Source organism: Silurus aristotelis (assembly GCF_946808225.1).
Source record: "Silurus aristotelis genome assembly, chromosome: 2".
NCBI lineage: Eukaryota > Metazoa > Chordata > Actinopteri > Siluriformes > Siluridae > Silurus > Silurus aristotelis.
The window spans coordinates 21,102,479-21,174,567 of NC_139575.1; the positions used below are offsets into that span (position 1 = coordinate 21,102,479).

At 38.3% G+C, this 72,089-nt stretch overlaps 2 protein-coding genes across 7 annotated transcripts in view; both read left to right on the forward strand.

Moving 5' to 3' along the window:
• Positions 1–19,470: 19,470 nt before the first annotated feature.
• slc2a1b (solute carrier family 2 member 1b) lies at positions 19,471–33,918 on the forward strand. The gene is made up of 10 exons (XM_083530341.1): positions 19,471–19,830; positions 27,297–27,395; positions 29,734–29,894; positions 30,009–30,249; positions 30,497–30,659; positions 31,111–31,298; positions 31,632–31,736; positions 31,871–31,972; positions 32,421–32,624; positions 32,841–33,918. The coding sequence occupies exons 1-10, from the start codon at positions 19,816–19,818 to the stop codon at positions 33,036–33,038; spliced, it is 1,476 nt and encodes a 491-aa protein (XP_083386467.1). The 5' UTR covers positions 19,471–19,815; the 3' UTR covers positions 33,039–33,918.
• Positions 33,919–60,567: 26,649 nt separating this feature from the next.
• Positions 60,568–72,089, forward strand: part of rap1gapb (RAP1 GTPase activating protein b) — a 63,732-nt gene continuing 52,210 nt past the window's right edge. For 2 of the 6 annotated variants that reach the window (XM_083529840.1, XM_083529841.1), the window contains exon 1: positions 60,679–60,925. The gene's annotated coding sequence lies outside the window, so the exon portion shown is untranslated. Of the gene's footprint in view, positions 60,926–72,089 lie in introns of all 6 variants that reach the window. The other 4 variants (XM_083529843.1, XM_083529844.1, XM_083529835.1 and 1 more) reach the window with 4 other exon arrangements.

The following is a 72,089-nucleotide window of genomic DNA, read 5'->3' on the forward strand; positions in this document are numbered from 1 at the left end:
ACATTTTCTTTTGCCAAAGAAAATACATTTTCCTTCGTCTAGGCAGCTAGTCATTTCAGATGTTCCTACATTATCATATCTCCACTGTGTCATGAGTTTTGTCTATAGAAAATATTTGAATCCACTAAGTAAAAATGTGCAGTTAATGAAGCGATAATTACCAAGGACATTACAAGGCTCAATTTGATCAAATAATTTTAGCAACCAATGTTAAAATATATCTCCCAAAATACTCTTTATGGACAAAAGTAGATGTTATTGTAACAGCAAATTGGACTAAATGTAGAATGGGATGTTCAAAAATCAGTGTTTATAAACTAGTGCCCATATAGTGTATGTACAAGTCTAACACATATTTCTATTTTGTTTTTGCATTAGTGCCCTTCACTATCTTCACAACAGTCTTCAGAGGTCTTTCAATATGTCATGTGTTTTTAAGGTTGAAAGTTCAAACTTCGTGGGTCTCCTTTCCTGTTTTCAATATTTGTCTCTTTCATCTCAAAGATTTCTTTTGTTTTTGTTTTTCTTTGTTTTTTAAAATCTTTAATGTTTTTATTTAAATATTTTTTGCTACTTCTTCTTTTTTTCATTCCTCATTTTGTTTCCTGTTCCTTTTTCTGTAATTCCTGTCTGCTGCTGCATGTTTGACATACTTTAGGATATGCAAATCAACATTTAACCAGTTCTGGTTATTGATGCAGTTTATGCACAGATTTACTTAACCTACTGAAACTTTCCTTTCTCTAGGGAGTTAGCAACTATCAAACACAGGTCTTATGAATCCACCATGGCAAAATGATAGTTATACAGTATGACATACAATATGTCTGTTTGAAGCCAGGCACTGTCCCTGATCTTTCTAGTCTGGATTTCGTGTGGCACTGTCTGCCTGGAGCAGGTCTAATCTTGCTCTGCCATGCCACTGAGGCCTGGCAGAGATCTATGTGTCAAATACTATTCCTAGGACACAGAAAGGTGTGAGGTTAATGCAGGATAAACTGAAATGACTTATGACATAATATGAGGGTGTGTATGGTGTCTATTTAAGTTTGTTTTAATAGTTTGCCAAAAACTAACTTCAAATACTATTTTGGAAATAATTATAATTAAATCTAAGAGGGTAATTGAAAAAGAAATGAATCTTTCTCACACAAGAATGCTTGCATATCATATCATATTATTTTATAATTATTTAAAAATTATTATTAAAAAAAAACATACTTCTCTTACTGCTTTATTAAGATCTTCAAATGTCACTCATATGCATGACAGGAAGTGTCTTTATCTCTTAGTATGTGCAATTCTTGAGTAGGAAACAAGAAAGGTTATAACCATATGATGTTTCCAAAGATCTCCAATCTACAAAGTTTTTTTGATGTGAAAGAATAACACAGCTGGACAAACAAACCAAAATCATTATGAGCAACTCAACTCAAGACTCAAGACTCAAGTGCCAAGTGCTAGTGTTAGATCTCAGGGGTAAAAGGAAAAGCGTGTGGCAGAACTCCAGGGAACTGGAGTCTAAAGTCTAGTTTAAACACTACAATGCTTTCTTATTTGAAACAAGACTGACAGCATTCACACAGTGTTTGGGAGTATTTTAACAAGGAATGCTCTTTGAATGCTTAATAAAGTTATATCATATCTAGCACACATTGCACATGTATTACCAATGTTTTTTACATCAAGTATGACTATAATTTTTAGGTACCTCATGAATATGTTTGGCATGAGACATCAGATTAAATAATACTCACCAAGAAGTCATATTAACTTCTCATATATTTTAAATGCAACCTCATGATTTTTGTGGTAGTTTAGATCCTTCCTCTGTTTGTTCAAACATGCAAAATGTTAATCAATAAAACTTTTATTTTGCCAACATAAAGAATTTTAAACTTTATTTTCCTTATTTTAATGAAACACACCTAATTGCAGATTTTATACAAAAAAAAAAAAAAAAACAACAAGCTTTTGTTTGCTTTCAGTTCTAATAATGTGCATGAGTCAGTCCTGTTCCTGAGAAATGTTTTTTTCTGAATTGTGAATGCACAGCAAAGTTTATTTTCTAAAATACACAATATTTTAATTTCAGGTGCCTGCCTGATGACCTTGTGATAAATCCTATATTTTAAAAACTTATAAAAATAATTAAATCAAACAAACAAAACAAAAAGCTTATGCCATAACTAGCTGTTATAATATAATAATGAGCAATAGTGAATTTTACTTTTGCACGTGATGTTAACTGATATAGGTAATAGCAGCTATATGCCTGGTCATATTTGCCTGGTCATTTCTCATTGAGCAGTGCTAACTATTTGAGGACATTGGTAAAATCTGTGCTGTGTATTTTTATACAGTAAAGAAGTCAAATAAATGAGCGTTTCTGAAATCAAATGAGATGGCTAACGTATCCTCTAAATATACAGAATAGCCCAAATACTTTGTTGCCTTTGCACATTGAATGAATGAATGTGGGATGCTCTGTGACTGGATTGAGATTGTTTATTTGAGTAGGAATGCCCAGGACCCTTTTCATTGTTTCAGGTTTATTTAGTTAGATGCATGAATGATGTTGTATTTGCTCAGTCAGGATATTTGGTCTAACATGGCTGGACCGTTTTCTTGATGTATGAATAGGCATGGCAAGCATCAAACAAACCTTTGTCTTTGGACGTAAGCTGTGTACTGGGCTTTCCTGTGTCTGAGCCATTCTCATGGGTGTGGAGCTAGACAGACTGGACAGTACTATGGGATGTAGTGTGGACCACTGGGAATTCTTTGAAAGCTTTATAAAGTTTGTAAAGTTTTTTAACCAAATGGCACGTATACACTGCTTGCACTGTCTTTCTCATAATATAACTTTCTCTTTTGTCAAAGCATTACAACAAACAACAGGAAATAGGGCTGCCCCTGTTATGACATTGACTAACCCAAGTTTAGACTTAATGGGGTCAAGGACAAATCAGGTTTCAGTCCAAGAAATAGAATAATATGACTAAATCCATAAAAAATTATTTAAAGCCTTTACTTCAACTAATTGTGATCATTCATCTATTGCACCCATGATCAAGCTGTGCTTTTTTTTTACAATGGTTGTGTATTTGGTTTTGTTTTTTTTATAAGTGTGTTCATTGCCCAAAATTTAGACAAGTACCAGTCTGAAACAGTACAGAAATGTCTGGGGACTGGACTTGAGTTCAAGACCTTTCAACCAGTTTTAACAGCTTTACATTTTGGCAATGTTCTCTGTATAATCCATTCACTCATGTTTGGAAGGTTATGAGTACAAATCCCAACACCTCCAAGCTGAGCTCCCAAACAAGGCCCTCAGCACTCAACTGCTCAGCTGTATAACTGAGATATTTGTGATATGTTCCACATCTACCATGTAAATGTAAAATTCATTAAATAAAAAAACAGTATGATTTAAGAAAGTGGAAGAGTGCTCTTTTTCTTGGCCATCAATGGGTACTAATAGCAAATAAACATGTTTCTATGTGCCTAAGCCTGGCTTTACACTCGTGTAGAAAAAATTTAAAAGCATGACGTGCAAACCCACATTTTTTACACACCTTAAACACAACTATTTAAATTTCTGTAAAACAAATACTGTCACATGTGACGCCTCTCATGTGCCTAAAAACAAAAACAATAAACCTCCAAAAACAAATAGTTTCTGATTTATTCTTGAGGTGATACAAGCTAAAATAAAATTGTCTAATTGTTTTTAAAATATGTTTATTATGATATTGTAATAAATATTTTTTTTTTTTTTTTCCAAAGAGAGGCTCTTGATATCCTTCAGGTTCCAATATTAAAAAGTGGAAGAATGGATGGATCTTTGGACCAGTGCCTTTAGTTCTTCAGGGTGTTTTTTGTTGTTGTTTATTTTTGTAATTTCTAGGTTCTTGAGCATCATTCTGCACGAAGAAAGTAATTTACTTATATTAAAAGTTGCCTGGGTGTTTTTGGTTATTTCATGTTCCAGCTGTGATGTTACAGCTCTACCCTTTGTGGTTGGTTTGGTTGATTATCTTACATTTCACATCTTTTTATCAGTTGAACGGGATGACCTGTTGATTTCTTTTCTTTCATATTCAATTGCTTATAGAATCTTCACCAGAAACGTTGGCACTATCACAACTTGGAGAACATCTGGAGGGCCCAATGACAAACTCCTCAACAGATCAGGCCTTTACTTGTTTTAACATTATCTTCTATTGACCTAGTACAAAGAAAACTTTGTCTTGTGTCTTTTACTCTCATACCAGACATATCATACCACCCACCTGCTGGATTAGTCCTATCCTTAGAGACCTTGACTGAGAGACTCAGGAAGCTGCTGTCAGTGCCCTGGAATTACAAGGACTATAAGTTACAAGTTCACCACCTTGGCCATGGGACACCCAGGGATGGCCCATCAATTCAAAGCTATTAAAAGCTACTGTTGAAAATCTCATCATGCTTAAGTGCATCTCTCATATTATTAAATGTCTCATATGGTTACACAAATCTTTTTTTATTGTGGGCTGATACAGAAAAGTATGTGTGTGAACGATGACCACCGTTTTATCTTGCTTGTATAGTAGGCATCCATGGAGTGAATAAATAATAACATCAGAATGAGCACTATCATCATCATAACTTAGAGTCAAATAGACAGGCTGAAGCAAGAACCATTTTTTAAATATATTCTCTCTGGTGACAGGCAAGGGGACAGGCAGGGGTTTCTTCCCTGGGACAAATATGCACAGAACTAACCTTTCCACAGTCTGAGATTTCAAATTGTCCTTATTTACCAGCCTTCTTTTGTCCACTGGAATCTTACTAGTGAAAGAGCTCCTAGCAGTTGATGGGTGATTTTGAAGTAGTAAAAAGAACCTGAACACCATGTTTTTTGTTGTTGTATTGTGTGTTCTTGATGGTTTTACACTAGCAGCATTCGTTGTTCTGATGCCATTCTTTGTTGGATTGCCTGTCTCTCTTTTTTTTCTTTCTTTTTTTTTTTTTTTTTTTTTTTTTTTACAAGAACTGATTGCTGTAAACAGAATGTGTTTGCATGTGTGTGAGAATAAAATGTCTAGAGAATTCACTCTATTCAAAATGTACCAAGCAACAAACTATTCAGTCCTCCATTAGGTTTTACAGGCACAAAGGCTGTTTGTGCTCAGGTTCACTTGCAGTCAAGTCTCACAGAATCAAAAGAGCCTGAAAGCAGAACTCTGCCAAGGTCCTCTGTGCAAAACCAGCTTTTACACACTGAACAAAGATGACCTGCATATCATTTCAATCATCTGTTCTAAATGTTTTCTGAAACCTTGAAGCGTTCTTCTGTAATTCTTTTATCAAGAACTGTTCCTCTTAAGTCTCTCTTATGCCTGATGACATTGCAGCAGAATTAGGGTAATGTAGCACACTTTTATCGCTAATCCACAGACTGCATGATAGGATAAAAAACATTACTGTGTTAGTAGATGCTGAAAAGAAAGAGAGCTAGTCTGCACGTATTTAATGGAGACACAAAGGCAGGGTTTGTGAAAAAGGGCATACAATTAGAGAGATTAGAGGACAGAGCTAAAATTGAGATTTCTGGATATTAAGCAACTTTTATTATCTGTTTTTATTTTTGGTGTTTTTCTTTAAATTTTCCTTCAAATTTAGTCATTGCTAAATTACACAGATACCAACAAAGGAGGGTAAAACAGGCTTTTTCAGTCATATACTGTCACTGTCCACATGCCTGGAGTACATCACATGTTTGTCCATGTATACATTCCTAATTAATATTTTTTAATTTGTGTGCTTCTGGTGTAAAATGTGCTTTTAAACTTCTGATATGGTGTATCTGCATACTAATCTGTTTGAAATATAGGTATTCAAAAAAATAAAAAGGTTGGATTGTAGGATGCTTGCAAATGCTCAGAGTTCTTCTGAGGTGAACATTTGGGCAGATGCATTCTCCTGTGGGATAGTGCTCATAGTATGTGGCCAGTAGTCACACTACCTTTTTAATATCTGGGCTTAAGTAGACAGCTCTTTTTTTCTCAATATTTGTACTTTCTTCTCCACTATACTTTTATATCTAACTATAGTTACTTTATTTTTATTTTTGTACATTTAATGGTAAATTGAAGAGACCTGTTTAAAAGAAAGTAAGTTCAATTTTGTATTTCTCTTTTGGAAATCTAATAGTTTGTCTACTCTGTGATATCTATTTGTTAATGAAAGCGACCTGTTTTAAAAATTGCTTTATTTCTATGTCTTTATGACTTCTTTGGCCTACGTTGAATGAGATACATGGTGTTGAAGTATGGAAAAGAAGCCATGTTGGTTCATTAGGCCTATTGACTGCTTTTACAAGTGAGAAGGGGTAGCTCAATGGTTAAGTTGTTGGTTTACTGCTCCGCAGGTCCAGACAAGTTTGGGAGTTCAATCCCCGGCATCACCAAGGTTAAGTTTTTATTTCTCTTTTGCAATCTAATTGTCTACTTTGTGATATTAAACTGTACATCTATTTGTTAATTAAAGAGAACTGTTTAAAATATTGATTTATTTCTTTGTCTTTTTTGAAAAACTTGTTTGGCCTACTTTTAATATGAGTTACATGGTGTTGAAGTACAGGTAGTCATCGACTTACAACCTATGCAACGTACGACCACAATCACTAGCCGCGGCTTCCGTTATTTTTTTACCAGCTTTCGGCATAATTTCACAGTACTGTACATATAGCCTACTCTACTTATGACCAAATCGTGTTACGAGTGTCGTACGCCGCAGCTACCAGCTTCTGGCATCATTTCACAGTACTGTACATATAGCAGACTTACGACCAAATCGTGTTACGACCGATATGTCGGTCCCAATTGTAGTCGTAAGTCGATGACTACCTGTATGGAAATGAAGCCATGTTGGTTCATTAGGCTTATTGACTGCATGTGCTTGTAGAAAGAAATAGCTCAAACCTTGACATCACCAAGGAAAACTTTTTATTTCTCTTTTGAAATCTAATATGTTGTCTACTTTGTGAAATTAAACTGTACATCTATTTGTTGATTAAAGAGACCTGTTTAAAAGATTGCTTTATTTCTTTGTCTTTTTTGAAAGACTTGTTTGGCCTACTTTTAATATGTTACATGGTGTTGAAGTATGGAAAAGAAGTCATGTTGGTTCATTAGGTCCATTGACTGTTTGCCTAATTTGGCAGTGGTAGCTCAGTGGTTAAGGCATTGGTTTACTCATCAGTAGGTCCCCACAAGGTCAGGGGTTGAAGCCCCATCAACTCCAATGTAAAATTCTTATTTCTCTTTTAAAATTTAATGGTTTGTCTACTCTGTGACATTAATCTGTACATCTGTTTGTTCATTAAAGAGACCTGTTTAAAAGATTGCTTTTTTCTTTGTCTTTTTTCAAAGACTTGCTTGGCTTACATTTAATATTAGTTAAATACTCAAGTACTGTTCAAATCACATACTCTACATTTTACTCAAGTCATACTGGAATTGGTAGTCTAATAGTTTGACTGCTTGCAAAGGGGGATTGGTAGCTCAGTGGTTACGCTGCTGGTTTAACGATCAGTAGGTCGGGGGATCAATTCCTGGCGTCGCCAAGGTGCCGGCCCTGAGCCTTTTGCTGGCATCCTTAATCATCTCTGCTGAATTGGCACTGTACTCTACATTGAACTACAAGTGTGATTCAATGTATGTACTTTTTACTCCACTATATACTTTTGTATCTAGTATTAGTTACTTTATTTTTATTTGTCTATTAAATACTAATTGTTTGTTTATTTTGTGACATTAAACTGTACATTTATTTGTTAATTAAAGAGACCTGTTTAAGAGATCGCTTCATTACTTTGTCTTTTTTTGAAAGACTTGTTTTGCCTACATTCACAGAGATTAAATAATGAATGAGGACAGACAGAAGGAGAAAGAGAGAGAGAGAGAGAGAGAGAGAGAGAGAGAGAGAGAGAGAGAGAGAGAGAGAGAGAGAGAGAGAGAGAGAGAGAGAGAGATGTGAGCATCGGCACGCACGCCCTGTCCTCAGAAACTCAGCCGTGGGTAAAGAGAAACCACAAAATGCCGAATTTTTTTCCTCTTTTTCTCTTTTTATATTTGTTACACAGACCATCAAGAGACCTTAATATTTCAGACTGGTGATGCTGTTACTGAATTTGTTTTAATATTTCCTCAAGCTACAAAGATATTGTGTGTGCGTGTGTGTGCGTATGTTTTTGTGTGGGTGGGGGAAGGAAGAAGGCCTTTCATATTCAGAATAAAATCTCTTTTTTTTCACATCTAAAAAAGTCTCTTAGACAAGCCACACCTTCTAAAGCAACGCACTTACATCACACAGAAGGTGTCACTTCCCCCGAACTAACAGTTTCCCGGTAATTCATGTGATGACTCAGTCTCTACGTGACGGAGTGCACATTCACAGAGGCGAATGCCGGCTTTAGTAGTGTCAAAGCAAAGAATACACCAGATCTGCAAACCACAGCAAAGCAAACTTTCATACTCTCTCTACTTTGGAGTGTCTTATAAATTATCCTAAGTTACTTAGCAGAATTATGTGCAATCTAAACTATCCTTGTAAAGAAATGGAGTGCCTGCAGATTTTATTTTTCAGCTTTTATTAGCTAGATAGAAGCAGATATGTACAACTAGACAAAGAGTGGAGTTTGAATATCAGTTCTCAAGCTGCAGTCATCAATTCTATTTTCCTCAACTTTGAACTGTCACTTCATATCAATTCTTACAGTATTTCTGCTCTTTAGTTGCACCAGTCGTTATGTTTATACGTTATATCATACATCTCATAATGTGGATAATTTCTATTATTTGGTCCTGTCCATGGATTCCGTTAGAAAGAAAAAAACTAGGAAAACTGCTAACTAAAGTATAAATGTTTCTTTAAAAAGTGCATGCGAGGTGTGTTCAGATGAGCTGTGATGTATGTGACTAGGCACTCACTGCTGTTGCCCTCACTGGCCTAAAATCCTACTAAACGTCTATTGCTTTGAAAACACACCAGCCATTCTTAATGCTAGCTGACAGGCGGAATTTATGCTTTTGCATAAGCTGACTAATTGCATATAATAGCTGCTGAGGAGTAAGGGTGATGGAGGACACTAAAAAGTGGTGCCAGTATGAATAGCTGTTTTTGCTAGAAAGTGTTTTAAGGTTTCTGTTTTGAGATTTGGACTCTCTTATGTCATTGCATAATTGTACATATGTATTACAAAAATAGCCCTATATGGATCAAAAGATTATACTCAATGCAGTTTACCAGTTAGCGGTTCCTTCAATCTTTGTAATTGTAGGAGATTTCTCAGTGTGAGCAGACTAAGATGTATACCATGTAGGCTTGGGATAATTGATATTAGTAGCTGGAAAAATGCCAAAGCACAGTATTTGCATTCTAGTGTCCTATACTGTAGATCCACATGCTTTAGCCTTAGCTACAGTTGTAACAGGGAGGCCATTTTGTATGTCACAGCACAATATATATAATTGCTTACACTTACACAATAGGTGCATTCAAATGTTTTTTTTTTTTTATACTCCAGGAGGCTATGGTAACCCTCAAGATTGTGTCCTCCATGAAGTTGGCACTAAAGCTTAACATAGGTCAGCAACAAATGTTTTATAAAGGCATTTATATCAGACAATTTAAGTTCTGAGAAGGGAAGAAAAATAGCTTGTGATGTTTCCCAATAAAACAAAAAACAAAACACACTGGCATTAACGCAGGGCCAAGGAGCATGGGAAAGTACAGTGGAACATTAACCAGATAGAATAAAACTTGTCCATTCTCTCAGACTCCCAATTTCCCTTTTAATAAAAAAGAAGATTAAACTGGAGAGCCATCTGAGACAGTCGCTGGAATTACTGGTTTTCCTGAAAAGGCTATCTAATTGAAAGAAATATGAATTTCACCTTGAGGCACTGTGGGTATGAAATTATAGTGTGGAAGATACATTTATTATTAGCCTTCTTTAGATTAGATCTTTAATAATTCAGAAATCCACAGCAGAGTGGAACTAGTGGCAGATGGGAAAATGGGAGGCATGAAGGATTTCTTCTTTGGAAAAGCAACAAAAATAAATCCGCATGTGACTTTATTACATATTTCTTTGTCTGTAGGGTTTAGGAAGTGAACTCATAGTAATTCATTACTCACCATGTAAATTCTTTCCAGAAGTCATGTACGTGCTCACCAGACAGCACGTACTCTCAGAGAGGGGAAAAAACCAATAACATCAAATAGATTTCTGTGAATTAAAAATGGGGGCGTTAAGGGGTGGGGATACCACCACTTTAATAACATTATTTCCGTATGACAGAACAGTCTGGAGTGTGTTACTCTGCTTATACCAACACTTACAATGTTGTATTTATTAATGAACAACACAGTTTTGATTTTAACAGTGTATAGTTAGATGTAATTTTGTGAACCATCTTGTTTTCTCTCTCTCTCTCTCTCTCTCTCTCTCTCTCTCTTTTTTTTTTTTATAAGATTCTCTCTCCTAAAGACTTTTCTTTGCTTAGAAACTTTCCAAAACACTATGACCATGGCAAAACCTTTCCAACCTGAGACTCCAAAATAAATGTTTTCTAAAAGATATACCAGTAAACATGTTAATTGAAGAAGACATTTTGTTAGTTTTTGAAAAAAAAAATCTGTTTATTGTTTGTCTTGACATTCTATGGTGTGTACATGTCCCTGTCAATGTGTTGTTACTGTAGAAACGGTAAGAAGCACGTTAATATTAATCTGCCGCTCATGTTACAGCCTGATCCACTGTCTAAGCCGTTCTTTCATACAAAATTAATGTGCACCACCTAACCAATTATTATCAAGCTTTCAACCACACTGTGTTGTAAATATTTATAACTAATTTGTGTTGCTGTGTTATATATGCTCTTTGTACATATGCTTCTGCATTTAATTGTTTGATGGTCATAATGTACATAATATAAACTTTCTCAGTGTGCATTAACACCTCAGAAACACTGTGCTGTTTCTATACTTCTTATATATATATATATATATATATATATATATATATATATATATATATATATATATATATATATATATATATATATATATATATATATACAGGTAGTCGTCGACTTACGACCACGATTGGGACCGACAGACCAGTTGTAACACGGGTCATAAGTAGAGTAGGCTATATGTACAGTACTGTGAAATTATGCCGGAACTGGTACGCCGCGGCTAGCGATTGTGGTCGTAAGTTGCATAGGTCGTAATATATATATATATATATATATATATATATATATATATATATATATATATATATATATATATATATATATATATATGTATATATAGATACAAATCATGCAAACCATATCTCCATGAAGCTTGCTTTGTGCATGAAGCTGTTTTTGCTGTCATGCTGGAACATGTTTGGGTTTTTTTTAGTTAAAATGGAGGGTAAATTTACTGCTAATGTTTTCAGGAACATCCTACACAACAGTGTGTCTCCAATTTTGTAGCAGCTTTCCACAAGTGGCTGGCAATGTCAGGTGTCCTAAAAACTTTTTGCCACCGTGTGTGTGTGTGTGTGTGTGTGTGTGTGTGTGTGTGTGTGTGTGTGTGTGTAGATTGGCATAAACAGAATGGCTGCCAACCTCTGAATAGTGAACCATTGCTTAGTAAGGCTGGATAATCGTATCTTGCTAAATGAATTGCTTATCTATGAATGCTGAGTTGTGAAAGGTAATTGAGTTATAGACAAAAGGCACGTGTTTGTTGTGTAAATCTTGTGTCATTGTCTGATTACAACACCGTCTGGTAAAGAACAGTGATGTATAATAATGTTGCCTCCAGCTACCTGATGTAATATCTGTGATTGGTTGTTTATATATTGTGTCACACAAAATAGGTGTTTCCATGTGTGTGGTAAATATTCAGGGACAAAGTTCAGCACATGCAGGTGTGGTATTTAAAATGTGTAATATCATAAACCCTTCAGGTGTGTCTGATTCACAATCCCGAGTGTCACACTTCCTGTGTCTGACTGTCCTAAAATTATTCCAGCACAGGGCATTGATAGTGCAAATATTAAGAACGGGGTAGAATTAGTGCCCTTTAATTTTAATACAGGTTATAATAAAATATACTTTATAATAATAGCAATATTAATAATCACCACGATCACATAACAAAAAGCTATGATCTAATGCAGACTATACGTTATACTTTGTATGAACAATAAAAGTGCTATGTTGCAAGCATCCTTGTGTATATTCAGCCATTTATGGAAATGTTGTGACTTGAAATGAAACCATATTTTGCTTCTATTTGCAATGGTATTAAAATAGTGGGATTCCAGTAATCAGTGTTTCCTTTAAGGGAGGTCATGCATCATGAGCAGAGCGGTTTTATCAGATGTGTGAACTTCCCCCTCAGCGGTTTAAGTCAGTGTAACTTTCCTTTTAACTGGTACTAGTCTGGCCATTGTGCTCTTTTCTCTTTCATTAACTTGGTATTTCCTCATCAACTGCCACTCAATAGATTTTGTGAGTGAAAATCACAGTAAATTTAAAAAATATTAAGAGCCACATCCATGCCAGGGTCAACATTGCTGCAATCATATTTTCCCTTTTTCATGTTGGCTCATGAACAATAACAATAACTGCACTTGACTAGTACCTGCACATTTTTGTGCACTGCACTGCACTGCTATGACCTGATTGGGTGAGTTGATATATTCATATTGAATTGTGTTTCTGGTGTTCCTAATAAAGTGAACAGTCAGTTTTTAATAGGTTCTAAACAGTGATTATTAAACAAGCTTTATCTCAGTGGGTATCTGGGTAAATAAGAACACTGAGTAGTCATTAAGCCACTGTAGCCCGCATGCACTCTAATGACTGTTCTTGTGTACATGGAATAGTATTATGCCATTATTATTAAGTTTCTTTCAGTTTTATTTTTTCTTTCAGGGAAGTGCCAAAATCCTCATAGCAAAGCTTTGTGACGTTTGGTACATATACACGAAAGTAAGCTGGGAGTAGAATAACTAAACCAATTACTTCAAACAAGTATTTTAAACATTAATTAATGCATCTAATTGAATTTTATTTCATGCCTATTTCTCTGGATAGCCAAAAAGCTTAACTCCTATGTCTGTCCTGCTTGTAATGTCATATGTATATCTTTTATAAGAATTATTTCAAATTTTTCTCAGCCCTGCCAGTGAGACAAAAAAAAAAAAAAAAATCAATCTTACCAGCAGTAGATATAACAAACCTTTGTTTTATTTCGGCAAACCCCTGAATATCTTTTTAAACTCCCTTTAATTTTTTCCATTCACGGTCAAGTGTTTCTGATCCTTGTAAATATCTTATGTGCACCTGCAACACTTAATCATTAAAACTGTCAAACAGCTACACAATTACTGCTCTGTTAATAAGCTGTGTAGGGGCTTTGAATTCAATCTGGTTAATCTTTTTATATAACACATCATTGCCACATTCCTATTAGCAGCTCGACTCTAAATCACTCATTCAACCAGAAACAATAAGCGTAAATAAACGCAGCAGAATTATACGTTTAGTCTTGCCCCACAGTGACCCCAGCAATAAGAAAAGTAGATTCTGGGGCTTATCTGTGGCACCATAAAGTTTATTTTAAGCCAAATCATATTTTCTAATAAAAATCTGTTGTAATCTTGTTTGTTTCTCGAACAAATCATAAAATCTAAATTAATTCAATTCGATTTAATTCAATTCAGTTCAATTTAGCTTTATTTGTAGCGTTTTTAACAATGGAAATTATCTCAAAGGAGCTTTACAGAAATAAAGAAGTTATGAAGTTAGATTTAGTTTAGATTTAATTTAGTGCCTATAAGATTTTTTTTGAAAACAAGCCCAGTGGCAACTATGGCAACCGAATGTCCATTACTTCTTTTAAATAATTATAATTGTTAATTTACACGAACTAACTGTGTGTCAATCTTATTTAGATTGATTTAAAAAAATTCAATGTCAGACTGATGAGAGAGAATAGCAACAAAGAGAGCTGTGATTGCAAAATCATAAAATAATTGTTCTTATATGGTGAAGAAGTAAAGAATGGATCAGATCATTCTAGCTAATATCACAGTTCATTCATAGTCAAAGGCCTCCATATTCTGCCATATAATCCTTTAGAAAAAACTGTGGCATAGATTCTGCCTTAAGGCATTCCCCTTTCACTCTCTTCTAATAGCTTTGTCCAGCATGACACTCATGCTAACATGCTTTCCAAATAGCTGTATTTTTGGTTTGGTTGGATCCCATGTACTATCAAGATGCCAAAACACCCTTGAAAGACCTGCACAACTGTTCAGTTCTGAATGCAGTAAATGTTGTACTTTAACATTGCAACACTGCTGATGTAAGTGTACAAACAATTTTGCTGGATGACTTCTAAATATCATATACAATAGAATCCAGTCAAGGGCAAGTACATAGTTGTACTGTGGTTGTGTCAGTGTAGAAATGAGAGACATAATAGTGAGTGTGCAGTACTGTGCTGGCACGGCTAAAGTAGGTGTGTTACTTTTCTTGCTTTTCATTGGTTAGAAACAGATGCCGATGATTCATCAGTTGCCACTGCAGGGTTGGGTTGAGCTGGCACATAGGACATTGGGTGGCATTACAAAGCTGGCATGTGGGCTAAAATGTTTTTTTAAATGTCGTACCATTCCTGCAGTGAGGCCTTGGCCTATTTTGTCGTGGTAGTAACATGTCATTTTGATGACTAAGCATTATTTGGCCAAATATCACAGTAGTATTGCGGGATTGAAAAGGGCAGCGTGGTCTTGGGAGCCAATTATTTTAGGATGCTTTCAAGTCTGGACTCACAGCTCTAGGGACAGCTACAATGGATGGATCAGAATGTATGTCCTTGACCACATAGAATTAAGGTGCTTGAAACAATGACCAATGCCGTGTCAGGTATAGTGTGGATTGTCCTCATTTATTATTGTCTTATCTAACCTATCTCTATCTCTAATGTATAGGGGAGCATGTTTAATGTATGTTATTGATATAGCTCAAATTCCTGAATGCATGCTATTTAGGAAATTAACACCACACTAACTGCCTGAGCTGAATGAGATAGCTCATAATGTATTTACTATAGTGTGCTGAGTTTGCAATGACCGCCAAACCTCAAACTGTAATTAATGCAGGAAGATCAGGACTCACCTTTAAAGCATATAAGTACAACTGTGTCATTACTTCAGTCCCAGAAGAAATGAAGAGAAGCTTCTTACTATTAGGAAAGATGTCTGATTCAAATTAACTAAATTTGAGGGATTGCAATAGTTGTGTAAATACTTCTTTTTTACTCTATCACAAGGAATTCTCAATACAACAAATGGCTGCAGACAATTAAGTAAACACATCATTGCCTTGATTTGGAATATGCTTTAATAATATGAATTAAAAAAAACAAGGAAACAAAGAAACAAAAGAAAGAAAGAAAGAAAGAAAGAAAGAAAGAAAGAAAGAAAGAAAGAAAGAAAGAAAGAAAGGAAGAAAGAAAGAAAGTATTTGAAGAAGAATTTGAGACAGATGGTATAGCAAGAAATTAATCAAGCAAATGAGAAAGTTACAGTCAAATAAATCAGGAAAATATACTAAAGGCTAAAGTTCAAGGCTAAAGTTGATCCTAAGTCAGGAGCATACAGAGTTTTACGACTCATTACGACTATTTGTAATTGGGACAACCTGTCTGCATCTTGACCTTTATCACATTTTTAGACAATGGTGTTAATCACATTTTGCCATATGTGCCACATAGTTTACACACAAATTATTATTCTATTATTCTTTATAAATATTTTTCTGTAATCTAAGGATGTATACAGTACAGGTACACCATATGGAAATAAGCCTGTGAACACCTGACCATAAGATTTGTATGTGCTTTTTGAACAGCCACATTCCACATTTAGTCCTATTTGCTGTTGTAATAACCTTCACGGTGGATTTTTTGCACCAATCTTTTACTAAAGTGCAAGATTGGTGCATTTCATCCACCACTGAAATTGACACATAACCCAATACACTTGCAAAATACAACTGAGCTAAAGGGTCATGCCCAACCACAATGTCTTGGCATTGCGATTTGAACACACAACTGTCTGACCTGTGACTCAATATCTTATCCAATAAGTTACGACAACTACACGACAACACTGCAACTTCTAAACTTCAACCACTAAATAAACTTCACTAAAAGATTGCGTTAATTCACACAGGCTTTGGTGGCTTTGTGATTAAGGCATTAAGTCACAGATATCTCAATCATTTGCTCAAAACCCTGCACCACAATATTACCTTTAATTGGATCATGAGCAAGCACCTTCTGTCATATCCCACATGAACTAAAAGAGCAAATGTAATACTTTATGTATAATCGATTTATTCGATAAGATATTACATTATATGTCTTTTGTAAAAAAAAAAAATGTTTTGCAGGATTTACATGTTGCTTAAAACTGACTGTAAAATCTGCATGCTAAATTTTGGTTTATACCTCCGGAAAATCTGAAGGTGCAATAAACACTGCAACCTGCATAAGGACAAAGTATTTGCATTTTCTACCTTCATTTCAATTTAGCTCCTTTGAAGACCAATATTTCACAGTGGTAGGCTCCTGGGTGTGATGCTTAACTCTAAACATTCTTGCAATATGCTGTTGTTCGCTGTTATTTTATAATTGTATCACTGTGAGCACAAAGTTATATGATTAGTCGGGACAGTGTTATTTTTCTTTGAAAACAGAAAACAGTTTACACCTTTCGACACAGTAACATCGGTACAAAAATAAAACGGATAGCACAGCTAAAGCTTTTTGATAGATAAACTGTCTAAGACTGCAACAATACAATTATAAATATGCAATTATCAACTACCATTAACAACTACCATAGAATGTGAAGAAAATACGACCAACCACAATATTATCTTAATAATATTATACCACAATGCTATATAAAAGCTGATTTGTTACAAGATTATTTCATTTTCTGTAACTAACAACTAGATGTGACAGCATGGTTTGTATCAAAGTGTCTGCTCTTATAAGGTAATGTTTAAACAAACTTGCAATTGTCGTCATGGTGAATTGTCTGTGTGCAGATGTTTATTCAGCATGTTCAGAAGGAGTCATCAGTTACAATATTTTTTTACTGTCAGCGGTAAAACGATGACTTAAACTTTTTCAACACAGAAAACCTTTAGATACGATTTTTTTATTCCTCAGTAAACAGCAATTTTTCAGTTCAGAACAAAGAGAAAACAGCAGCTGGTGAAATAATGACTGTTTACAGCTGCGATAAAGTACCTGATACCCACTTGTTGACATAATTTTTTTCTATATAACGAATACCCTACTGTGTTTTATTCATTAATTAACAAGCTCCTTCACAAACTGGATACATTTATTATAATTTTCCTTAGAAATTTGAATAAATTGTATTTCTTGGTCAATTTATGAATGTGGGGGACTGAAAGGTAAAGATAGTGGTCATTTTAATTAGTGTGAATAAAAATCTAAGAGAGTGATTTGTAAATAATAATAATAAATAAGAAGAAGAAAAGAGAAAAAAAACAAAAGAAAAGTAATACAGTTTATAGTCTTATTAGCACGAGGTAGGAAAAAAGAGATTTGCTTGACTTGTGGTGCATGAGGGACAGTAATGGCCGCTAAGCTCAGCATTTATGCAACAAAAGAAGAGTAAATGGGTTAAAGGGACTAACTACATGCAGGAATATAGTCCAGTGAAACCTAAAACCTATATATATTATTAATGTTGTGTAATTTCATATCCAGAGTAAAAGAAATGTAATGAAACTAACATATTCTTTTCAACATGATGCTTGTTATATTTTAGGCATACTGTTCACACAGTCTTATTACAATTAGAATATATACTCATTTACATTGTCTCAACTGCTTTGAGCTCTAATCTTTAATCAGAATAATATGCAGTTTTTTTACTATTTTATAAACAAGGACATTTGGGCAGATCCTAAATTAGCACGCAAGGTTTGATCAAATTCAATTGAAAAATCATTATGTTGTTTTCCATTCAGACCTTCCTCTAGGGCAAAAGTCAACATTTTGGCAATGGCAAGCAGTTTTTGGTTTGATACAAAGCAACCCACCTTTAGAACACCCATCATGTATTGTTTCAGAAAATGTCTTTGTTTATTTTGAAGGCTTTCAAAGAGATTGAATAATAGGAAAATAAATGCAGTTTTACGTATCTTGCAGGCTTTTCCCAGTCTTGTCATCTTTTTGATCACTGTAATAATGCACTGCCTTTTCCTTTGTTTCTTTTTGCCTGTGCAGAAATTGGCTGATTTTCTGATCTTTCTATTCTTTTCTCTTCTGTATCTTCTAATACAAACGGGAGATTTGTGTGTGTTTTAGAAAAACAGCAAGAAACAGGTGCTTCTTGAGAATTTCTGGGCTTCCTTTCAATGTAGTAACAAAATCCACTTTAAAACGTGCAGTGTTGGGAAATTATTACGTTTGTATATTGTCTACAGAGAAATCAGTCTATATGATAGTCAAACTCTCCCTCTGAATCTCAATGGATGATGCAACAGGAGGTAAGTCTACTTGCACTTTTACCAGATGTGGTGTATACTATATGTGTCACTTCCTGAGGGTACAAACTCTAAAACTCAAAAAAGAAGAAGAAGTTTTGTGCAATTACACACTGCTGATAGTGTTCAATTGTCATGTCTTGGCATTGTCATGTCCTGGAATAATTTCCCTGAACTGAATATATGAATCACTTTCAATAATGCTTTATCCTTGTCAGGGGATCAGTGGAAGTCAAAGGAAATGTAAGTAAGGTAAGAATACTCCCTAGATCACAAGCAGCATGCACACATTCATACTCTCATTTAGGGTTAATTTACCTTTTTTAAGGACTTCTAGAAGCTCTACAGCAACTATATACTATATACCAATATACCAATACCATTATTATATACCAATGTAAGCATTATAACTTTTATTATGTCATAGCCTTCGTAGTACATCATTTTCCGTCACAAATTGAAACAATACTCTCCTCAGAGATAAAAGAAAAAGGGTGAAATCATCACTTCCAGTCCATCACACACTGCTTGGGAGCCTTTTGTGCTTCCTATCTGGAAATTAGGATCAAAATACAACCTGTCCTGAAACCTCTGAATGTGGCAAAAGTAAGGAGTTTCCTAGATTTCCTAGATGCGGTATCTATAGCGCCCTCTTTCGAACCTTGAAATAACATCAGGGTTTATTAAACGCTTGCAAGATTTTACTCCGTCTCACTATATCCGCGTGGTTGTCTACGTCATTCTATATGAACCAATAGGATGATCAAACTCCCCCTTCGCCCGCGTCACACATGAAAGGGGCGTGGCCTGGGATTGCGTCAGTAAAGCATAGCTACATGTAGCTGAAGAGCAGCGCGACTCGAGCAGAGACATTTTTCAGCGGAGACTCGAGCAAAACAGGAAAAAAGCAGGAAAAACAGGAAAAAAGCGTATTAGAATTATTACAGGATACATTTTGAGGATTTTCCTATACATCGGGAATCCAGCTAGCGCGCAAAAAATAGGTATTTGATTTATAGTCAGAATATTGACAGCAGGCACTTTTTTTTTTTTTAGCTTCATTTATATTTAGTTTCAATTATTTATTTTAATAAACAATAAAGGACCAAGGAGGAAAAGTCCCGCCTTTAGAAGACTGAACAAGTTTTGACAAGCAACAATGGAAGAGGAAAAGGTAAGGAAGGCTAACTGAGAAGCTACACAGCTAACCTACTTTATTAACTGTTAATTATATAGGTATTACCCGGAGAGTTGTGACATGTGTATTTAAAGTAATATATTTCTTTAATGAAGCGAATAAAAAACATGGCACAAAACCCCAGAAAATAAATGAAGCCTAATAGACGGGGTAGGTTTTTTTTACTATCATGGTATGTCCCGTGCCGGTGATGGGAGTCTGCTGTAAGGATATATGTAGGCTAAATGTAGGCTGTAATGTGTCAAATGGAGTGTTAACAAACTTTTTATGGCTTACACGTTATAAAAACATTCATACCAGAAGCGCCATTAAAAGTAGTGTCGCTGATCTGTTCTACCCTCTGTGGTAGACACGCCGGTCTCGAACCTGGTGTAGCGCGTGCGCTTGCCGCAGCGCGTTGTCACGGTAACCAGTGGCGACGTTTGCTGTGGTTTGGAGGTGTGTGCGCTTCAGCACGTACTCACACAGTCTCCTCGATTCATCACACACTCTCTACTCACGTATTATAGGTTCGCCCGTCAGTGACGTCACCGCTCTGACATCCCCACGCCGTCTTTTTATAGCTTGTCATTAAAATTAGTTTTACGAATTAAACTTTTGTCTCCGCAACAGATCAAATTTAAGACTTTGTTACACTTAGGGTTGTATTCTTGGAGCGACACGCCGGCACAAGATCACATCAACCAGACCACAGGATCTGTCGATCAGTGTTGATTTGATTTCCATACATTTCTAGAACCATACAAAGAAAACCCCTAGAAATCGATACGCAGTATAAAGTCTTTTGACATGAGAGGCTCTTCTTGTGTGATTTAAATTAAAATGTATTGAGAAATACTCAATACATACCATATTGTCTCCATTAGAAAACCACTTAATTGTGCTGTTGAATGATGTGTTATAACTAACCACAGATCCATACTCGGAACAGACGATGTTGTAACGTCACAGTCTAAGTAATCTGAAATTCTAGGAAACTCGATCTTCACGTTTCTTTTCCCTCGACTCAGCTGCTTAAACCTTTTGTATTTCCAAATAATAACCAGGCTGAATAAACAGGACTGCCCTGACCTCCCAAAGAGTGAATAGTGAAGAGCGAGCCTTGATTACCATATATTGTGAAGCTCGTACGTGACTAGCTGATGGTTTGATGTGGCGCTGCTCAGCTGAAAGCTCTAGCCACCAAGCTCTTGCTCACTTCCTTTCCAGTAATCACGTTTGCTACTTCCTTACAATTATTGTTTATTGCTCAGATATAATATTCAAAGAAATGCTTTTAGTAAAATAATAAAAAATTTTAAAAAGTCAATTTTTGAATTTATGTAAAGCCAGGTCATTGATGCTTAGTCAAGGACATTTGGACAATGAGGCTGTCCTTTCCCTCAGTTGTCGTTGAAGATATATTGAATTTAGATTTTGACAAAAGGCCTTGTTTGTGGACGTGCTGGGAAACGGCTGAGGTCTCCCTTAGGGAGAAGAGAAACACAGCTGTCCAGTTTCAGACTGGAGAGTAAACCTCGACCACAAAGCTAGGTTCACAGAGCCGGTCTCTTATCATAAGTGTTTGGCTGAGATCCTCTTGAGATCCCCCATTTCCACACATACTAGTAAGATCCTCGTGTTTTGGCTGTTTATATTGAGCTGCGCTCTGATCCCATAGGAGCTCATGTGAAGAAGGGGGAAGGGGCCTGTGTGTAGAGACTAATAATGTTGCGCAATATTACATGAGTGCACATGATTTACTGTTGACTGCAGAGAACACATACACTGCTTCTGTCTACTTTCTGATCCTAAATCTCTTTATGAACCTGAATAGAACACATTGTTGCCTCTTATCAAGCTTTTAATCCTCACCGCAAGTGTGTCAAAGGTGACATTTGTGGAACCCCTTTGTTTCTGTCAAACCAACATTTACATATGCTCTTTGACAAGCAACAAAAATTATTTCTAAATGCATAAAACTTAAATAGGTGCTTTTCTGTCTTATGTAATTTCATGCAAGGATGTCATTACTTATGCACTTTCAGTCGCCCAAATCTCGGTTGATTTTCTTTTTCACATCATCATTCCTATCATTCAGATATGCTTTTTTACAGAAAGCTTATGATATAATCAAAATAGTTTGGCATCGTATCAATACATTTCAGTGGAAACACTGAAAGTATGTTTGTGTAGTCATGATGTAGGTATTGTGAACCAGAAAGAACTGGTGATTGTTTGCGAAGTTATTTAGTTCTCTCAGTCTGGAGAAAGACTTCTTTAACTAGCACTGGCACTGTGTTGGTGGAAAATGGATGCCAGTGTTTCCTATGTTGGTAGGGAGGTGTGGTGAGATGGCGGACGTGCCGACTGTGGTGTCACTCTGACACAGAGCCACAGAGTAAGAAAAGGGCAAACATGATACTCAGTACCAGGCCATTTTACCATCCGCATGGCTCACACAGCAGTGTCCTGTATGCATATCCATTTATTTATTCATTAATGTTTGGATTGTGATGCAAACAGTCACAATGTTTTAGATTATTATCATTTGTAATGAAAAGCGTAAATCACTAAGAGTCTATTTTTATTAACAGAATCTGCTTTTTAGCGCCTAAACTTAAGCACTATCACAGACTGTAGCTTGCTCAGACTGTAGGTTGAGAATGATGTAGGTGTCCACTTTCTATATGACTTACAATCCAACTGAGTCATAGTTGTAAAAGGGTGCTTTTTTTTTTTTACACACAATCATTCAAACAGCACTTTCTTTATTATGTTTGTATTACTGTTTTTACTCATTATTATGAATATAAGTGAGCATACATACATCTTAATAACTACCTTTAGTCATTGTATGTATGCACAATGCAATCTTAAATAGCACTAATAATTACACACTTTGACGTGTTTCTTTTGTATGCTTTTTTTAGAATTCTTTTGAATTCCAACCCACCTTGTAAAAACCTGCTTTACACTCCACCATCACTAATCTTTTTAATACTACATACTTCTGTGAGCTCACGTCAAAGCTTTTCGGGCCACCTACATCACATGACACGCTGGAAGTAAACATAACAAATAGAGCAAAAGTGTATTAAGAATGATAGACAGGCTTATGATAATGCAACCCATGTTTATTCACCAATGTGCACGGCCTGTTAAACCTGAAGACCTTTATTACTGCTGATGTGGCAGAGCGGCTGACATGTCGAGTCGGGTTGTTATGAGAGAAGAAAGGTTAAGTGTTTGAACGGTGGCTTGTTTTCAGGATAGGAAGCTTGAGTGCCAGACGCAACTTCACACACACACTTCACTCCGATTAAAAAGACAGGATTATATGAACGGTCAGAGATCATTTCACATTAAAAACTACATATTCGTTTTTGAAAACAAAGCGTGACATCACTTAGACTTTTAGACGTAGGCAAAGCACACATGGCCATAACCAAGGCAGTGAATGTATTTGCATGCTGGTTTTAATTTACTGCCTCAACAAACCTCTTTCAGTAAAACAACAACAAGGATATCGTGTAGTTATTCCTTATATGTGTATATCTGTCATTCTCTCTGTGACAACTTTTCACAAGACAGCTGTGTTCCTGTGGAAAACGCTTGATCACCTGATGATTTTACATCAGAAATGTAGGCTTCCTGGTAATTTTTCAGGAATGTAAACAGTCCACTTTGAAACATCATTCCAGTTCACAAAATATAATTAGTGGTTCAGCTGCTGGCTGTGGTATGAGGAACAACACTTCACTGGAAAGGACAAGGAACAATCCTTACATAGTCTGATTCACCATCGGGCGTGTTTACGTTCTCAATGATAATCGGATTACTTTGTCCGAAACAAATATTGTACCATTGGATTTACGGATCGTCAGGGTTTAACATATCGGACAAAACACCTGTACTTTAACGCGATTATCAGATTAATCATTGCATGTATACTGTTAATCGGATAAACTAAAAAACATTTAGGACATTTTGGGAGAGGTGAAGATTTGAGAACTGATGAAAGCATGAACATGCACAATTCAAAATGAAGATTCGTGCTTCTGTCTCTCTCAGCAGGCATTTGTTACGTTGGCGAACCGCTGCTGCCTGTCCACTATTTACTTCCCGTGTTTACTTTGCTGCGTGCTCAATTTGCCTCGGTTGTTGACAGGAACCATTTAGGTCTGAGACGATGCACATGCTAGCAGATTACATCCAGAGATTATATCAGGAGAAAGGAAATTAGATTCCTTTCACACACTTGGTTTTATTTGCGAGTTGTTGACTTGCCCTCGTATTTCCAGGTGGTTGTTGGTCTATTAAAAAAAAGACAAACTAATATAGTTTATGGCAACTTATTTACTCATCTAGGTACATTATATACAAAGAAACTGCAAACCAAACAAGCCTTAAATGACTTCTCAATGAACCAAGCCCTCATGCGTACATGTCTTTCCTGATTGCGTCCTTGTACGTCTGTGTGTTTTTTGGGGTTTTTCATTTCCTAGTAGTTGTTCCAAGTTCCTCCTCTAGTAGCATAGAATTAACAATCCAGAGTGACCTGAACAAATTTATACATAAACACTCATGTCTTTCGCAACCCAGGCGCTAAACTCCATATTTAGAATTCTCCAAAGCCCAATCTCTCTTAAAGAGACACACCCAGTGAATTGTTTTCTGCTAGTAGCATTGTTGTAAGAACAGGAAGGATACAGTTGAAGTATGAAAGTTGGCACAGCTACCACGTTTATGAATTTTATGCTTTGAACACCACACACTACAGCCAGCCTTTGGTTATGAACAGTGAAATGAAAATGAATGTATTATAACCAGAGCTGTGGACGAGCGTGTCACCGAATCACATGCTCGTGATAACTCGCAGTGGCAGATTCGTTCTAACACTCACTAGGCATCTGTTAGCACTCATGTATCGGCACTCATAAATAAGGACGAGAGGCTTTCACTTAGAAGATTTACATTCGTCTGAACAAATGCAGCTTAATTCATCCATTTAATTTAGATGCTTCAATATTCAATTACCTTCATACACTTCCTGTTCAACCAGTAACAGCTACTTCAATAGTTAACTACATTAACTTGATTTACTTTTACTCAAGTAGATATTATACAATTATTATTATTATATGAACATTATAAGATTTAAACATAAAAAGTTGGGGATGTAATCATAAGTATGATGACAGGAAAGAAACAAAAAAAATTAAAAGAAACAATGTTCCTTTAAGACTTCTTCCACACAACAGTATATGGACTGTGAGAGTGTGTGTGTGTGTGTGTGTGTGTGTGTGTGTGTGTGTGTGTGTGTGTGTTTGCAAAGTAACATCCTGTGCTTGAGATGGTTAAACAGCATTAATATGGCCTCCCTGACCTCCTACAGCTTTTCCATGTTTTTGGGAGCAAGCCAGCAGAGAGGTTTTCTGCGTCATTTTCTGTTCAGTGTTCTGGAGTTTGTTTTAGTGGGTGGGTGCAAAGTGTGTAAAGTGAGATGCATGACTACTTTAAACCAATGCTTACCTTTTTCCCCTAAAACTTAAATAGTGAGGAATATGTCCTGAGCAGTGTACATTATCCCTGATAACACCCACAGCACACAACATTTGCCATGCCGAAGGCAAATACCATTCGAAGCACCTCCTCCAATACTTTTCCTCCTGACTAACTTTTTTCCTAAGTGAGTGTGGGTGAAGTTGCTACTTTAAGAGAGCACATTGCGTCTAAGACCCATTTAAGGATTTAACAGCTGTTTATTACTAGCTGTCATGGATGTATTGCCGAATGTAAAACTTTTTCACACAGTGACAGCACAGTCATAGGCCCAGGCTGCTGGGTGCATGTATTTCACAATGTAGTACAATATCTTACAGTAGATTTTAAAGTCAGTATCAGATTTCAGGAACTCTGGAAAATTTAACTGACCAATCTCAGCCCAGTATTTGGAATACGTTTAATCTGTGACTTTTGGTTGGAAGAAAATGTCTTCTGTGTCTCAGACTAGCTGGAAAAAAAAAAGCTTGTCATACTGTTTGGGTTCAAACCAAAATAGCTCAATGAAGGACAATATTATGTTCATTGTTATTGGTCACCAATGTCATGTCCTTCTTGTTTGGCTGGTTTACTAGCAAGTTGCAAATCAGCTGTAAAGGTGTCTACTGTATGTACCGTGTTTACGAAGATATCTCATTCTTGATTGACCCACATAGACCCAGAATTGTTCCACTATCAGATTACTTGAGCGTATGTAAATGCATTGTTTAAATGTTGCCAAGATCCTATTGTAATTCTTGACTTATTTCTTCTGTTTTAGTTCAGTTTGGAAAATCTTCCAGTTCCCTTAAATGCTGTCATTATTACTTTCCTTTTTATTTGGTTGACTCAACATTTCCAGTAAACTGACCTCTTCATGTCTATCACATAATAACTTTTTGTTTATAGATCATCTAGTGAATGAATGTCTGCCTCGCCACCCTAACAAGGTTACATTGTAGTATTACTCACGTGGAACAGAGCATTGTTCAGGTTATCGAGACATACATTCATTTAGTTCAGACAAAGATATAAAATCAACAGCACTTAAGTTAATGACAACTCTACAAGCACCTGCACTGATTGGTATATATATACACACACACACACACACACACACACACACACACACACACACACACACACACACACACACACACACACACACACACACACAAGTGCCTAACAAATAGATTCAAGAACAACCACTGCCACCTGGCATACACCGAGAGAGAGAGAGAGAGAGAGAGAGAGAGAGAGAGAGAGAGAGAGAGAGAGAGAGAGAGAGAGAGAGAGAGAGAGAAAGACTTTTGAAATAAGATGTTGAACAGTATTTCCATCACAGACCTTTTATTCAAGCACTGGCTGTTCCAGACAAGAGCATACTGGCCCGATATGGTATTTGTTATAGCTGCAGAATGAGGAAAGGCAGCTGAGCATATTTTTAGTATTAGTAGAGTTAGATAATGATCAAAGTACACCAGTATTTTCCAGTATTTTCATTATAAAAGCTTAACATGGTATTTTTGAGAAAAGAGTTAAAATCTTTTTAAGGGCTTTATTATTTTAGGGATTTAATGGAGGGATTTATTATTAGGTGGAATCATTTGTTTCTTATTAAGTATACAAGTGTAAATGTTGTGCATTGGCACTTTAAATTGTCCTTGTTACAGAAGACATTCCTTCTAGACAGGTGTAAGTTTACCTCTTACATAAGGATTATAGAGGCCCTTTTGTGAGAGAGAGCAATAGAGAGAGAGAGAGATATTAGAGATAAGGCCGGTGTCAGATTCCAAATATTCTACTGCATGCCCGAAAAGGTCTGTTTTTGCAACAAATGATTTAAGGTGTTATCTGTAAGTCATTTTGTTTGTTTGCTTTTGCCACTGATTAATTTGTCTTTTTTTTTTCTCCTGCAGACAAAAATGACCTTCCAGCTATTGCTGTCTGTTTTAACAGCTGTGATTGGCTCTCTTCAGTTTGGTTATAACACAGGAGTCATCAACGCACCTCAGAAGGTGAGTTTTGCACACACACACACACACACACACACACACACACACACACACACGCAGATTTGATTTTACACAAAACTCTGAATCATCACCTTAAATACTTAAAAAAAAAACAAAAGTCATGACTCCCATTATCTACGCAGCCCCCCGACAGAGCCAGCTAATTTTAGCATTTAGCTTTACACTCTCTACTAGGACATTTATGTAGGGTAGCTAGATTCTCGTAGCTAATATGTGTGTTGGCTCCAGGCTGTCAGGACTGTATGTTCAAGATGTCACAGAAGGTTTATTATGTGCCTGACAACCTTCTACAAATCCAGCAAACACACATAGTTTTATTGATTCTGCAAATCAATACGATTAAGGTAATGTTTGAGTCACTAGGGCGTGTCTTTATGAGCAAATATGGTTCAGTATGGAAACCCTAGTCTATGTATTTACAAGCACTTTTTACCTTTTTAATGACAGTGGTCTTACCAATGAAAATGTTCTGTATTTTGCCACTGTTAAAGCTATCGCTTTGTTCCTTTATTTTATAATAAAGAATAAATTTTTTAAGAAGATATAAAATTGTATATCTATAAATATAATGGCAGTAAATGTTTAGTTTGAAGAGAGGATAATAGAATTTCTGTTTGCTTTGGTTCCTCGTTGATTTTACTTTAGATTTGTATTAATACAACAATCCGGAGTGCTGTGGGGAGAACATGGACCATGGACTAAAAGGTTGACAATATAGCTAGGGGCCCAGAGTAGTTCCTTATAACAGTATGAGCCATTTTTTTTTTCCTGGGACATGATTGATGAATTCCAGATGTGTGTGAGTCCAGATCTTACATTTACTGAAAGATTTTGCCATTTACCAAAAAAAAGTAATGTTTGATCACAGTTTGTGTGGAATGAACGTCCATTACACTGTTACCTATTTTGAGGTCTACAACACAGTGTAACTCCAGCTGCTAACTGTGGTATTATTGTAGCCTATGAAGGGTGTTAGGCATTTTGGGAAAAGCAGAGAGAGACGTGGGCAGTCTAACCAAGGATACAAGAAGTTTGTTAAAGTGTGTATGAGGCCATGCTGGTAGTAATATACTGGAACTAGTGTAAAGCACCAAACACACAAACTCTCACACACACACACACAACACACACACACACACACACACACACACACACACACACACACACACACACACACACACACACACACACACAAGGATTTAGACTTAAAGCATCTGAAAGGGAAGCACTGATTCGTGTTAAATAGTTTAGAGAAAATGGACAGAGATATTTAGCACACAGGAAGACGTTTTTCAGGGGTTCTCATTTTTTAAACAATACTCGTACTACATTCAGGTATGCTTGTGGCTTCTCCTTCACCAGGTATGAGAACAGCAGTAAGTGTAAGCTAGTCATAAAAAGCCTGTACAGCTCCTGAGTACACACTGATTCCGATAAGACTGATACAATTTTAAAGGTTCTTTGTCTAAAGGGCTCCTATTTCAACAGACACAAAATATTTTTATTGTGTTTTAGTTTCAGTAAATATTTAATAGTAATTACAAGTATCTGAGGAAAATTACAAAAATGATTACTTTACTGTAGATACCTGTACAAACTATTAACTGCCTCATGGTACACTGCACACTCAAACCCTTCACTCATATTGTATAATCATACTGTAATATGTTACTGTTTACATGGGGGGGTGTTCATAGCACATGTTGTTAGATATACAGTATATTTTGCCGATGACATAAACAGGAGAGAGTGAGATCTTGAAATACAATGCCGAAACCTGATCTCCTTAAATAGTTGCCCTGCCAAGCCTCTCAACACCACGGCATAGAAGAGTTTCTGTAACACCTCCTTTTGGTTTCCTATACAAGGCATGCAAATACACAGTGCTCCACTCCCCTCCCCTCCCCTTTCGGTAAATTCTTTACCCTTTCAAAGGAAAGCAAAACTAGCTAAATAAAGAGAGAAAGCACTGGAATAAGCATGCATTTTTTAATGTAACTCTTCTTGTCCTCTGTATTGGCCTTGTTGTCTGCCAGCACAATTGTTCCATTGAAAAGACAGAAACCTGGGTTCTCGTCTGACAGTTTTCCGAACCAGTCACAAGGCAACAAACATCAACAAACAGCCTCTGACACCTAAACACTGGGTAGATTGCTCAACGCCCTCTGCAGGATGAAACAGGATGAAACACTTTATAGTTCTAGAATTGCATATTTGTTGAAACTTGACACAGTCAAATGAAGAGTAATTCCAATGGTCTTGATAAATCCCAGAGATGTTTTTTTTAGGTTTATTTATATGTTTTCTTCTTGTTTTGTAGATTATCCAAAACTTCTACAATGAGACATGGTTTGACCGATATAGTGAGCCCATACCTGAATCCTCCCTAACAACGCTGTGGTCTATCTCAGTGGCCATCTTCTCTGTGGGTGGGATCTTTGGCTCGTTCTCTGTTGGTCTTTTTGTCAACCGCTTTGGAAGGTAAATAAAACCAGCTTTATATATCATACCCTATTAACGTTATTATTTATAGAAGTCATGAACAGAACTTTCATTTCCATTTTCTTTTTCCTTTTGTTTTCTGCATTTCTACAGGAGAAACTCAATGCTCTTTGTCAACGTGCTAGCCTTCGTCTCAGCAGCACTGATGGGCTTCTCGAAAATGGCAGCCTCATGGGAGATTTTGATCATTGGCCGCTTTGTGGTCGGGCTTTACTCTGGTCTTTCCACTGGGTTTGTACCCATGTATGTGGGTGAAGTGTCGCCCACGTCCCTCCGAGGAGCCATGGGAACTCTGCATCAGCTGGGCATTGTTATAGGCATCCTTATAGCGCAGGTACGCTTTCACCATACAATAATCCAAGAAGGTCTATTATACCTATCCATGATCATGACCCTGGACATATTACATGAACATCACAATGTTCATCAGTCCAATTCCACCATAAACCATGTTAGAATTCTTTCCTTTCCTACTTAAAAAATACAGTAAGCAGAATTAAAAAAAAAGAAAATGTATGGCTTAACTTTAATTGTTTAAAGCATATGACTAAACAAGAACTGTTTTGTTTTTGCTGTTGCAGGTGTTTGGCCTGGATATGATTTTGGGCAACGCTGAACTGTGGCCCTTCCTGCTGAGCTTTACCTTCATCCCAGCATTGCTGCAGTGTGTCATGTTACCCTTCTGCCCCGAGAGTCCTCGCTATCTCCTCATCATCCGCAATGAAGAGAACAAAGCCAAATCAGGTCAGCACACACACACGCACATACACACACACACACACACACACACACACACACACACACACACACACACACACACTCAACCGTCACCAAATATCAATACTTACTTTCCAACAATGTTTTTAATACATATTTAATCTAATCAGAATGTTACTATCAAATATACACAGTTATTGAAACTATTTTTGTACACAAACATACGTATTCCATAAAATGTTTTTTAAAAGCAGAATTTGATCCTTTAATCAATGGTTACTCACTCAAGAGAGGAAAACAAATACAGCAAGGGCATGTAAGACCTATTTCAGGAAAAGATTATATGCTTAAGGTTTTAATATCAGCAGTACATCTTTCACTCAGGCCAGGCATTGTTTTAGTTTTCAAAGCTTTTGATGCAAAAATCAACTCCATTTTATTTTGACATGTCGTTCATATATTTGTGTTTTGCATGTAGCGTTGAAAAAGCTGCGTGGAACGACGGATGTGAGCGCAGACATGCAGGAGATGAAGGAGGAGAGCAGGCAAATGATGAGGGAGAAGAAGGTGACCATCCTAGAGCTGCTGACTTCGCCACTCTACCGCCAACCTTTGGTCATCGCCATAGTACTGCAGCTGTCACAGCAACTGTCTGGCATCAACGCTGTAAGCGCACACACACACACACACAAACACAATACACACCGATCTGATATAATACCCTTCATATATGCTTTATTCGTTTATAAACACTGCTTAGCTGATATGTAACCTACCAAAGACAACATATTGCATAATGTGTACAAAGTGCTGCTCTGTGGAGTACAATATAGTGGGTGAAAGTAAACACAAAACAATAGTGATTACTGCCCCAGGGTTGCACGATATTTCTAATTGTACCAGAAAAGATGAATACAAACAGCAGCAAACATTGAACTTTGTTTAGTAGTGTTTTTTGTAAATGATGCACATGCTGATATATAGTGTTTATTTGTGCAGGTCTTCTACTTTTCCACGAGCATCTTTGAAACAGCTGGTGTGAAGCAGCCTGTGTACGCCACTATCGGAGCAGGAGTCGTCAACACGGCTTTCACTGTGGTGTCGGTGAGTCATGTGTGAACACAACGGACATGTGTTATAGCAAACAAATAAAAATTTACATCCAAACACTGTTGTTCAGTGTGGTGCCGTAGGTCGTGGATTAATGAGGTCTTTATGCTGTCGTTTCTGCCCTGCAGCTGTTTCTAGTGGAGAGAGCTGGCCGCAGGTCGCTGCACCTAACAGGGCTGATGGGTATGGCTGTGTCTGCAGTTCTGATGACTATTGCCCAGGCATTGCAGGTACACACATTTTCGTCTGTATTGAACAAAAAACTACAAGAACCGAATTATGCTTCTCGTTGAATGTATCAAAACCTGAAATAAACGTCTAGAATTTTTTATCTGGTTTACCCCCAAAAGTGTAAAAGCAGAAAATTAAATTTTGTTCAAACATAACAGACACTTTGAGAGCTTGCCTCTGACTACAACCAGAATTGATTAGTCTTATGTCTGTTCCACTATGGCATGTAGCTTATCCAGCAACTTGATAAAGAATCTTTTTTCAAAGAATATATCAAATGCAGATTTTTTTTTTTTTGACATTTTATGACATCTGATGGGTTTCCCACACTGCTCTTTAATGCCATTTTTATTTCTATTCACTGATAGTAAATCCTGAACAGGCAGGTAGTGTTTACAGGCAGTTGTATATTTATGCTGTTCTCATGTGTATATGTCGATCTCACAGGTCCAGGTCCCGTGGATGTCATACATGAGCATCATTGCTATTTTTGCCTTTGTGGCATTCTTTGAAATTGGACCAGGCCCTATCCCTTGGTTCATCGTAGCTGAGCTGTTCAGTCAAGGCCCCCGACCTTCTGCTTTTGCTGTAGCTGGTTTCTGCAACTGGACAGCCAACTTCATAGTGGGAATGTGCTTTCAGTATGTGGCGGTAAGATATCAGCATTCTGTTTATTATTTAATGTTTTTTTCAATATATATATTTTCATTATAAACAATATTTAGACTATATTTTTGATTGATCTAGAGTTTGTGGTTATTTTGTCTAATCTCTCTCTCTCTCTCTCTCTCTCTCTCTCTCTCTCTTTCTTTCTTTCTTTCTTTCTTTCTTTCTTTCTTTCTTTCTTTCTTTCTTTCTTTCTCGCAGAACCTTTGTGGTGCATACGTTTTTATCATCTTTACTGTCCTGTTGCTCATATTCTTCGTCTTCACCTACTTCAAAGTCCCGGAGACAAAAGGCCGAACATTTGATGAGATCTCTGCTGGTTTCCAACATACTGCTCCAGGCATAGAGAAAGCATCACCTGAGGAGATGAACAGCCTGGGTGCAGATTCCGAGCTTTAAACCCCACCTCACTTTATTTCCTCACGCTCCATCACACAACTACTGAGAGAGGAACATGCTGGCTGGAAAATCCATTTCTCTCTCTGCGAAAACCAGACTGTTCTTCTTTTTTTTTGAGCATATGTACATATGTGGCGAGAGGTGGGAATGCTGTATTTAGAGATTTTCAAAATTGTTTTATATATGTACATGAGAAAACATTTAACTTTTTTAACCTTGTATCTGTTACCTTGTCTCAGACAAAATTATTTTTATAACAATCATTCCTGTTGTCCACCAGCATACCTTTATGGCCTAAAAAAATGCGGCTTTGATCGACATACTGAATTCCACAGAACTAGCTTTAGGATCGGGCCTTTTTAACCAAAGCGATGTGTAGCTGTTGAGTGAATGTTGTATTAGGTAGTGGCAGGAACATATAGAGGGATACTTTAAATCAGTTGTTGTGTACTAAGGTCCTCATGGTTTCTCCTTTTATAGACTTCCTTTCCCAGTCATTTGTGTAATATCAAACAGAGATCCTATTTATTTTACAAATGATTTTATATATTGTCTGTAAGCATGATTTTAAGAAGGTCCAGGAGAATTATCCTGAGCTCTGTTTACTGTCTCTATTGTCGAGTTTCCTCCTACCCCTAAAATCACCTGGCCCTTATATTTATCTGTGTGGGTGTGTCTGTGTGTGCATGTCTGTTTTTGGCTTCGGATGCACCACATCTGCTTAATTAGAGAAACGGTTATATACAAGAGTCTGATGTGTTTTAAAACTATGAATGTATTTACATTTGTATGTGTTCTTTGATTTGCTAACTTCAGAAACAAAAGTTGCACTGACATTGAAAATATTTCTAAATGACTAAAAATGATCCTAATCACAGATTACATGTCTTTTTTTTAATTAATTAAAATTCCACATGACTGTATAATCATTCATACAGGAGACTGTGCAGATGAATTTTAATAGTGGAGGCAGTGTCACTGGTAGCTACTTCACAACATGCAGTGCGAATGACTGAGAAACATTTAGAAAGCGTCAATATAAGTTTATATCGTCATTTCAAATATTAAAGCAGTACAGGCAAATAGACACATACAACGCCTATACTTGCCAGTAAATCACCATGATGTCTGAAACGAAAATAAGCATGCAGACAGGTTTATAATTCCTGGTTACATGGTGTAAATTTTACTCTTGATTGTACATGAGTCGAAGGTTTTCCCGAAGCTCTCTTCATCCCTCACGTCTCCTTTGATCTTATTCACACCAATAATTGTGTTTGTTAGAAAGTGAAAAGTGCTTTGATGAAGGCAGACTGAAATACTGATGTTTTGCACACTATTTTGTCATGATTCTAGGCATTCGGAAAACCTTGCACAGCCAGTTTGTACAACACATGGGTTGGTCAGGGTGTAGGGTTAACTTTGAGGGCTAATCAATACCAGCATTCCAGAAAGTGTATGTGTGGGTGTGTATGTATAGGTGTGTCCTGTTGCACATGTAAAGCACTGTATTACAGCAGAAGATCCGGTTTGCCCCAAACATGTACTTTGTCTATTATGATGTTTTGCAACATCTTTGTATCTGAAAGAACCATTGAATTCAGTATCAAATTGAACACAGGGTGAGACTTAACGCAATAAGTGGCCAATATTCATAAAAACTGATGTACATAGGAAAAAAAACATTCTGTATTTTAAAACCTGTAGTTTTTTTTTTCCGCAGCTTTTGTTTTTCACTCCTTTTAATGCTGTAGTACTGTAAAAACTGTAAATGTATAGTTTTTCCTGGTAAATAGTGTATTTATTAGTTTGACTTATTTATTTAGTTTTCTGATATGAGCATTTTGTTTAATATCAATAAAATGTAAAAAAAAAAATCTTGCAATCTGCAGTTAATCTCTCACACTTTCTTTATAAACTGTGTTTGATGCTTCAATAAATTTATTTTGCTATGTACTGTACAGACAAATTACCTTTTAAGAGATATATAGCCTATCTCTTATTAAAATAGCACTATTACTATCATAAGGCAATTTCATATTGATTGCTACTGAAATCAAAACATTTACTTATGCATATGGTTGGTGGGTGACAAATATAACAAATAAGTAGGCTATGCTAATAACTAGATATCGACCGATAGTGGATTTTACCGATACGAATAGCTAGGTCTGATCGTACTTTTTATAATGGATACTGGATGAAAAACAAACATAACACTCCATGTAAAATACTACTGAACTTAAAAAGGAACCATGAAAACGTGCAAAAGGAAATAAATATGAATATAATGATTGATATATACTATTATATAAATTATAAATAAATATAATATAGCGCTCTAGTTTTGGGACCCCTGTTCTATAGCCAAACATAATTCATTTAATCATGGGCGTGAATCCCGGGGGGACGGAGGGGACATGTCCCCCCCATCCGAGGATTGTCCCCCGAAAAAAATTATTTAAAAAATATCGCACTCTCTATTGTAAAAAATATATGTATGTATACATAAGTAATTGTGTAAACAGACGCAAAAAATGCATTTAGAAACAGTTGAGTTCCCCCCTCCCCTTCCTCACAGTGGTTTGACCCACTGCCTGCTTTCCCAGTTCATCTCACCTACTCTACACACACGAGTCAGGTGTGTGTTCATCTCACCTACTCTACACACACGAGTCAGGTGTGTGTCTGCGACTCAATTAATGTTCATCTCCATTAACTAGGGGATTTTATTCACTATAAATAAAGCGATTCTCTTTAATGTAGTTGATGCAGACTCATAAATTAGTTGCTGCAAAAATGCTGATTACCGATGTAATTTTCCATGAATCTGCTATATTAGCTATTAAAATATGACTTATCTAGTGAACGGTAGCTTGTTTACAATAGCTTGTAGCATAGTGCACTGACACTAACACACCAAATCCGTTTCCCACGCAGTGTTTTATTTGGGACGACTTGGTATAATGTTAATTTAACATTAACACACAATTAGCATATTGTTTATCTGTGCATTTACTAAATGAGCACTGTGCTACGTCCCAACTGACCCCACTGTATTATTATAATCAATTTCTATTCTGTTCTTAAGTGTCTTATCTAATTTTAAATAAAATTTTAAACCTTTTTTTAATTCCTTGTTTTTATTGTTGTGATTATTTTTTTATGATAGTTTTACTTTCTTTATGTAAAGCACTTTGAAATACCATTGTAATTGAAATGTGCTACAGTATAAATAAACTTGCCTTGCAGTGTCATAGACTAGATAACATAAGATCATTTTTCAGTGCACCCAAATCATATCTTTATAAGTACAATTTGACTGTATTATTTGTGTCCCCTTCAAAAATTGCTCATGAGAAATTTTATATTTATTCCACCCCCCCTTCTGTTAAATGAAATTTACGCCCATGCATTTTATACATACATATATATATATATATATATATATATATATATATATATATATATATATATATATATATATATATATACATACATATATATATATATATATATATATATATATATATATATATATATATATATATATATATATAATATACAATGAGGAAAATAAGTATTTGAACACCCTGCTATTTTGCAAGTTCTCCCACTTAGAAATCATGGAGGGGTCTGAAATTGTCATCGTAGGTGCATGTCCACTGTGAGAGACATAATCTAAAAAAAAAAATCCAGAAATCACAATATATGATTTTTAAACTATTTATTTGTATGATACAGCTGCAAATAAGTATTTGAACACCTGTCTATCAGCTAGAATTCTGACCCTTAAAGACCTGTTAGTCTGCCTTTAAAATGTCCACCTCCACTACATTTATTATCCTAAATTAGATGCACCTGTTTGAGGTCGTTAGCTGCATAAAGAAACCTGTCCACCCCATACAATCAGTAAGAATCCAACTACTAACATGGCCAAGACCAAAGAGCTGTCCAAAGACACTAGAGACAAAATTGTACACCTCCACAAGGCTGGAAAGGGCTACAGGGAAATTGCCAAGCAGCTTGGTGTAAAAAAGGTCCACTGTTGGAGCAATCATTAGAAAATGGAAGAAGCTAAACATGACTGTCAATCTCCCTCGGACTGGGGCCCCATGCAAGATCTCACCTCGTGGGGTCTCAATGATCCTAAGGAAGGTGAGAAATCAGCCCAGAACTACACTGGAGGAGCTGGTCAATGACCTGAAAAGAGCTGGGACCACCGTTTCCAAGGTTACTGTTGGTAGTACACTAAGACGTCATAGTTTGAAATCATGCATGGCACGGAAGGTTCCCCTGCTTAAACCAGCACATGTCCAGGCACGTCTTAAGTTTGCCAATGACCATTTGGATGATCCAGAGGAGTCATGGGAGAAAGTCATGTGGTCAGATGAGACCAAAATAGAACTTTTGGGTCATAATTCCTCTAAACGTGTTTGGAGGAAGAAGAATGATGAGTACCATCCCAAGAACACCATCCCTACTGTGAAGCATGGGGGTGGTAGCATCATGCTTTGGGGGTGTTTTTCTGCACATGGGACAGGGCGACTGCACTGTATTAAGGAGAGGATGACCGGGGCCATGTATTGCGAGATTTTGGGGAACAACCTCCTTCCCTCAGTTAGAGCATTGAAGATGGGTCGAGGCTGGGTCTTCCAACGTGACAATGACCTGAAGCACACAGCCAGGATAACCAAGGAGTGGCTCTGTAAGAAGCATATCAAGGTTCTGGCGTGGCCTAGCCAGTCTCCAGACCTAAACCCAATAGAGAATCTTTGAAGGGAGCTCAAACTCCATGTTTCTCAGCGACAGGCCAGAAACCTGACTGATCTAGAGAAGATCTGTGTGAAGGAGTGGGCCAAAATCCCTCCTGCAGTGTGTGCAAACCTGGTGAAAAACTACAGGAAACGTTTGACCTCTTTAACTGCAAACAAAGGCTACTGTACCAAATATTAACATTGACTTTCTCAGGTGTTCAAATACTTATTTGCAGCTATATCATATGAATAATTAGTTAAAAAATCATACATTGTGATTTCTGGATTTTTTTTTTTTAGATTATGTCTCTCACAGTAGACATGCACCTACGATGACAATTTCAGACCCCTCCATGATTTCTAAGTGGGAGAACTTGCAAAATAGCAGGGTGTTCAAATACTTATTTTCCTCACTGTATATATATATATATATATATACAGACATCTCTGCACACACTTGCAAATAATTATAACTTTATATTTAACTTCATTCTGTTTGATGTTAATATTTAATATTGCTGTAGTTTGCCTAAAGCCTCGCTATCATTGTACAAACTGTCATTGACATCTGTACATATGACAAATAAAACTTGAAACTTAAAACTTGAACACACTGAGCACGCCTGCAGTTCTGCTACCTGCAGTTTTTTACTCCATCCACTTGGGGGCAGTTTTACTTAAATTATTTCTTCAGAGCTTTTAAACATATGCTCTTTTGGGCTTTTCGAAGGTGATAATGTAGTGTATACTGGTCTTAACGTTCATGTAGGTGTACAGTAGACCAATCCATTATGCCACAACTCATTGGACATTTTGTAAGGTACAACTTTGCCAGTGTCACCACATTAAACTGTAAAGGACCTCCACTAGCCCGGTTGTTATATACGGGGTAGATTTTTCCCAGCACAGGAGCATGCAGATTTTAGGTTGTGTGACCAGCTAATCAGGCAGGTCCATGTTATTGGTACGTGGGTTGACAATACTGAACATATATTTTTTTTTTACATTTATAAGTAATAAAAAGCTACAGCACCACAGTTGATTTTCTGGTAAATCAACAGTGATTCAAACTAGCAGCACACACACTGACATGTAAATGTCACTGTGATGCACCTGTTAACGAATATTCCCTTTTTTATTGGTAGAAAGTGCAAAAGCGGCCTGAAAATTTTGAACAGAGGCACAGAGAGGCTACAGGCTACCATTAAATTGAGATACATACACTATATGGGCAAAGGTATTGGAACACTTGACTTTTCCAGCCAAATACACCAGCCAGGCATAACATTATCACATTATAAAATTATGACTGGTGAAGTGAATAACACTGATTATCTCTTTATCATGGCACCTGTTAGTAGGTAAGATATATAAGGCAGCAATTGAACATTGTGTCCTCAAAGTTGACGTGTCTTCTTATTATTATTTCGTCTGCTCCCATTGGGGGAGCCACAGCAGATCATCCATCTCCATACTACTCTGTAACCACATCCATAACCACATCCATAAACCTTCTTCTTGGTCTTCCTCTTTTCCTCCTTCCTGGTGGCTCCATTCTCCGCATTCTCCTACCGATATACCACACGTCCCTTCTCTGCACATGTCCAAACCATCTCAATCGTGCCTCTCTCACTTTGTTCCTAAAACGTCCTACATGCGCTGTCCCTCTAATAAACTAATTTCTAATCCTGTCCATCCTCGTCACTCCTAACGAAAACCTCAACATCTTCAGCTCTGCTACCTCCAGCTCCACCTCCTGTCTTTTACTCAATGCCACTGTCTCTAAACCATACAACATCGCAGGTCTCACCACTTTCCTTTCACTCTTACAGATATACTTCTATCACAAATCACTCCTGCCACTCTTCTCCACCCACTCCACCCTGCCTGCACTCTTTTCTTCACTTCTCTAACATAATCTTCATCACTCCGTACTGTTAATCCAGGTACCTAAACTCCTCCACCTACTCCACCTCTTCTCCCTGCAACCGCACCACTCCACTGCCCTCCCTCTCATTCACACACATGTACTCTGTCTTACTCGTACTGACTTTCATTTCCCTTCTCTCCAGCAAGAACCTCCACCTCTCCAGGCTCTTCTCAACCTGCTCTCACCACAAATTTCAATATCATCCACAAACATCATAGTCCACTGAGACTCCTGTCTGACCTTATCCGTCAACCTGTCCAACACCACTGCAAACAAGAAAAGGCTTAGTCCAACCTCCACCTTAAACCAGTCTGTTGTTCCTACTGCACACTTTACTGCTGTCATACTGTCCTCATACATGTCCTGCACCACCCTCACATACTTCTCTGACACACCTTACTTTCTCATACAATACCACAACTCCTCTTTCAATGCTTTCTCTAAATCCACAAACACACAATGCAACTCCTTCTGACCTTCTCTATACTTCTCCATCATCATTCAAAGCACTCAAAGTTAATGTGTAAGAGGCACTAAAAATGGGCAAGTGTAAGGATTTGAGCGAGTTTGACAAGGGCATCTACAAATGGTGGTATACTGGGCCCGGGTTCAAACCCCGGTCAGGGAACCAACCCCAGCCATTAGGGTTGCACAAGCCTTAGTGCCGGTCCCAAGCCCGGATAAATGGGGAGGGTTGCGTTAGGAAGGACATCAAACGTAAAAACATGTGCCAAATCAAACATGAGGATGGTCTGCTGTGGCGACCCCTAATGGGAGAAGCCAAAAGAAAGTTTTTTTATCTACAAAACTGCAGCTCTTGTGGGGTGTTAACCGGTCTGCAGTGGTTATTATCTGTCAAGAGTGGTTTAAGGTAAGAATAGTGATGAACCAGCAACAGAGTCATGGTTGGCCAAGGCTCATTGATGCAAGGCTGGTACGTGTGGTTCGATCCAACAGACGAGCTCCAGTGGCTCACATTACTACAGAAGTTAAGCAAATGGTCAAAATGTTATGCCTGATTGGTCTATGGTTCTTCAGCAAACTGTTGGTGGCAGACAAAGTTGTTCCGGCATGACAATAGATCTGTGCACAAAGCTAGCTCCATGAAGATATGCTTTACAAGAGTTAAACTAAAATATTTGATCTGTTATAGAGCTGTGACCCAACCCTACTGAACAGCTTTTAAATTAATTGAAATGCTGATTGCATCTCAAGCCTCCTCACTCTTCATCAATACTTAACTTTACTAATGCCCTTAAGGATGACTGAGCACTGATTTCCACAACCTACTCCAAAATCTACAAATCCACAAACTTTTGTCTTTACAGTGTATACCGGAGATAGCAAAAAAAAAGCTGAAGAGAAGTATGGACATTTCATAAAGTTTGAGGTAAGGTTGTATTCAAAACCATAGATTTGAGTTCCAAAACTGAGGCGAAACTAAGTCTTTCAAGGTTGAGTTTAGCCAAATCAATATAAAGTCTAAATAAAAGTGGCAAAGTGAAACCCATTTCATTCCATACCTTTACTTGAACTATCCTTCATTCATGCATTTTTATGATATTGCAATGATTAGTCTGTTTTTTTTGCTGTGTTTTTTTTTTTGAAGAAGGAAGTACGTTCCAAAACCCCCTGCGATAAACGAAAAACGATAAACAGACGCCACCCCAAAAATGCTATTTTATATATACAGTACTGTACTGTATTAACATTTTATTTAATTTTACAATTGATAATAATTTTTTTAATAAATGTTATTATTTAAACATAAATCTTAAAACAATTCCCTAATAGTCTATTGTGCTATCCACGAGAGACCGTCAAAATTAGCTAAACAAATTAGTTATGTGGCAAATGCAATTCCGCGATAAACCAAGGGCCCGAGATATGAATCGTGGTAAAGCGGGGGATTACAACTTCTTGCCCAAGTTTGTGTATTAAAAAAACACAAACATTATTTCTAACAGACACCAAATTTCTATTTTGTGGGAGCAATGACCAAATTCAAGAATACATGGCAATAACTTAATTTACAAGTTCATTTCAGTACAAAAGAAAACACTCAAGACCAGATTTAATACCAACACTTCACATGTCATACATCTCTAGGTGTAGCTTGTAATACGAGGGAGTGAACGTTATGTTTGTTTCATTAGTATGAGCCACAGTCTAGTCAAGCAGAGATACATCATTCCAAAACTATTAACTGATTCAGTCAAGTCAGCACAGCTGTCCTCTAAAGATTGGCTGCAGGTATTCTTAATTTTATTTAAAATCTTGTGAACAGCTCTGAGGAAATCACTGGGCTCCAGCCTCTATCCCTGGAAAAGATTTACTACTCATGCTCGCGTTTGAATAGAGCCACTAACATCTGGTAAGACCCAACTTACCCCTCCCATCCTGTGTTTGCACTCCTGCCATCCAACAGGCATAACACAACCATTTATCAGTCTGCTGGATAAATCTTTCTCTGATCCAGCTCTGTAAAGTTTGCTTCAGACATATTTCATACGCTTTCGCACTTGCTGCACTATACACACAAAAACAATCTTGTCATCTGCACTAAATGACCTTTCGATTGCGAAATTAATGACTCGGTTAATTAGCATGTTGGAACTCATGTGGGAACTATGGTACTGCACCACTGTTTTTTCACCAGTCCATGACCTTGTCTATAAGCTGCCATACCATTCTGAAACCAGCCAACATGTTATTGCATAGAGCTTAATTTGTCTTTTTCATTTTATGCATTTGTAGACTTATACATTTGTAGACTATATACATACAGGTAGATCTTAACTTAAGACGTAGATAGGGACCGAAAAACCGGTGGTAAGCCCATTAGGTCGAGAAGAGAGACTACTCAATAATGCACTGTATATATATATATATATATATATATATATATATATATATATATATATATATATATATATATATATATATATATATATATATATATACTATGAAAATTGTAGAGTCACACTGAAGGCATCAAGGGCTATTTGACCAAGAAGGAGAGTGATGGGGTGCTGCGCCAGATGACCTGGCCTCCACAGTCACCGGACCTGAACCCAATCGAGATGGTTTAGGGGTGAGCTGGACCGCAGAGTGAAGGCAAAAGGGCCAACAAGTGCCAAGCATCTCTCGTGGAACTCCTTCAAGACTGTTGGAAGACCATTTCAGGTGACTACCTCTTGAAGCTCATCAAGAGAATGCCAAGAGTGTGCAAAGCAGTAATCAAAGCAAAAGGTGGCTACTTTGAAGAACCTAGAATATGACATTTTTCAGTTGTTTCACACTTTTTTGTTATGTATATAATTCCATATATAATTCCACATGTGTTAATTCATAGTTTTGATGCCTTCAGTGTGAATCTACAATTTTCATAGTCATGAAAATAAAGAAAACTCTTTGAATGAGAAGGTGTGTCCAAACTTTTGGTCTGTACTGTATATATATATATAAATTTATATGTGTGTGTGTGTGTGTGTGTGTGTGTGTGTGTGTGTGTGTGTGTGTGTGTGTGTGTGTGTGTGTGTGTGTATATATGGAAAGTAAACCACAACCTCGAGCATCTGTCAGTCCGAGGTGGTAATCTGAATATTGATCTTTAACCGAGGTAACTAAAAATTAGCTCAGTCAAGCGTTAGGGAATACAGCAGCTCATTACCCTCACTAGCACCATGTACAATTTCCAGATTGCCCGTTTCTGGAATACAGTATTAACCTATTAATTTTTATTTTTTTACAATAAAAAATTCTAATCGATACCCATTTGATGTTCCTCTTTTAAAGGGGAGTTTGTAATGTAGCAAAACATTGTGAATAGAAAAACTTAAGAAGACTACACACAAAGATAATTACACAACAGCAAAAAATAACACCTAGTATAAGTTGTGTACTCTCTTATATTCTGTTTCTTGCATAATAGGTGTTTGCAGGAGGTGGACAGTTGGTAATTGTTCGTATTAACTTGTGTTCAGCAATTGCTAAAAAAGGTTCACTATCACAAACACCTTGTCCCTACTTTGTTATAGAGACAGAAGGAGAAATAAAATGCCCCACCAGCTCTGATGCTGTCTGGAAGAGATATTTAAAGCCTCCCGATCTCTTTCCGGAAATAATGGAGGGAAGCTTAGAAATGCAACGAAGAATAGATCCGAATGTGATCTATTTTTGAGTTGAAATATTTCAATTTAGTGGGCAAAAGAAATGGATGCTCTAATTATTTATTCAGGATAATGAGAATCAGGATTGTTCTGCATTTTTCATTTGTGAGTGATTGTCATCATTTATAGAAGGAGAAAAATATGTATCCTTAAATAAAAACATGTTCTCAACAATGTATCACATTCATTGTCTTCATGTTTTAAATGATTTTAATTCGGAAAACATTAGTATATAATTTTATGTAAATATTTTCCTTCACTTCATTTTTGTCAGGGTGGATCTGAAGAATCCGAAGAAGAATCTCTGGCAGTCAGAATGGGACAACAGGCCATAATAGGGAACCTTGCACACACACACACACACACACACACACACACACACACACACACACACACACACACACACACACACACACACACACACACACACACACACACACACACACACACTTAGGGTGGACTTAGCACCTAATGCCATGTATGAAACTACAGATAGTCAATTTCCCAAGTAATGGCAGATCGGAATTGAACCTGCAGCATTGTAGCTGTAGCTGTACCACCAGGCTGCTTATTCATGCTTTAGTGAAGCGGAAATGACAATGAGTCTATAATGCATGCCGAGGAAATCAGCTTTTCTTCCACAATATGTGGCTGTCACTTAAAATGTGTGTATTTACTGGAAAGCCTGATGTATTAGTTTGTATGTATGTATGTATGTGTGGGGGTAGGTGTAAGCATGGGGGGAGGCAGGTATCTCAGATGATGATCTGCCTTCATAGAGAGTTTTGAGCTATGTATAGGGTAGCAGAGTGATATACTGTAGCAGAGTGATATACTGTATTTTCTGTATTATAATGAATCTGTGGGTGACACCCACAAAGCAGAACCTTGAGATGCAGGACATAATCAAGATCACACATCTTCCAAAGGAGAATTTTATATAAATATAAAAACATATGTTATTATTTTAATAGTATATCTGAGATTAAAAACATGCTTTCTTCTAATGTCAAAATGGTCTTGCTCATCAATTGTATTTGAACTAATTCTTTTGGCCAAGTATCTGTGATGACTTATCTGCCATTTCAGAAATAAATTTCCAGATTAGGTTTGATTTATAATCATCAATATATATATCAGTTTTCTTTATAAATCCAAAGAAGTGAACAGATCGGCATCCTGAAAAGCCAAAGTCTTGAGTTTTTCTTCACCTTAGTTTGCTTCATTGTGCTTCAGCAATCCTTTGTCAAACGTACCACTGGTTTTGGGTGAAACAAAAATGGATTTTAAGATTCCTGCTGTACTAATTATCCAGATGATTTCCTCGAAGACACTACATGCCAAATGCTCAGCAAACAAATAAACGTAAAGTAGAGAACTTACACGCATCATAGGATAAGAGGGAGAAAGCCAAGGAATTAACAATAGCTCCAGGTTTATAGCAGCACCAGCACATACAATAATGGTTCAAGGGTTAAAAGAAAAAGATTTGGAGAAAGGAAACAAGAAGGGTAAAATTGTGACTGAAAGAGTGAGAACTAGAGAGGGAGCGATCCATTCTTGGTCTCTCTCTGAGGTAGAATTTAGTTCAGGAATTAGGGTGTTTTATTTCCTCCAGCTTTATCTATATCATATTTATATCATAATGTTTGCTAAAAAGCCATTTTTGGGGAATAAACCAAGATGTTATGGTGGCACAATGGTGAAGTGTGTTCACATGTTCTCCCTGTGCCCAAGTGGATTTCCTCTGGGTTCTCCCATTTCCTTCTGTCACCAAAAAACATGGAAAAGCTAAACTGCCTCTAGGCATAAATGTGTGTTTGTTTGTGTGTTTGTTTGTGTGTGTGTTTGTTTATGTGTGTGTGTGTGTGTGTGTGTGTGTGTGTGTGTGTGTGTGTGTGTGTGTGTGTGTGTGTGTGTGTGTGTGTGTGTGCATGGTGCACTCCAATAATGTGTTTTTGCTTCATGGTCAGTGTTCCGATGTAAGAGTTACTGTGGCCCTGACCAGAATAAAGTGGTAACTGGAGATAAATGAAAAGTCTTCATGTTCTGAAACTTGAGCAGTAATGTAATAGCCCTGACTGTGATATATCAGGGTCCAAGCATTGCCATGGTAACTTAGGTGCGATCACAACGTATGTGTCTGATTCTCTGATTCAACTGTCCACCTGTTAAAGCGTGCACAAAAACACACACACACACATGTACACACACATATGGGGGGCCGTACTGAACAGTATTACATCTGTACATTGAATTTTAAATGAAACACCAAGCTATAAAAATTGTACTTTCACAAAGAAAGAAAATTTTGGTACTTTTCTACTACAACAATAAGCCCAGATTTACAAATCTTTTTGATTATACACTAATTATAGAATGAGATGTGTAAGTAATCAGAATAAAACACAGAATAAAATTTTCTCTACAGCCTGTAAAGAGTGAGTGCTGCTCTTGAGTCAATTGAACAAAACTCAATTGATTGTGAGAGTCCACTAGTAAAAGCCTGAAACTCTACTCTCCAGTGAAATGGAGCCCTTAAAGATTAGTTTCATGTGTGTACATGCACACGCAATTGCATTCAGCATGTATGTGCATTCATGCATGTGTATGAATGTGTCAAGTTTCAGCATGCCAGTATTATTCCAGTGTGTGTGTGTGTGTGTGTGTGTGTGTGTGTGTGTGTGTGTGTGTGTGTGTGTGTGTGTGTGTGGTAACATTTAAGTAGTGTATACATTTACAGTATATGCTCTATTTGCTGAAAAGTAAATATATTGTAGTAAAAAAAAGGCATAAAATAAACCAGCAGTGAGGTGGTGAGATACAACCAAATGCAAAGCTGATGTTTATTTATTTATATTTATCTGTGGTTTGTTGTCACTTACAACTTACTTAAGTTAATAGTGGAAAAATTAGCGAAATTACATTTTATATATACAGTATAATGTATGTTCGCGCATTTTAAAGCAAAAAACTGCAAATCCCTCTGTCCAAAAGACTATAAGATTACAAAGCAATGCCAATGATAGAAGAATCCATCAGAATTATGAATGGAAACCACTACCTTCATATACATGCACCAACCAGCCATAACATTATGGCATTATAACATTATGACCGGTGAAGTAAATAACATTGATTATCTATAAAACTGCAGCTGTTGTGGGGTGTTTCCTGGTCTGCAGTGCTCAGTATTTATCAAAAGTGGTCCAAGGAGAGAACAGTGGTGAACCAACGACAGGGTCATGTGTAGCCAAGATTTATTGATGCACGTGGGGAGCATAGGCTGGCCCATATGGTCCGATCCAACAGACAAATTACTGTATCTCACATTACTAAAGAAGTTAATGCTGTTAATGCGCGATGGGTCAGAACTGTTTTGACAGCAAAAGGGGGACCAACACAATATTAGGCAGGTGGTCATAATGTTATGCCTTATTGGTGGCTAAAAAGTTATACCTGTCTGGTGTTCATTGGCTTTAAACACATCTGTGGAAATATGTGTCCAGTGCTCCAGTGCCCAGTGGCACACCCATTAAGCTTCTCCTGGTCGGGGGTCTTCAAAGAGGAGGATAGAATGCCTGGAGCACAACTGGTGGCGGAATGATCAAGGGCATCTTGGAAACATACCCCAACCTGGGGTAGAGGAAGGCACTAGCCATGCCTGGGGTAAACTCTAGAAAGGAGGGCTCACGAAAAGACGTGAAGGTCCCCAACCCTGCAGAAGATGGCCAGTAGAAAAGCAGTCTTGACTCTCAAAAATCTCAAGGGCACTTCAGACTGGGGCTTGAATAGAGGCTTAATCAAGGCATCTAGAACAATGGCCAGGTTTCATACAGGCACTATGGGTCGCACCTTAGGGATGCAGAGGAAATTTTTTTTTTCAAAGCGACTGCTCAACAAGCGGAGCATGATAAGCCCCTGCACAGGGCCAACCAGGCAGTTACCTGGGTCTAAGTGGTGACATATGCACCATGTAGTGCACAGGCACCACTTTGCAGCATACAATCACCTTGTGGAGGTAGCTTTGGATTAGAGAATAGTCTTTACAACCTCAGCCGAGAGACCAGTGGCTAAGTCTTGTGCCCCTTCAGGGACCATAGCCTTCACAGGGGTAAAACAAAGCACCCCCTGCCTGCGAGAGAAGGTCCCTCATGGGAGGAATCTCCCAGAAAGGGTGTTCGAGAAGATTTACCAGGTCAGCGAACCATGGCCGGCCTGGCCAGCATATAGCTACCAGTAGGAGACGGATTCCATCCCGGCGAACTCGCTCCAGAACTCCCCGGAGCAGTGGTACATGGGGAAAAGTGTACATGCGGAGCTTTGGCCGTACCATGGAAGGGGCTGGGTGAGTAAGGAAGAACCAGACAGGTCCACTTGTGCTCTGTAAAATCTTATCCATATTAGCTTCACCACTTTCAGGTGGACCCTCCATTCCCTGGGCCTCGGAAAGGGTGTCTGCTCCTTGATTCAACTGCCATGGGATGTATGATGTATAGTGCTCTCAATGACATCAGCTTCCCTTGGGCCCACAGGAGGATCTGTCGTAGCAGCTTGTAAAGGAGACAAGAGGGCAGATCCCCCTAGTGGTTGATGTAGGAGACCACCAATGTTTTGTCCCCAGCACATTATGGTCCCTTTGGTCTGAGAGGAAATGCTTTAAATGCTATAAGCATGGCCAATATCTCCAGGCAGTTGACGTGCCACAAAAGATGAGCCCCTTTCATAGACCTTGGCCACTCATGACCACTCATGAGTTTCTACTTCTTGTTCCATAACCAGAGCCTGCTTGGGCCCCACCAGAGTGGGACACACCCTTTTGAACTGGGGTGGACGAGACCCGAAATTAATCGTTTAGCCTTTCTCTACAGTGCTCACTGCTACTGTTTCTAGGCCTCCTGGAAATTCCTAGATGACCGTATTCATGACATCGCCAAACAGGCCAATCGGCAGCACAGGGGCATCCAGCAGATCTACATGACCCACTGAGACACGCCTGGCAGGCGTTCCAGGCTGCCAGATAATCTTTTAAGGAAATCAATCTCTCAAGACTGACCTTTGGTGTGCCTAGATCCAGGATGCCCTGGCTCAGCTTTAGGAACCACCTGATAGGCTGGAGATGGCTGTGCCCTGAAGCACTACGTGTGGCAGGGTTAACAAGCCAAACTCAGGATCTCTTGGCCGAAGACCTCATATTGAAGATAACGGTCCTCAGATCTGTAAGTCCCTCAGGCTTCAGCCTGGAGTGCCTCCCAGGGTCCCACACACCGAGCAGCCCCATGAGAGTGTTGAGGGAGGAACTGCTGGAATGCCACTGCCTGTTTCTAGGCCTCCTGGAATTCCTCAACGACCGTATTCTCAACATCGCAACAGGAGAGTCGGCAGCACAGGGACGTCCAGCAGAAAAGCTTTATCCCTGTCAGACAAATCTGACTGTGTGTGCCAAAGATGTATCTGTGTAGAGACCAGGGCAGACATAGGCCAGCCAATGGCTCTAGCAGTCTCTTTTTTGTAGCCCTGAAAGCCAGGTCTGTTGTAACCCTGTCACTGCCTGTAGGCATTCCCTTATCGAGCTCTCGCAGCAGATCAGCCTGATAGATAGATACAAGATGGCGCCGGTGAGGTCGGCTGCCGTCACGACTGCTCCGGCTATGTTTTCTCTTTTTTTGTTTATTTTATACTTTTATTTAAGTAGTTACACTTCCATCTACACAAGATGGACATCATTAGATATGACAGAGACACTCTTATATCTATTGGTGTACAATGCACTCACCTTTCGCCGTTTTTAAACCCGGACCCATGCTGGCGGAGCGAGATCCTGAGGGTGAACAAAGGACGTGACCCGTACCGGCGTCCGCGAGGGAAATGAGCCGGCGTCAGGAACAGGCTGAGGGCACGCGCACACCGCGCTCCCTTACCTGGTATCCTGTTAGCCAACGTCCAGTCACTGGAGAACAAGCTCGATGACCTCAGGGCAAGGGTCAAGTTCCAGAGAGACATTCGGGACTGCAACCTTCTCTGCTTCACCGAGACATGGCTGAACCCAGCGGTACCGGACCACGCCATCCAGCCGGCCGAGTTCTTCTCGGTTTACCGCATGGACAGAACACTGGAGTCGGGGAAGTCAAGAGGAGGTGGAGTGTGTCTGATGGTGAACAACCACTGGTGCGACAGCGCGAGCATTGTTCCTCTTTCACGCTCCTGCACACCAAATCTGGAACTACTGACCATCAAATGTCGGCCCTTCTATCTACCTCGGGAATTCAGTTCGGTCATTGTCAGTGCCGTTTATATTCCACCTCAAGCGGACACGGACACTGCAGTATGGGATTTACACGAGACAATAACTCTTCACCAAACACAGCATCGGGACGCTGCGCTCATTGTGGTCAGAGATTTCAACAGTGCCAACCTCAAGCACGCACTACCGAACTTTCACCAGCACATCACCTGCCCTACCAGGGGCGAAAGAACACTGGACCACTGTTACACGCCATTCAAGAACAGCTACAAGGCACAATCACGTCCACTGTTTGGGAAATCGGACCATGCCGCCATCTTCCTCATGCCTGTTTACAAACAAAGGCTGAAACAGGAAGCTCCGGTTCAGAGGGAGGTCGCGCGCTGGATTGACCAATCGGTGGCCGCTCTGCAGGACGCTTTGGATGACGCAGACTGGGACATGTTCCGGCGCAGCTCTGATGACGTCAACATGTTTACGGAAGCGGTTGTGGGATCGGGAAACTAGCTGATGATACAGTGCAGAAAACCACTATCAGAACGTTTCCCAACCAGAAGCCGTGGGTGGATAAAACTATCCGCGATGCTCTGAGATCCCGCTCCGCTGCCTACAACACGGGGCTCGCCACCGGGGACATGGACGAGTACAAGGCTGCGTCTTACAGTGTTCGCAGAGCGGTGAAGGAAGCAAAGCGGCGCTACGGGAGGAAACTAGAGTCACAGTTTTAACATGGTGGCGCTAGGAACCTGTGGCAGGGACTAAGAACAATAACGGACTATAAAACACCATCTTCTAAAATGGTGAATGCGGACATTTTTCTGGCAGACGAGCTAAACACCTTTTACGCTCGTTTCGAGGCTGCAGCTAACCACGCTAGCGACACAACCAGCGTGCATGCCGAGAGAGCCGGAGAGGTAAACACGTTCACCATCTCGGAGCATGACGTGAGGAGGGCTTTCAAGAGAGTGAATACCAGGAAGGCAGCAGGACCAGATGGCATCACAGGCCGGGTTCTGAAAGCATGCGCTGATCAGTTAGCACTGGTGTTCACTGAGATATTCAACCTCTCACTGGAACAGTCTGTTGTCCCCTCATGTTTCAAACAGTCCACCATTGTTCCTGTCCCGAAGAAACCCCAGCCCGCCTGCCTTAACGACTACCGCCCTGTAGCCTTGACCTCAGTAGTGATGAAGTGCTTCGAGAGACTGGTCAGAGACTTCATCACTGCATCACTACCAGACACACTGGACCCACTACAGTTTGCGTACCGTCAGAACCGCTCTACTGCTCATCTTCTCCACACCACGATGAGCCACCTGGACCAAAGAAATGGGAACTATGTAAAAATGTTGTTCGTGGACTACAGTTCAGCGTTTAACACCATAATTCCCTCCACACTCACCTCTAAGTTGGAGGTCCTGGGACTCAGCCAGCCCCTGTGTCAATGGATCTCTAACTTCCTGACAGACAGACCACAAGCCATACGGGTGGGAAAACACACCTCATCCACCCTCACCCTCAGCACTGGCGCCCCCCAGGGTTGTGTTCTGAGCCCCCTGCTTTACTCAATGTACACACATGACTGTGTGGCCACATCCAACTCCACCACCATCATCAAGTTTGCTGACGACACTGTTGTGGTGGGTCTGATCTCCAACAACGACGAGACGGCCTACCTACAGGAGGTTAAAAACCTGGAGAGATGGTGCCAGGAGAACAACCTTCTCCTGAACGTCAGCAAGACTAAGGAGTTAATCGTGGACTTCAGCACAAAGCGGGAGCGGGCATACCAACCCATAAACATCAGCGGGACCCCAGTGGAGAGAGTGGACAGTTTCCGGTACCTTGGTGTTAACATCACACAGGATCTGTCTTGGTCCTGTCACACCAACACCCTGGTGAAGAAGGCCCGGCAGCGTCTGTACCATCTGAGACGCTTAAGGGACTTTAAACTACCCTCTCAGGTGCTTAAGACTTTCTACACTTGCACCATTGAGAGCGTCCTGACAGGCAGCATCACTTCCTGGTTCGGGAACAGCACCATGCAGGACAGACGAGCCCTCCAGAGGGTGGTGCGTTCAGCTGAACGTACCATCCACACTGAGCTCCCTAACCTGCAGGACATCTATAGCACGCGGTGCAGGACCAGAGCCAGGAAGATTATGAAGGACCTCAGCCATCCCAACAATGGACTCTTTTCTCTGTTGCGTTCAGGAAAACGCTTCCGCTCCCTGAAAGCGAACACAGAGAGAATGAGGAGGAGCTTCTTCCCGCAGGCCATCCGGTGTTTAAACCAGGAAACACCCAGGATTTAGAACTGGCCCACTCTCTCCACCATCATCATCACACTTCTCTGTACATATATTCACCTTCCCACCACGTCACTTTAAAACATATCTCACCGTTCGCACCACAACACTTTAAACTCTGGACTTGCACAGCACAGTGCACTTTTTATTTTATTCATACCACATGGACCATATTGCACCATATTGCACATGGACACTTTACGGACCTTTACACCACACCATACCGCACACGGACACTTTATGGACATAGATTGCCTATTGTTTACATATTGTTTACATTTTTATTTTTATTTTGTTTACATTTTTCACTACACATTGTTACTGTTTATATGTATATCTGCTCATACATTATCCTTTTATATATATCTATATATCTATATATCTTTATACCTATATTCTTTTACTTTATTTTATTTATTTATTTTATTTTATTTTAATAGTTTTTCTTATACCTTATAGTTATTTATCTGCCTCCTTTTCTTTCCCCCATCCTATTCCCTCATGCCGGACCATCGTACAAAACATTTCACTACATGTCGTACCCTGTATGTATGTGTATGTGATGAATAAAATTTGATTTGATTGATTTGATTTGATAAGCATATAACACAGCCATGGTGTGCAGGCAGGCGGTGACCTGACCTGTCGCTATATAAGCCTTGCTCACCAAAGCCGAGGTAGTCCTCAGAGGCTTGGTGGACAGGACCGGGACCTTAAGGATTATTCCAGGACCTGGTCACCTCAGTTTGCAGGTCTGGAAAAAAGGCAAACCCTGACATGGAGGTAGTGAAATGCTCATCCAGCTTACTTAGGGGACGTTGTTTCTGCATATCGACTGTCCAGCTTGGCAACAGCACAAGTCACTACCTCCAACAGCTCCTTAAAATGGACTGGCTGTGGGGACATTTCCTGCACGGGATTGCTGACGTCTCTTCCTTGGAGGAAGAGAGGTGGAGTGCAGCACTCTTTGCACAGGGGGAAGGAACCTCCAAAAGGCGTGCTTCCAAACCTTTGGAGAGAGCGCTGGAACTAGCCCGATGACATCAGTCTCGAAGAGCAAGGGGGCCCTCCTCGAACAGTGCCATATGGAAGCGAAGCGTCCGCATGGGTATGCAGCAGCAGTGAGAGCAACCGGCTCCCTTGAGAGCCGACTGAGCATGCTCCGCTCCCAAGCAAGCGACACACAAACTGTGGCAAGGAGGCCGAACGCACAGCTGGAAAGATTGCTTGCTGTCCATTCTTATACAATTTTTTATTTTATACTGCAACTAACCTTTTTCCTAAGAACAGACACACACAGCGCTTCCTGAACAAACAGAAGCTAGCACCGTCTCACCGCATGTGTCTTTATAGCTTTCAGGTCGGGACATTAGACTGTGGTCATGCAAAGGAGTTTCCAAATCTTTGTTGACGCAGCTTTAGTTCCCGAAAGGGAACATACTGAAAGGTGAAACTTTGCCTCAGTCTGAATATGTGTGTACTCTAGAAAATGTTTTCTAAATTATACCACTCTGTATATGGCTGCATTCATCCTTCTCACAACTGTGACCACTCTACCAATTTCTGCCATGGAAAAGCGACCACCCTATCATTGTAGCTAGTTAATAAGCATTAGCTGGCTCTCTTCATACACTCAGAGATCTTTAATTACCATCGGCATTTCTGTGTGTCCCTCTGCCATAAAGGTCTGATTGATGGAGTATTTTTCAGATGTGGTAATTTTCCCTTATAGAAAGCCACCTCCATGTCCAAGGCACTTTTAGTCTATTTACTGTGATCGGTCAGATAGTCAGAAGAAGGATAATTCCTAGTGAAGCTCACTATGCTCATGGGAAGATTTACAAATTAAAAAATATATTTGCATAGGGCAACAAAATTTGACTTTGGAAGTGTACATATAGTTCTTTGCATTACGTAGCTTGAACTGACATGAACTTTTCCCAGGCAAAGTGGACTTCAAGTGGACTTCTGTCAAATTACCTACTGTAGATCTGAACAACCAATTTTTTTGCATAATTTCCAATTTGTCATTAGACTGTAGGTTCTATAAATACATATTCTTGTTTGTAGGACACAATGTTCTATGAGTGGCTTCAGCTCAGAAAATATGTGACTCATTTTGGCATCATTATTCTGTTGGTGTGCACTTCTTTTCTCTTCCCTCTTTATCTGTCTCTCTCCTTCACACCTATTCTTTCTCTGTCTTCCTGCAATAAGGGCTTTCGGATAATCAGACCATGATGAGTTTTTAAGCACCACTCTCTTGTACCTGAGCTAAAGTTTTGGGGGCCATTAATTCTACCAGAGCCTTTTCACTGGCTTGATTAGCTCAATTTAAAACCTGAGTGGCTTTTACAGTATGCTCTTGCAATGTATTCTGGTCCATGACACATTTAAGGTGTGTCAGGATGCAGGCTAACTTTCAGTTACTCGTGCGTTACAAATTCTATGTGTCTGTCAGCCAACAAAATTGGTGAACCCAGCACTCTGTCAACAAGCAATCTATGACAACCAATAAGGCACAATAATTAACTTTTAATTTATTAATTCATGTCACCAGGTATGTGTGTGTATAATTCAGTGTAAACCTTTACTCAAGTAACTCAATCACACCATCTTTCAATTTATTTGGGTCAGTTAATATGCAGTGTTTCAACATCCTACCCAGCACAGCACTTGATCTGCTATATGAGGACCACTTACAAATAACAGCAGATTGTTGAATACTGAAATTACAAAAGCCACCCACTGTTGTCCTACTATTAATTCCTAAGTCCCACTTAAAATCTTTATGTAAAACATAACCATACTACACATAAAAAGACTAATTAAAGGAATTATTAATAAATGGTCTGTGTGTAAAATGTCCAGTGGCAGCTCATCCATTGGGACAGGTTGTTATATCCAACAAATATATCAGACATTCAATTATCATTCACAACTCCATCTTCTTAAAATTCTTCTGAAATACCAATAACCTCTTTTGAACAACTGTTCTGTATGTACAGTAGAGACATACTACATATCACACATATAAAGCATAACCAGCTGTGGTCTATGACCAGTATTTCACCTTTTTATGTTTAAGAAAGCAAGATTTCACCAAATTGAACAGGTTATTCTAACCAAGGTCACATCTTCACTTCTTAGGTTACATTCTTTAGTAAAGGCACAAATGTTGAAAGATCATTCTATTACCTATTACATGCAAAGCCCAGTTTAAAAAATATTTCTCTCTCTCTCTCTCTCTCTCTCTCTCTCTCTCTCTCTCTCTCTCTCTCTCTCTCTGTATTTTGACATTTGGTTTGAACACTTTCTGGAACCTGTGACAAAGAATCTTTAGAATCTATCAAAGATTTGAAATCTGACATTTCTCTAAACACAAAATCACAGACATTTGCATGTCCTTCTAATTATCTTTGTTCAGATAAATCACAGCCTTGGCTATTTAATCAGCAGAAAATTATGCATTCTGTCACATGGCAGTATCAAATGTGTACTCTGCAAGGTGCAGTATCACAGCAAAAATATACTTTTCACTAGTCATGTCAGTTCATTAAATTGTTATTATCAGTAATAAGATGGTGGGATCTGGTGTGTGGGAAGACGTAAAAGAAAGAACTAGTTGGAACAAATATAAACACATTAAGCAATTCAAAATGGAAAGCCACTATCAACCAATGTGAGTGTATTTTTCAGCTAATTAGCTACAGACAAAAATTATTTTGCACATAATACTGATCATCCAGTGATAGGTGACACAAACAGACTGCTCTTAGACTGTCGGTAGCCCAGGAAGTGACAGCGTTCCAGAGAGAAAACAGATATTCTCACACAACCACAGAGATTGATTATGCTGCTCAATACAGGCCTCTCTCGAAGGCAGGATCAAATATTAATGAAACAACAACAGCAGCAACCAGAAAGCCATAAAAAATGTGTATAGGATCTAATAAGTAATTATAGCACTAAAAATGGATACGTATAAAAATTACCATTTTCAGATATCATGAGTTATATGTGTTAATTCCATTATTTGAATAATACCATTTAAACTGCAATTTGTCATCACTGGATATAACTAATGCATTGCAATTGACATATACACAAGATGATTTACAGTATGAACCACTTTAGAAAATATAACACCCTAATAGTTAAATTCAGCTTATATTATTCCTGATGTTTTAAAGGCCTTTAAACCAAAGTTATGAATGGTTTTAAGTAGAGGCCTTTTGGAACATTCCAAATGAATAGCATGTTTTTAAGCCATTTGCATTTATTAAGTATAATTGGTAATAAATTAGTTTAAATTAATTGGTTGTTTGATTGGTTGGGTAAATGAATGAAGGAACAAACAGACAAATAAATGAATGAACTAAAAAATAAATGAATGAATGAATAAATGAATAGGCAAATGATTAGATAGATAGGTGGAAAACTAGTTGAAAGAATCAATATATGTATGAACGAATTAATATTGGTTGACTTCCCGTGGGCTAACAACCTGCAGGAGGGACCGTAAGGCGGGGGCCTTGACAGCCCGATTCCTGGACACGGAGAAGTGTCTGTGGAATCTGCTTAGACTGCTGCCCCCGCGACCCGAATTACGGATAAGCGGGAGAAGATGAAATGAATGAATGAAAGATTAAATGAAATGAAATTAAATATTCGTTAAATGAATGAATGAATGAATGAATGAATGAATGAATGAGTGAATGAATGAATCATGTGAATGAATGAAACTGTGATGTGATGTACATAGAAGCTTGGAGTGTGTGCTGCTTCAGGTTCTGATGTACTGTAGAAGCCTGGAGTGTGTGCTGCTTCAGGTTCTGATGTACTGTAGAAGCCTGTAGTGTGTGCTGCTTCAGGATGTAATGTACTGTAGAACCCTGGAGTGTGGTCTGTTTTAATTTCTGATGTACTGTAGAAGCCTGAAGTTTGTGCTGCTTCAGATTATGATGTCCTGAAAAACCCTGGAGGGTGTGCTGCTTAGGGTTTTAATGTACTGTAGAAGCCTGGAGTGTGTGCTGCTTCAGGTTCTGATGTACTGTAAAAGCATGTAGTGTGTGCTGCTTTAGGATGCAATGTACTGTAGAACCCTGGAGTGTGTGATGCTTCAGGTTCTGATATAGGTTCTGGGAGTTATTTTAGACAGCAACTTATCTTTTAAAAATCACATCAATCAAGTTACAAAAACAGCCTTCTTTCACCTTAGAAATATATCTAAGCTAAGAAATATGTTATCTATATCTGATGCAGAGAAGCTCGTCCATGCGTTTATGACCTCTAGAATAGACTACTGTAATGCATTACTAGGTGGATGTCCTGCATCATTAATAAACAAGCTTCAGTTAGTTCAGAATGCCGCAGCAAGAGTTCTTACTAGGTCAAGAAAATACGATCATATAACCCCAATCTTATCGTCCCTACATTGGCTTCCTATTAGGTTTCGAATAGACTACAAACTACTGCTACTCACTTATAAAGCACTAAATGGTTTGGCTCCCATGTATCTATCCAGTCTTTTAACACGCTACAATCCGTCACGCTCCCTGAGATCTCAAAACTCTGGGCTTCTAGTAGTTCCTAGAATAGCAAAGTCCACTAAAGGCGGTAGAGCATTTTCACATTTAGCTCCTAAACTCTGGAATAGTCTTCCTGACAGTGTTCGGGGTTCAGATACACTCTCCCAGTTTAAGTGTAGATTAAAAACATATCTTTTTAGCAAAGCCTACACATAACACACATCACACACATCACATCACAACCTTGTGCTCCAGAATATATGATTACATGCACATTATCAACTTGTGCTGTTAATATCATGAACAGCAGCTACGCTAATTCCTCTCCACTGCTTCTCTTTCTCTCCCCATCCCGAGGCATCCTGAGGTTTGGCCAGCTCCAGTCACGTCCCACCTCGAGAAGATTATGGACCTATGGATGATCATGGAGAAGTAGATGCCGAGTGTTTAAAGGCCCTGGCATGGAGAAGCTGATGCTGGATCTATGATGATCACAAATTGTTCTGTATTGTTGAAAGATTTATGACCAAACTCTTGATGTCACCCATATGAGGATGGGTTCCCCTTTGAGTCTGGTTCCTCTCAAGGTTTCTTCCTCATATCATCTAAGGGAATTTTTCCTTGCCACTGTCGCCACGGCTTGCTCATCAGGGACAAACGCACACCATTCACCTTCACTGTTGTTTTCTGTAAAGCTGCTTTGAGACAATGTCTGTTGTGAAAAGCGCTATACAAATAAACTTGACTTGAAAACTTGACTTGATATGATGTAAAAGACTGGAGTGTGTGCTGCTTCAGATTCTGATATACTGTAGAAGACTGGAGTGTGTGCTGCTTCAGGCTGTGATATACTGTAGAAGCCTGGAGTGTGTGCTGCTTCAGATTCCAATGTACTGTAGAAGACTAGAGTGTGTGCTGCTTCACAGTCTGATGTACTGTAGAAGCCTGGAGTGTGTGCTGCTTTAGATTCCAATGTACTGTAGAAGACTAAAGTGTGTGCTGCTTCACAGTCTGATGTACTGTAGAAGCCTGGAGTGTGTGCTGCTTTAGATTCCAATGTACTGTAGAAGAGTGGAGTGTGTCCTGCTTCAGGTTCTGATATAATGTAAATGACTGGAGTGTGTGCTGCTTCAGATTCTGATGTCCTGTAGAACCCTGGAGCGTGTGCTGCTTAGGGTTCTGATGTCCTGTAGAACCCTGGAGCGTGTGCTGCTTAGGGTTCTGATGTCCTGTAGAACCCTGGAGCGTGTGCTGCTTAGGGTTCTGATGTACTGTAGATGACTGTAGTGTGTGCTGCTTCAGGCTGTGATATACTGTAGAAGACTGGAGTGTGTGCTGCTTCAGGCTGTGATGTACTGTAGAAGACTGGATTGTGTGCTGCTTCAGGCTGTGATGTACTGTAGAATACTGGAGTGTGTGCTGCTTCAGGCTGTAATGTACTGTAGAAGACTGGAGTGTGTGCTGCTTCAGGCTGTAATGTACTGTAGAAGACTGGAGTGTGTGCTGCTTCAGGCTGTGATGTACTGTAGAAGACTGAAGTGTGTGCTGCTTCAGGCTGTGATATACTGTAGAAGACTGGATTGTGTGCTGCTTCAGGCTGTGATGTACTGTAGAATACTGGAGTGTGTGCTGCTTCAGGCTGTAATGTACTGTAGAAGACTGGAGTGTGTGCTGCTTCAGGCTGTAATGTACTGTAGAAGACTGGAGTGTGTGCTGCTTCAGGCTGTGATGTACTGTAGAAGACTGAAGTGTGTGCTGCTTCAGGCTGTGATGTACTGTAGAAGACTGGAGTGTGTGCTGCTTCAGGCTGTAATGTACTGTAGAAGACTGGAGTGTGTGCTGCTTCAGGCTGTAATGTACTGTAGAAGACTGGAGTGTGTGCTGCTTCAGGCTGTGATATACTGTAGAAGACTGGAGTGTGTGCTGCTTCAGGCTGTGATATACTGTAGAAGACTGGATTGTGTGCTGCTTCAGGCTGTGATGTACTGTAGAATACTGGAGTGTGTGCTGCTTCAGGCTGTAATGTACTGTAGAAGACTGGAGTGTGTGCTGCTTCAGGCTGTAATGTACTGTAGAAGACTGTAGTGTGTGCTGCTTCAGGCTGTAATGTACTGTAGAAGACTGGAGTGTGTGCTGCTTCAGGCTGTGATGTACTGTAGAAGACTGAAGTGTGTGCTGCTTCAGGCTGTGATGTACTGTAGAAGACTGAAGTGTGTGCTGCTTCAGGCTGTGATGTACTGTAGAAGACTGGAGTGTGTGCTGCTTCAGGCTGTGATGTACTGTAGAAGACTGGAGTGTGTGCTGCTTCAGGCTGTAATGTACTGTAGAAGACTGTAGTGTGTGCTGCTTCAGGCTGTAATGTACTGTAGAAGACTGGAGTGTGTGCTGCTTCAGGCTGTGATGTACTGTAGAAGACTGAAGTGTGTGCTGCTTCAGGCTGTGATGTACTGTAGAAGACTGAAGTGTGTGCTGCTTCAGGCTGTGATGTACTGTAGAAGACTGGAGTGTGTGCTGCTTCAGGCTGTGATGTACTGTAGAAGACTGGAGTGTGTGCTGCTTCAGGCTGTGATCTGCTCTGACAGTATAATCACCGGCAGCTTTTGGCGCGGCGCGTGAGCGTAACTGGCCCTGTGCGCGGGAAGCGCGTGACTGGACTGCGCCTATTGGAGCGGGGAGAGGAGGCTGAGCCACGCTCCGAGTACAATAAGCACATCCCGGTGCTCAGCACACTCACAGTCTTCTGCACGGCGAGGCAACATTATTCGCTTTTATCCCAGTCGTCTTTCGCTTATATAACACTTTGTTTTGGACATAATTATCTCGAAAACGTTTATGGAAAACCGATAAGAAAAAGGTCTGGAAGAGAAGAGCACCTGTCCGGTTCTCTCTTTTACTGTCTCTATCTCTTCCACACAATCCCCGCTAAGCGTTTTCACATACTGAGGTAAGAAAGACTTTTTTCTTCCACCTTTTCGTACAATATAACAGATACATTTAGGGGGAAAAAAAGCACCAAAGTGTACCTTTTATTTTCTGGTGTGGTGGTGCCGTTTATCTTTTATATGCCTTTCACTTGTTAATGTGGATATCTTCTAATGTACCTTCAGAAAATGCTTTAAGATTTAAGCTACATCTTAACCCAATTGGATTCAGCTGGTTTAAAGCTTTGAAATGTATACTATATTCACATTCCTTGGTTTAAAAAAAGACACAAACAGTACAGCCTTTTGTGTAAGAGTGTAGTCCTGTGGTCAGTGTTGGAAGGACAATGAGGAAGGCTCTCAGTAACAGTCAGGACAGGATCAGTGGAGTTATGTGGAGATTGCTGACAGGTTTGTCTGGAAGTGTGCTTGGATTGTATAGGTATTTCTTTCTTTTCACTCAAGCCATGAGCCTTGTTTTATTTGTTATGCTTGCGAATGCTTCGAGACAGCTCATGAGCTTTCTTAGTTTCATGTTTTAGTAATGAACAAAATAGCTTAGTATGCAATGCCGTCATTCAGCAATGTAAGCCTTTGAGCAGCTATTAAGTCTGTGATCTGCTCTGGATATCGGGTTTATACTAAACAGTTTCATGAAAAGACACTTGCAAGTGCTTCGTGTTTAATTTGGATTCTCATATCATTTTGCAGTACTGTTAGTGTTGTACTTTGGGCGGCTTGTTTAAGGGGAAAGTGTACAGTGAAAGGCATTAAATGTGTTTATAGCGAAATGCACATTATGCATGTAGTGATTCTTGTGCCGTTTTTTTGGCTTTTGCTGTATTTAATTATTTTTTGATCAGTCACTCTGATATACACACTACACCAATCAGGCATAACATTATGACATTATACCATGATGACTGGTGATGTGAATTACAGTGAGTATCTCTTCATCATGACACCTGCTAGTGGGTGGGATATATTAGGCAGCAACTGAACATTTTGTCTTCATGTTGATGTGTTAGAAGCAAGAAAAATGGGCAAGAGTAAGGATTTGAGCGAGTTTGACACGGCCAAATTGTGATGGCACGTGGGGATTGAAAGCTGTGAGCTTCTGTAGCTCAAATTGCTGAAGAAGTGGATGCTGTTTATGCTTGATGGGTTAGGACTGTTTTGGCAGCCAAAGGGGGACCAAAGGGGAAACAGTACATTAGGCAGGTGGTCATTATGTTATGCCTGATCAGTGGCTATAAAGTTATGACTGGTCGGTGTATATTGCTTTAGCAAATACATTGAATTGTATTAGGACCAAACATTTTATACTATCAAACATAAGACCTAAGGCATAAATCTTATATTTTACTGTTACCTTAACTGAAGGAGGTATCAGCATGAAGGTTGAAGCTTTGAAAGCTGATCTGTTTAAACAGGATTTGCAGTTAACTAGATGAACGCTGGACAGACTAAATGGCTACAGTGCCACTGTATCTGTCGTTTAGAGATGAAGAAAGTGTGTGGGAACTTGACTGCATCTTTGCATTCAAAACAATACAGTTATTTGGGTAAGACTAAAATATATAAATACATTATAGCACAGTGAAATTCTTTTCTTCGCATATCCCAGCTTGTTCAGGTTGTGATGACTGTTGTGAATTTTCCTTCTCAAGACAACAAACTGTAAAGTTAGTGTTAAAAACGTAACGTTAATTATGAAATTCGGCTGTGCAAATGCAACACAATTACTACTGGCTCAACTATTAGCAGGTAGTAGAATGGCATTGTGGGTATTGCAGGAAATTATTAAACAGAAACAAAAATAAAAGATCATAGATGCCACGCAAGATCACATGTTAATTTCAAAGTTCGTTAAGAAGTTGCTCGTAACACTTTTGCATATGTCTAATGTTAATGCTTTTAAGCAGGCAGACAGAAAGCATTAAGATGATGGTAAAATGGTTCCACCTGCTATCATACAAGTGGACTATATTTTTTCCTGCCAAATCTTCCACTAACGCACACAAACACAGCTGTTGTTTACTTTCTTTCGCCCATTCTCAGTACCTGCACTGCATCTGTTGGCGACTTGCCAGGTGAATCTTTCATATTCTCTGTGTACATCTTGACAGAAACTGCACTAACAGGATTCGAACGTCTGCATAATTGCACGTGTACTGTGTCTATAGCCAGAGGTGACTGAATTTTTTGCTGCACATGGAGAGAGCAGCCCAGATTGTGTTTACACAGGACTTCTTCATTAAAGAAGGAAGCCAGGAAGGGTGATACATTGAGCCAGATAAGAAAATAGCTTGCTACATTTACTTATTATTTTTCTTCCTGAATTTAACTGCTTTTGCTACACACTGTCTTGCATTCTCAGATGTCAGTCTATTTCTGACTATTTCTGATTCTGTGGCTGGCTTTAGTTGCTCTATGAAAAGAGATGGGTAAATGTTGAGGTGTCACTGAGGGCTTGGGATATTAGAGGTAGTGCTGATTGTTTGCTCTCTCTGTGACCTCGCCAGTGTAATTGGCAGTTGAGTGGGGTTTTTTTCCAGCTGCAGAGGAAACACTGTCGACCGCTCAGTTTAGCTTCTAGACAAAGCTGTGGGTTAAGTGTAATTGCTGAGCTGTGCATGTAAAGCCATAGAATAATAGAGCATGGATGAGTTAATGGACTAAAGAGTGAAGACCATTAAAAAAGGATGGACCATTAGATTCTAAAGCTAAATTTTTTTTGTTGAAGCAAAACAATAATATTATTAAATGTAAAAGCTATTTAAAGGAAAAATCCACCCTGAATAATTTTTATAACATATTTTTTAAGCATATAATTTAAGCTGGTGAGCTTTTATATTTTTGACCTAAAGAGAAACCTGTAATTTTTAAGCCTAGTGCACACTACACATTTTACTTCAGTTACATTCAACTGGTTTATTTTGGCTCCCAGCGAATGCTCCCCCATTTCACCACCTACTCATTGCATGCTCCTGCTGTGGCCAGTTGTGTACTGTTCATTTTGTCTGCGAGAAAGCGAAGAACCTCAGGCATGTTTGATTTTTGACTTACGATAGACTATGAACCCCAATATGGCCACTATGAAACAGCCACACAGAGCCTGAAAGGAAATCAGATTAATCTGCTCTCAAGCTCAGCAGATTCATTGAATCCAGTTTATAATTTTTTGTGTGTGAGGACAAAATGTAAGCGCATTGACATTGCTTCTATTTGTCATGTCATAATTCATCGGTTGTAAGAAATAACAAAAATAAACATGACGTGATTCCTGGCAGGCACAGTATAAAAATAGCTGGGTTCCTTTTCACTGTGCACTGTCTGCATCTCCCCAATCATTCCTTGGCTTTCTCTTTTTTCTTGTTTTCATAAAAAGTAGTGACAGTCAGAGGAAAGACAGCTCTTGCACTAACTTTCATGAGATAGCAGGATTTAGGGATTTGGGGATGAGACATTCTTTGGCAGGAATCTTTTTAGGTGAAAGATTTAGTAATGTGTGCACCTTGCATGCAAGTGATCGTGTAGTGTGCACACCCTTACAACACCAGACAACTGAATACAAACAATTGAATCTGTCTAAGTGTGAAATGGGAACAATTCTGAGAATTGTTTCTCTTCTATTAAGCATCAATATACAGTACACCCCCAATGACCCCAATGAGCACCTGTGATGTTAGAACATACTTATTGTGCCATAAAATTATAGTGTGTATTAACTATGTAAGTTTCACTAGGGTATAGTGTTAATGTTAATTTATTGTACACAATGAACAGTAATCACTTAATTTCAAATTAAATGCTACCCTTGTCTATTTTCAGACATACAAATTTCTTCCATGTGTTTATATTCACAATGCATCAAGTTGCTCTGTTTTGCCAGTTCTCTCTAATGTAACTTTACATATGAGGTTTTAAAATTTAACAGCAAAAAGATGCTGTAATATTTGTACACAAGGGCTCACTTTAACATCTTTGTTTGCTTCACACTATGTGGTTTTTTTCCAGCAAAGGCAATCAAGGCCAAAAAATTGCCGAATTTACACCATCTGTGGGGGGAGGGGGGAAGAGAACAAAAGGGTCTTCTCCGGCTTTGTAACACAAAAATCCTCTTCAAGCAACATCAGAAAGAATACATCTTTGTGTCAACCTGATATCACCCCTAAATGAGCTTTAATAAATCCTGGGGCATTCTAGTGAAAATCAATCTCCCCTTTTCCGCTTTTGTGGTGCAATTGCCTGTTTCAATATCAATGCAATAGAATTACTTAAGACAGGGCAATTTAGAGGTCTTCTGTCCTCTGCAGATATAATGCTGAACACAATCAGCACATTCTCTTTGACTGAAGGACTTTTCATGCTAAGAAAAGGAGAGGAAATATGTGTCTTTGAAGTTGATTTTCTGAAATAGACAAGGAATATATACATGCTTCAGATTTTGATGAGCTACTGTTCGAATTAGGATCTGCAAATATTATGTATAATTGTCATTAGACTTGCTCTTATTACACTTTTGTATAGTTTTAGATTAGTTGTATTAGTTATATTAGCTGTCTTTTTATTATTATTATTTAAAAAAAATATTATTTATATATTATTAGTTTTTTTTTTTTTTAAACCACATTGTTTAGGGATGGGCTTCTTCCTCTTCCTCCTCCTCTTCTTCTACTTCTTCACAAAAATTTATATTGATGCAGATGTAGTAAGCCTGTTTTCATGAAGACATGTATTTTAGAGAGTAGCATAATACCACTGGCCTTTATTTAGCAAGCTATTTAGCCGAAACAAAACATTTGTAAATCTGGCAGAAATATTTTCAGTTTTGTGTTGTAAAAAAGCTATTTAGACAAAACATAATTCTTTTTGTAAAAGCTTAAATTTAAATGTTTCTTGAAGTTCTTTGTATGTGTGTTTGCATTATATGTATGTTATGTACATTCCAATAACAACAAAAAAAAAATTGCTAAAGCTATTGACATTTCAGAATGCATTCATAGGATTCCCTCCAATCAATTTGACCTTTAAAATGAATTTACATCTGTGTGGATTCTTCACAATGCTAGATGTGTTGAGCAGAAATGTTGTACAATGTGGAAATGAATAAACTGTAAAATGTCATAGCTCTATATTTGTTGTGACAAGCACTTTTAATGACATTCTCAAGATGCTCGATTGAGCTGAGAGTCAGGGACTGTGCAGGAGCAATGACTTAGCATGCTGATAAATCCCATTCCATAGGAATATAAAAATACAGAGAGAATTCACAAAACATAAGTATTAGAGAGTATTAGTTATTTTCATTTATGATTATCTATAATATTAAATGCTGTAAAACTACTGATGGTTAAGGTTGTTCCGCTTTCAGCTGTGGATTTTCAGCTGGTTAAGACCTCGAATTCGAGGTGGTAGTAACAGTATCAATATCAGGTTTATTCTGAATATGTTCACTTTACAACAGGGCTCTTCTAGTTTTACTGTGAGACTGAAATTAAATCTAAGTGCACTTTGCAGACTGCATGCTCTCTGGAGCCATAAGAAACCCTTCATTGACTACTAAACACTGGCAAATACTCTAGTGCAAATATGTGCCTTTGTTATCATTTTATATTCATAATTATTTTTTTGTTAGTTATTCATATCACAAAATCTTTGATTTACTAATGTAATACTTTTGTCAATATGCACTGACACTTTAAAATAACAGTGAAGGAATTATCACTATGAATTAGGGCTGAAACGATTCCTTTATAATTCAAATACAAAAAATGATCAAGGGAAATTATAATGCTTTGTTCAGTCCATTTAACTACACGCAGAGCATTGTGTTTCCCTGCTGACCATTATTACTGGCGCACCCCTAGAAGTTTAGAGCTTTTTCTTAAAAAGCCCATAGTCTTGTGGTGTGGTCTTGCCTGTTGTATTGCCTGTTGTATAAGTATAGATTAGCTGTACCAATAAATAAATAAACTAGGCTAGTAATGGTAAGATATGTTTTGCTATCGGTTCTTTTCTCAGAGGTTATTATGATATCACATCTGTGCAAGGAAAATATTCCCCATATTGACACACTGCCACCATCAGCCTGCAGTGTTCCTCAAACATTGGATGGCTCCATGTTGCTTGTGCAAAATTCTGATCCTTGCAGCACGATGGAGATTAAAACAAGATTTTGTCTGGCAAAGTCTTTCCACACAATAACTACCCAGATTTTATGCTTCTGCTCACTGGTGACCATTGTCTTTTTGTTCTTTAGTGATAATATTGACATTCAACATAACTGTCTGCTGTTGTAGTCCCTTCAAATATAAAAGAGACTAATTGCTTATCTGTATTGGGTTTTTTTGCATACGTACTTGCCAATGTTATTATTTTTTGTTGCCATAAAAAGTTAAGTGTAATCTCTGTAGTTCTCACTGGAGATGTGTGGGATGAGTGCTCTAACACTGTAGTGAATTGTCTAGTGGTTTAAAGCTGCAGTGATGGCAGAAGGAATTCGAGCAGTCACACTGGGAGAGCCATGACCTCCTCTGTGTGCCTATTCATCTCTTTTATACACAATCTCTTTTGCAGCTTTAACTTTTGTCATTTTCTCTGATCTTTATATTTGTTTCTTTGTCTCTCTCTTTTCCCCTCCAGGCTTGACTGTAGCAGTCACGGACAGATATTCTACTTGAGATTAAAATGCTCTTTCTTTTCACTTGCCTCTGCCTTATCCGCATCTTAACTTGCATTTTATTTCTTTTTCCTTTCGGTGTCTCCTTGTTCTCACACAGATACTACTACATTTCCCAGAACATTGCCTTAAAAAAAGTGGTTACTAAGAGAAATATCCCATCTTCACTAGAGGTCGACTGAACCGTGCGTGTACGTTCTGCACTTGTGTGAGAAATATAACTTTCCCCCTACCAGCAGCTAGCAGTAGTCTGCATTTCTCATACAAACAGGGAAAAGCTACAACTGTAAATATATAAAGCAAACAGTGTTTACACCTGCTGCGAACATTACTAACGAAATCCTGTAGCTTTTTGCAATCATGTCTGTTAAGTTGCAAAGACAGGTGCAAGAATGACAAAGAGTGTGTTTAATTTTTTTCTCTTGTGCTTATTTGCTAAGTTAAATAGCTAATCAGAGTTCTTTCTCTGGCCAATGAACTCTGCCATTGCTCAACATGCAGAATCGGTCAAAAAACATCTGAGGCCATCCAACTCGAGCCAACAGTGCGAAAAAAACTAAAGCTGACTGACACTCAAAAACCCCACGACATTCCCAGATGGCCGACCATCAGCTTGGTGTGTCCCGAGCTTTAAGTGTTTGTCATTCGTTTTCAATCTGATATATAAATCATTGGTTAAATATGACTTTTGGAGCGAGAATGAGAATAACATTTGGCACGAGAAGAGTAACCTTTTGGAACCGTATTGTTAGTGAGTCTTTAACCTGCTGTAGTTTAGGCTACAGATGGACCAAAACCTGGTAACAAGTGAACTGATTGGAGAAATTTGTGTTGTTAATAAATGTTTAATTTAAGCATTTTTTAAATTTAATTTTCTGTATCGTGTTTTGCTTCTGAACTATTAGATTTTATGCGATGAAGGGGGGGTGGAGAAAATTGGCATCATATATCAGCCATCGGCTGCCCTGATTTCTAAATATGGCAGCGGACAGAGAGAAACCCGTATCGGTCGACCTCTAATCTTCACAATGTAATACTGATTTAATTCCCCTCACCTTTCTCACAGCTTGTGTTCGGTGGAAATGCTCTGTCACCAGATGCATCAGATAAAAGCTCATGTGTTTAACATTATCGCAGGAACAGGGCATTCATGTTTACCTTAGGCCGCTAGTCTTATGTACAATGTGTACTTATGGTGCGGAAGTGATGCATGTTGGAGAGCTTTTGATAATATGATAATCCCTTTCACTTCTCCTATAAACATGTCCATAGGGAATCATTTTCGCTTCATAGAAATGCACATATAAATGAAGGGCAGATAAAAGAGGGAAAGATGAGGTTGAACAAAATTACTATGATAAATAAAAGCACTTTAGTGCATTCTGGCTGGGCATGAGGTCAAGTCTGAACCACTCTCATCCCTATTTCCTGTAATAAAACCTTATTTGCAGTTATGGTCAGTGTGTGTGGGTGTGCATAAGAGACAGAAAGAGAAAGTGTGTGGCTGTTGCACTCTCTATTGGACCAAATCCAAAACAAATTTAAGCAAATAATGCAGGATGAGCTGTCTGTAGCATATGAGATGATTTTTCTCCTAAACCTATTTTAATATTTATTTATTATAACATTTCTAACATGCAATAGAGTTGTAAGAGTCAGACAAAAACATACACTGCCTCTTTTGGTTGCAATAAGCTTTAAAAACAAAAGTAAAAATGTATGATGCACCTTAAAAGTCTCAGACTGTTATCCCACCAAACTTTACTGCTGGTATTACGTATTGTTATATTTTGTTAAGTATTGTTCTCCTGGAGTCTGTCAAACCTACATTCATATTTGGTGGCCCCATCGCTGTGAGTGTGCGTAGTGATCTTTAGACTTTAACAATAATAGCGCTTACGGTTGACCAGGGCAGAAATTTCATGAATTGACTTGTGGCATCCTAGGATAATGCTATGTTAAAGTCACTTAGCACTTCAGAATGAACCATTCCACCGCTAATGATTATTTATGGCTATGTGAATGACGTTGCAAATTAGGCAATTATTAGGCAGGAGCATCCGACACTCTGCGATTGCGTAAGGGAGCATAAATCTCCAATACCAGCAGGTGGCAGTAGAGTGTATTCAGCATTCAAACAGGGAAACCGTAAGAACTAAAACTTCTAACTAAAAAAGAAAATCGTCATCATATAAAAGCCATTTGCTGCCTTGGTTTCCAAATATCAGCATTAGCATCGGCCAGAAAAAAACTCTATTCTACTCAAAATCTATTTTCATGCACCTGCTAGCAATAGGTCTTGCTGAAACACCTGTACTCAATCATTAGAAGGGGTCTGCACATACTTTTGGCTTTGTGGTGAATAATAAATAGTTACACTTACACACTGTATGTATATGTAATAATTCAACAGTTAATATAGCTAACAAGTAAATTAACTTTTGATATGATGATGAAATTACTGTAATTAGTACATTTCATTCTCAAACCGCTAAATAACCTAAAATCTCCCACAAAACACAATGCAATAATTGTGGTCTAAGGATTAAGACATAACAAATATGTTTGGCAACCCAATGAGCAAATAAAAGTTCCAGTTTGCTTCACATTTTGCATTTTCCCAGAAGCTTAATTAAGTAGGCTAATGTAATTTAACCCCAAAGTGTAATAGGCAAATAAAAATGCTCTATCCTTACAATTTCAAGTTTGCATTGGTCTCTGTACAAACAGTTTTTATTCTATGCTGGTTTATTTGGGATAACATATTGTGCTTTGAAAAAATAACAGCATGTCTTTGGCATCATGGTACTGAATCTCAAATAAAATTATTATTATTATAAAAGTATTTATTTTTTCAGCATATTATGAGAAGAGAGTTATGCATGCTAATTTCAGCGCCTAGTGATAGTATTGCCTACTGATGACTAGAGTGATCCTTAATGGATGTGTCCATGGTTAAAAAGCAAGTAACCTACAGCAAGTAACCTGCATACATGCAACTATCCACATGTGATCAGGGTGCCTGGGCTGCGTATTTTTTACACCCCAGTGGTTCTGATTAGTTAGTTATTGATCTTACTTTTTGTCATCAAAACATTTGTTGTTGGTCAATACAGGTCTAGTGGTGACATCTTAGTAACTGAAAATGCTCTCTGCAAGCTATACAAGAGTTATACAAAATGTTGCAGGCATGATAGTGGGGTGAGTTTTTAAGATCATTTTTGTTTGTAGCCCGGATAAATGGGGAGGGTTGCGTTAGGAAGGGCATCCAGCGTAAAAACATGTGCCAAATCGAACATGCCGATCACGATTACGGATGATCCTATTTTTTATAATCAATGCGATATCTGTCATATGGTCCCAGAGTGGTGTTTTTAGTCTGCACTCAAATGTGATTGCTGCAATTCATGCCTGCTTATAAAATAGTTAAATGTACGGAATTTTACAAAAGAATGTACACCCCTCACATTTCAGCAACCATTTTTTATATATTCTCAAGGGACAATACTATAGAAATTAAACTTAAATATAACTTAGAGTAGTCAATGGGCAGATTGTATAGCATGTATTAATGTAATCAGGTCATTGTGTAGACCACAGTAATTATAATTAACATTGACCTGCTGAAAGCACATATTTTTGTAATTTTTTTGTAATTTGTAATTTGTCAGCATTTGTATCAACATTAGTCTTTTGTAGTTCTTATCTATTGAGTAATAAAGGCTACATGGCAAATATTCTAAGTTCGTGTCTCTTAAAGTATGACAGCAAGCTAAATATGACTGTTACATAAATCAGACAAATCTGTCTATTCTTTAATCTCTCCTTCTCTCTTCCTCTCGCCTTGCCTTTATGTGAGTGTGTATGTACCAAGGCAAATTGCAGTGCACTTACACAAACACAGACCAAACAACCTTACACACATGTGTTATGGGCCATGATTCATGTTTGTGGAAGACTTTGCCCTTTCGCTTTAAAATGTCCAGAATGGTTTTTTTTATTTATTACTACCATCATCCCTAATACTACATCTGCTGTTTCTTATACAAAAGTTCCTTATTGTTATTTTCTCTATATATTTTTAATTAGATCCCTTTATATTTTACCTGAAAATTTAAAAGACTATATGTCATTTAATAAGATAATATTTAGAAAGGACAAAGGTACTGAACAGGACTAATTTCAATTTTTTTTTCCTTCTCGGGCCTCAGTCCTTCATGTGCGTGCGGCTTTCTTTCTTTCTTTCTTTCTTTCTTTCTTTCAGAATGATTGACAAGAAGCAGACATGCACGCGTGTAAAGAAATTGTGCTGTGAGTGTCTTTGGATGTCTGTGTGATGTAAACTATTACATCTGACTGCACAAAGACATTCAAAAACTTTACCTTACTGCATACATAGAAATGTACAGACATACACCAAGGGTTGATAAATACTAAATTCATTAGCTAGCTTACTGGACAAATAAAAGCTTTGGTGTGCTCATGTTTTTGTTGCCAGGAAA

Excerpts from the sequence above, each read along its gene's own strand:
- slc2a1b (XM_083530341.1), top strand. Across the intron at positions 30,250-30,496 it reads TAGGCATCCTTATAGCGCAG|GTGTTTGGCCTGGATATGAT; the intron begins GTACGCTTTCAC and ends TTGCTGTTGCAG. Across the intron at positions 31,973-32,420 it reads CTATTGCCCAGGCATTGCAG|GTCCAGGTCCCGTGGATGTC; the intron begins GTACACACATTT and ends TCGATCTCACAG.